The sequence below is a fragment of the Lissotriton helveticus genome, chromosome 1_1 (assembly GCF_964261635.1).
Source record: "Lissotriton helveticus chromosome 1_1, aLisHel1.1, whole genome shotgun sequence".
Lineage (NCBI taxonomy): Eukaryota > Metazoa > Chordata > Amphibia > Caudata > Salamandridae > Lissotriton > Lissotriton helveticus.
The window spans coordinates 935,209,338-935,281,426 of NC_136057.1; positions in this window are offsets into that span (position 1 = coordinate 935,209,338).

Genomic DNA, 72,089 nt, shown 5'->3' on the forward strand with positions numbered 1-72,089 from the left:
TGTTTTCTGTTATTTATTTGCAGTCCTTCTGTTATACTAAATACTTGATAAAGTTAGTTTTATATTATGTATTACTAAAAACGATAAATGAAAGTGATTATTTTTTTCTGCAATTTACAGCAAGCAATTTCAAAATAAATGGCTCACAATGAAGAGACCGTGGCAATTTCTTTGTAAGGGGAACTATGTTGTACACTTGAAGATAATTTGAAAAATGTTTTCTGTTATTTATTTGCAGTCCTTCTGTTATACTAAATACTTGATAAAGTTAGTTTTATATTATGTATTACTAAAAACGATAAATGAAAGTGATTATTTTTTTCTGCAATTTACAGCAAGCAATTTCAAAATAAAATGGCTCACAATGAAGAGACCGTGGCAATTTCTTTTGAATTGTCCACTACATTGATTGAAATTCAGAGCACCAATAATGAAATATTGTCACAAGGAGGAGATGACTTGTATGATTCCATTAGATTGATTGAAATGGACAGCACCAATAATGAAATATTGTCACAAGGAGATGACTTGAATGATTCCACTACATTGATTGAAATTGAGAGCACCAATAATGAAATATTGTCACAAGGAGGAGATGACTTGTATGATTCCATTAGATTGATTGAAATGGACAGCACCAATAATGAAATATTGTCACAAGGAGGAGATGACTTGAATGATTCCACTACATTGATTGAAATTGAGAGCACCAATAATGAAATATTGTCACGAGGAGATGACTTGAATGATTCCACTACATTGATTGAAATTGACAGCACCAATAATGAAATATTGTCACAAGGAGGAGATGACTTGAATGATTTTTTTGATCAATCTGTTGATGGCGAATTTATCGAATGTTTGGAGGCCATAGAGTTAGAAGAATTATCATTGCAGACTTTTCATGAGGAAATTGCTGATGAGGACATGGTACTAGTTCTTTCAAATTTAGAAAATTCTGAAGAATAAATTTATATTTAGAAATCAAAAATTGTTTGAGACATTATTCATTTTTATTTTTAATTTATGAGGTTGTAGCGAAGTGATTGTAGTATAAAATGAGACTTATAGTATAGAGTGCAAAATTTTTATGTTACATGGTAAGTTTACTCATATTTACTTCCCTTCTGCCACTATATTATCTCCAATGTGTATTTGACATCTCTTCTTCATCTCCGGCCTCCTTTCTCTCACTGTGTGTCTCCGATGCATCTTATCGCTGCTATTTTGTGTAATTACAGAATAGAGTAAAATAAAATAGTTTGGAACGTGAAAAGGGGGCAAAGTAGAGTACCCCTCACCACCTAGGCCTTTTTAGGCGGTCCCAAAAGGATCAGTTTCTGCTTTCCTGAGAGATTATGGTATGAGTTCCATATACCACAATAATTTGCATTACAACATGCAAGATATCTATCTCCTATTACCAACTTTTGGAGATATTCGCGCTAAGCGCGAATATCTCCAAAAAGTAACACCTGCCCTGAGCAGTTCTTAGCCATGTTATCCAATGGGAGGTGGATAACATGGCTAAGAGCATTAGCTCGGTAATGCATGAATATCGCGGACTTTTTAGCGATATTCATGCATTGCGGCCGTTTATTATCGCATTTGCGATAAACCTTGATAATAGCAAGGTTTATCTTCGATAATTTCTGACGATGCTTAGCGGTAAAAAAATTCATTGGTAAGCATCGTTAGCGATAAATATCGCTTAACTTTGGTAATATGCACCAACGTCTGTTAACGTTCGATTGGAAGGAAATGAGCAAGTGTTGAAAAACATTGTCTGCGCCATCTTGCCTTTTTTGAAATGCCACACTTTTGTCGTGCACGGCAGCCATTTTAGATGCCTTGAGCAGACCCACTCTCTGCACGGTGTCGATTCGTAGCATGGCTCCCCACCCTCGCAAGCATCTTCCCCAGGCACTGGTCACCCCCGCTCTCTGTCTTATGCATCGGCAATAAACCTCCCCCCATCTGTGCTGCTCTTCCCTGAAAATCACACTCTGTGCCCGCCCGACACCTCCCTTTCGCCCTATTCACTACCGCACCCTCTGACACTCCTCTTCCTCTGTGTCCGATTGTCCAGGCTATCAGCTAGCCCTGCAGATGTAGTTTATGGTTCCAGCTGTAAAGAATCACCCCTCTTCAAAGGAGTTATAGTAGATCAAGGCCCACACCCGATGAGATCCGTCACACCACACGTGTTCCTACTATCTGAAAACCATCCTGTATTGTGATTGGGGAGGGGACCGAGCCTGAAGCGGAAGATTCTAGGAATGACTCTTTGTACATCAAAGTTTTTACAATTATGTGTCACATTAAAAATATATAGCACTCCAACAAAGTAGTAGAAATATAAAACTTTAATAACATATAAATATATACAACAAAACAAAAACAGTAAAAACATTTAAACAACAAAGAGACCGTGGCAATTTCTTTTGAATTATCCACTACATTTATTGAAATTGACAGCACCAACAATGAAATATTCTCACAAGGAGGAGATGACTTGAATGATTTTTTTGATCAATCTCTTGATGGCGAATTTATCGAATGTTTGGAGACCATAGAGTTACAAGAATCATCATTGCAGACTTTTCATGAGGAAATTCCTGATGAGATGATTGAAGAGGAAATTCCTGATGAGGACATGTTATTAGTTCTTTCAAATTATGAAAATTCAGAAGATGTTGCCTGGGGGTGGGTCGTCAGTAGCAGTCTGTTGTGCGAATAGTTCCAAGGCAGCAGAACGCGCTGAAATCTAGATGGCACGAAAGTGATGTCTAGTAAGTTGCCGCCCAGCAAATAACGGCGTGGGGCGCCGCGGGGGTGAGTGAGTCCAGTAGGCACCACAGCTATTCTTACCGGCATTGCAGAATTACTGCTGGGGACAATGCCTGTGCTGTAGCAGGGTCACAGCAGAAACAAAAAGGATTCTGTTGAAGATGTTGTTGGTTTTCAATTTGAAAACAGTTCTGGTGTCAACTGCTATGCTAATGTAGTGGTTAATGTTTTGTTTTCTCTAGAAAATGTAAAAGAGGGGGAGGCAGTCCAAAGTTCCGTTAAAAGGGCAAAGGAAAGGATCGGTGGTTTGAACTATCAGTCAAAAAGGGGAGGGGGTGCAACAATTTTTCCTACCGGGTCACACTGTGCTTTCACCGGAACTTAGGTCTGCAGGATTCTAGTAATTCAAAGTGAGGCTGGCGCCAGCATGGGAGCGCCGACGTCCCGCGGATACAGTTTCGTCACTCCACGGGCGATCATGGCAGTCATTCTCCATCGGGGGTCGGAGACTCCCGCGGCTCCTCTAGAATCTTCAAGGTCGTGGAGGACTACGGTGGTGGAGTCAACCAGTGACCGGGCCATTTCTTTATGCTTGGCCCGCTCTTGCCAGGTCGACCGCCATTTTGAGAGTTCGGTAGCTACTGGCGATCGCGGGCTCAAATGAGCGGACGGGCTCCACCCTGCCGGGCGAGACGTTGCAGCATGGCTACAGTGGAAGAACCCTTTTCCGGGCGCCTGGAGCGCTGAGGGTGCAGCTGGGAAGCCTCCACCTGGGGAGGCGGGAGAGGCCTGTTCGCACCGTCTCTCCCTCCCAGTGCACCCCACGGCGTCTCGCTTGACATTTGTTATGGCCGGACCAGGCGATGAGGACGAGGGGGGGGGTCGGAGGCATGTGCAAGACATCCCCCCCCAGTGTTGTCGCAGCCATTATTCAAGAAAGAAGAAGTGTCCCGTCCGTCTTCGGGCTGGGCTTCCGGTAGATGTCGGCCGGACGCCCCTGGCTCTGGCCCCATGAACGGGTTTCTTGGTTTATCGGCTGCAGCCGGATCCCGTCGGCCTCGGCCCCCCGACCGTTGGGGGCCGGACCGGAAGAGCATGTGGCGGGACTACCTGCAACTCTCAAGGGCCACCGCGGCCAGACTGGGAGAGAGAGGGGAGGGTCGAGGAGACATTCCCCCCCCCTGCAATTGTTCAGCGTTGTAAAGGCAATCCCCTGGCCGGGTCCCGCTGGCCTCGGCCTCTCCTCCGGCTACACCCTACGTTAGGATCTCCTGGCCGAGGCGTGGCAGCAGGACCCGCCTTATATGGGCTGCTCCCGGCTGGGCGTAGCCGCAACCCTGCCCCACCTTGGTAGTTTCCAGAGTGGGGGCGGATGTTCTACTGACTTGCATTTTCCCTAGTCTATCGATTTTTTTGGCGTGGCAGGCGGTGGGACAGCGAGGGGTGATTTGGTTTCTCTTACTGTTTTTCTGGTCTCTCACCACTGGCATATTTTAACGTTTTCTTGTTTCTAGGACATTAATAGGTTTTATCATTACGTTATGTTATCGTTTCTTTGTTCGTTGTTTAATAAAAGTTCATGTTCATCAGTGGCCTACTGATTTTCGTTTTCCTATTCTTTTCTTTCCAGGTTGTTTCATGCTAAAGTTTCTGTTAACAGGATACAGTGATCACTTCGTTATTATTGCATATGTCCTTTTCACTAGGGGTGCTCTCTGGTCGGGCCAGATGACCTATCTCTAGTAAATGGTCCGGGTCAAACAGGTGCATCAATCAGTGGGGAGTAGATAGGCATGACAGATTACAACGGGGGAGAAAGGTCCGCATTACGTACCCTTTCACTACTTGCAAAGATTTTCCTACGTTTATTTGCAAACCGGGAATACCTCCAAAAAGAACTAATTCCCAAACAGTCAATGTTCGGACAATCAATCAATCAATGAGGAATGAAATAGGTACGACGTGTTAAAGGCTTGCGTTACCTACCCTTCACTATCTGCAAAGGGAGAGAGAATATTCCTATTCTTCCTCGTTTGCAGGCAGAGAAGATCCTTAAGAGAACCAACTTCGAACAATTCAATGCTCGATTCAAACAATGAACAAGGGGTACTGTGAACACAAATGAACGCCGCTTATGTACATACACATTGCTATTTTCAACAGGTTGTTCCTAATGTTTCTATTTTAGCGAGGTCAAAAAGAGATCCCATTAGTGGCCTACTGATTTTGCTCGATTCCTTTTGTTTTTTTACACGATTTTTCGCTATCTGCAAAGACTAAACAGAGTATTGCGACTCTGTGCTTGTTTGTAAATAGAGAATGAACCAAAGAGAACAATCAATCAAATGGAGAGAGAAGCAGGCACGACGGATTGCAACGGGGGCAAAGGCCTGCGTTAACTACCCTTCACTATCTGCAAAGAGAGAGTACTCCTAATAGAAATGAGGGGTGGGGAGCAGCATTCAAAGCAGATCAGTGTGCATAAACACGAAAATGTTTTTACTTACCACGTACTTGACATTCGACAGTTTATGATATTTGCTATTAAAAAACCATTGAAATTCACAGAAAAAACCATAGGTTATAGACCATATATAGTTAGGAATTAGCATTTACAAAACCTTGAAAATTCACTGAAAAAACCATAGGTTATAGACCATATATAGTTAGGAATTAGCATTTAAAAAACCTTATTTTACTCACACAAAACCATTGAAATTCCATATATAGTTAGTTGCACTAACTATATATCGCGCACCCGCAATCCACTGCTGATCATGTCACATATTACATCATTCATGACATGGTCAGTGACATCACTGATGACATCACTGATGACATCTCAAATGACATCACTGATGACATCAATGATGACATCTCATTTGACATCATTCTTGTGCTAATACGATAAACCTCTTAGATACACTCAGTGTATACAGACACTCACACACTGTCACTCATCCATGGAGTTACTCACACACCTAGTCAGTCATGCAAAGAAACAATCTCACCTCCATTTCTTCAACTATACAGTTATACACACCTTACTTATTCAAACATATACTAACACATATTTACTCTCTTATACAATCCCTGATACAAGTTCACAATGATCCATACAACCACTCACATATTCAGTGGCTCTCATGCACAGTTATTTATATATGCCAACTCTCACATGTACTGTGTTTTACATATGTACTTACTATGACATGTAGCATTGAGATATCCATTCACTCATCAATACACTCATGCACACAGTCAACTGCCCATGTAGCTGTTTCCACATGCACTCTTGAACTCATACACCTAGTGAATCAACTGCTCACACATCTATGCACAGAGTCACACACCTCCCAGCCACCCCTACACAAACTCAATCTCCCATACAAATACTTGGGCAACCAATCAATAACACATATAGCCTCTCGTATAGCTAATGATCAACACATGCAGCAGTTTACATCACAACAGACATAATAATGCACAAATTAAGACAGTTTAGTCACTAACCCATGCATTCAGTGAGACACATTTAATCACTCACTCATACAGTCAGTCACGCACCTACTAAATCCTTCATCCAGACACTTATACATCCACTCATTCTTCAATATGTAAGACATATTTTAACTTTACAGAAACATACAGTCACTGGATGTTGTCATCAGTGATGTCATCAGTGATGTAATTTGAGATGTCATCAGTGATGTCATCAGTGATGTCACTGACCATGTCATGAATGATGTAATATGTGACATGATCAGCAGTGGATTGCGGGTGCGCGATATATAGTTAGTGCAACTAACTATATATGGAATTTCAATGGTTTTGTGTGAGTAAAATAAGGTTTTTTAAATGCTAATTCCTAACTATATATGGTCTATAACCTATGGTTTTTTCAGTGAATTTTCAAGGTTTTGTAAATGCTAATTCCTAACTATATATGGTCTATAACCTATGGTTTTTTTAGTGAATATATATATATATATATATATATATATATTACCTACTGGCGGTCGCCAGTAGGTATATATAGTTAGGATTTTTTCTCTATGGGATTTTTGAAAATTCTATGTCTAATAACTTTGGCGTTTGTGGACGGAATTGGCTGAAATTTTCAGGAAAATGGCACATTTTGTTTCTGAGCAGCCCCTGAAAATTTTGGGGGGGTTCGTCAAGGGGGGGCCGAGAAAAAAGGGGGGTCCCAAAACGCGTTTTTCCCATGTTAATTTCCATAGGGCGGTTGGCCTCACTTTTAGCCCGAACGGCTGAATGGATTTGCACGAAACTTGGCAAAATTGTAGGGACTGGTAGCCCGATGTGCCTTTTGTAGGTCTCAATATATGTGCTCCAGTGGATTTTGAGAAATTAACGTTTAAAAAAAGATATATATCTGTAACAGCGGACCGGGCAGCGCTCCAGGACGCGTACTTTTCGCGCAACGGAGCTTTGTGAAGCGAAGCTGATTGGTTCTCCGGCGTCTGTCAACATTCCAAACAGTCCGTAGCGGCCGCCATCTTGTCTCTCGGTAGGATCGAGAGACAAGAGGAGGCCAAAGCGAAGGGGCAAATGACCATAAGGGGGCATAGTACATTGTCGCTGACCCCCTAGGTTTGATGTGGAGGTTTTAAAAGGGCCCCGCGGGGCAAAAAAAAAAAAAATAATAATAATCGAACGGCTGAATGGATTTGCACGAAACTTGGCAAAATTGTAGGGACTGGTAGCCCGATGTGCCTTTGCTAGGTCTCAATATATGTGCTCCAGTGGATTTTGAGAAATTAACGTTCAAAAAAAGATATATATCTGTAACAGCGCTCCGCTTCGCGTACTTTTCGGGTTACGGAGGTTTGCGAAGCTGATTGGTTTTTCGGCGTCTGTAAACATTCCAAACAGTCCGTAGCGGCCGCCATCTTGTCTCTCGGTAGGATCGAGAGACAAGAGGAGGCCAAAGCGAAGGGGCAAATGACCATAAGGGGGCATAGTAGATCGTCCCTGACCCCCTAGGTTTGATGTGGAGGCTTTGAAAGGGTCTCGCAGGGCAAAAAAAAAATATACTGTTTTTTTAGTTTTTTTGCGTGGAGTGCGCCCGGTTCGCGAACCGGGAAGCGTTCTGGGGAGCGTACTTTCTTGAAAATTAGTGAAAAAAGTTAGAGTAAAATAATAATTGTGAGTGATCAGATGTAGGGTAGCTCTTAGAAGAGCTTTTGGGTTTATGGTACATTTAGGTACTTATAAGTAGGTACCAATGCACAGTCTTAAATTCAGAGTGAAAACTCTGTTGCCCTCATCTGAGAAGTGAACTCCATCTCCTCTGTAGATATCTTGCATGTAGTAACGCAAGTTATTGTTGTACAGGGAGCCCATTCCATGGTCTCTCATGTAAGCTGAAACAGATTTGTTTACATGCTTCCTCGATTTCTCAATTTGTGGACAAAATTGGTTCGACCACCTCCATTTCTGTCTTTGGCATATATTTGAATATACCAAGGCAGTCTGAGGAAAAAGTGCCATCAATTGCTCAAAGGTGTCCTTTAAAAGCATTTCCAGACCTACCCCAGTCAAAGTGCCCAAATCATTACCTCCACAGTGCACAATTAACAGGTCAGGTTTTGGCAAATGCATAAAGGTTTTCACCAATGGTATCAATTGGTGACATTTTAATCCTCTGTGGCCAAACCACTTAATTTCCACATCTTGTAAATTGAGGTTTGGTAAATTCCTGTTTTCAGCGTACCTTTGAGCCCAATAGATGTAACTATGTCCAACAATCCAGACAGAAAACATGGTGAGAGAAGGTTCTGCTGCAGTCAGATGAAGTGTGGCAATGAAATGGCAGTTGAAAAAATGAGAGTGTAAAATGAAAAAAACTGAGGAGTTTCTGTGTTAATGAAGCAGTAAGAGTGATTGGTGGATTTTGATTGCTGAAAACAGAAAGTTAGTGTGCATGGATGAGTTCGTTGAAAGATGTATTTTGAGTGGCGAAGAAAAAATCATTAAATGAAAGAATGCTCTGGATATGCAGGTGCACTGAGAGTTCAGAGTTCAATTGCAACATTGTTGTGTGAGAGGTCTTGCAAGAGGTGGTTGCTATGCAGAAAAAGCAGAGAGGGGGCAGAGGGGGGAAGGGTTTTGCTTTGAAAAAAAGTGAGGGAAGAGTTTTGATTGGGTGACATGAGAGATATGTGTGAGGAATTACAGCATTTCTGTGCTTTTGATAGCTGCAGACTCTGGAGTGCATACCTTTTGCTCTGCTGAAGACAAATTGGTGTGTTTCTGAGACTGTTTTGAAACTCAAATTTTTTGCTAAGGTGAGAAAAGATTTCTTTAATTTAGATAGAAAATAGTGTGCTTTAAGGAGAAAATTATGAAGAAAGTTGTGTTTTTCAAATGTTGCTTTGTCTCAAGTGTTTCACAAATAGATTTTGTTTCTTTGAGAAATTGTAATTGGAGAAAATGTGAAGTATTAGTACTGACAGGGCTTTTATGTGCATAGGAGCTGTGGAGTGTTTTCAAATTATGACTTGTAAATCGTTTTTGAGAAAAAGCAATGGTTTTAATATTGATGAGAAGGACATAATGGTGTCTGCTTCTTTATAAGGTAATTGAGAGTCTCTGATGTTATTTTTCCCATTTCAATGTAAGAAGTTTGTCTGTGGAGCAAATTGCTTGTAAATATGCTCCCACCTGTGCATGGCAAATTTAGATTTTGAATGTTTCCGTTACATAGGCATGTTAAAGGTGACTGAAACATGCTGCAAAGGCAATCAAAAAATACTTTTATGTGTCTTAAGGACATTTTAAGTCATTTCCCCATGTGCAGTGTTTTCAAATTATGAGTTGAAAATCGTTTTTGAGGTAAAGGAATGTTTTCAAAATTTATGTGCGCCATATGACCCAAAATTTCTTTTTCAGGGGTGCAGCAGGGTGTTCTTGAGACACCCCTGCACCGTCGGAAAAATTCGTAATTTGCGATGAGGTAATTGCTAATCGCAAATTGCAACTTCATTCCTATGGGCCTCCTGCTGCATGGAAATGAATGGGTAATTTGTAATTAGCAAATAGGTCATCGCAAACTAGGAATGGTAAAGAATCGCTATTTATTCCTTAAAGTTCGCTATTTAGGAAATGCAAAAAACTTTGATGATACATATGGCGGTTCATCTCTAACAAGATAAGAAGCATAGGGATAGATTTATGATGACTGGCGCATCACCAGGGATGTGTTAGTCATTCTGTGCCGCTGTTCCGTCACCTATGGTGTGCTGCATTTACAATGCGGCGCATCATGGGGCAAAAACAGCACAGATGCGTGACGTATTTGTGCCGTAAAGTTGGCGCATTGCTGGAGTTGTATCGCAAGTGTGATGAAGCTCCAGTAAGGCTGAGGGGTGCCCCTGTCGCAGGGTTTCTGTTCTCACACAGAACTGTGGACAGAGGATTGGAACCTCGGCGAATTAGGGTGTCCCAAAACTCACCTTAGTAATCAAAACCCCTCAGCAAGCTAGGTACAGTGTCACATTGGATATAACAAACTCTCAATGTTTAGACAATCCAGAATATGAACTTATAGTACCTCAGGATACGTGGAACTCATGAACAGTCGGTCGTTATATATTTCTTAGAAACCAGAACATGGAGTTAAGAAGAACACATGTGTATTTGAAATGTTTATTTACTAATGCCGTCTTCTCAGGCGTAGTATCTTAGATTATACAAGTACACATATTATCAGTAGCAAAATTACCAGCATAGTCAATAGTACATAAAAAGCGAATGGTGACAGTATGTTAACATGCTGTAAATGAATAAGAGTTAGCAACACTTATAAGCAGCCGCGGGCCGTGGAGGGAGTTACGGTGGGGCAGGGAGGCGGGGAGGGGGAGGGGCAGGGTGGAGAGGGCTCCACCCTGCCCCTCCCCCTCCCCGCCTCCCTGCCCCACCGTAACTCCCTCCACGGCCCGCGGCTGCTTATATCTCACCCTCCCTAATACACATAATATATTATTTGCTAAGAAGGTCTCTTTGTGTTGGTTTAGGGCGTGCCGATACTTTAGTGTCTTAGATTTGAAGGAATCACATCAGCATACACCAGCTCTCTCTTCATGTGAACCGCATCAAGTGTTGTGTATGTGTGTTCGGCAAAGCAATATAAAACCCGCCTCATGCCCAGAATTGGGAGAAGCTGCACTTATGTTATGAGTATGAAGTCGTGGAGATCAGACCTCATAACAATTCTGTATCGTGTTGTTCTTGAAACTTCAGCACTCGCTGTACAGATATAGTTTAAGAAGTAAAGCAGATAGTAGAGCAATAACATATTATTCTCATGTAAATCACGATGAACTATTAGGTTGAAAGCTAAAGCAACAACTAAGTGTCGTGTGCAGAAGTTGCAAAAAAGGAAAAAATGGCGTTTAAACCGGTAATGAGTCCATGCTAACTTAACACGGTGTAAAGATATCCAGGACCTAGATGACACCTCCCCATGATCCGGAAACAAACTGAATAAGATAATAGAAGTGCCATCTCATGAGAGCAGATTGCAACTTTATATGTGGACGGTCCGCAAGGTAAAACATTAAAAACTAGGAAAATTTAATGCTAAAGAAAAATAAAACAGCCAAGTACTTTATCGAGTCTTAAGCCAATAGGCAAGCTAAATAATAAAAACTTGACAAATAAGTCAATGAATTGTCAATGAAATGCTAGTACTCAGCATATCAAACATGAAAAAGGTCTATGACATAACTGTGTATGCAAAATAAGCTGCAACAGCCTCCAATAGGAAGTCACCGTCTTCATCCGAAAAGAGTTCAGCCATCCAATTTAAAAGCGGAAAAGAACATAAGTGCTCTCCCAGCACCGGATCCTCTATCAACATCAGAGGACAGCTCGGTGGGTTTTCAAGAAAGCTCTGTTCCAAGAAAGACTGTGTTGCCGCCAGTAAATTCCAGGGACCAATTAGTCCATGCATCAATGCCACAGCCATAATCCTTTCGCCAGGACAAACCAACTCGTGAGTAATGATAGGAGTCATCAGCTGATTAAAGTCGACGTCAGGAGAAACCGGTCCGCAGAGACACAAATCAATGGCCCAATCGAAATCACAGGTCAGGCAGTGAAATACAGGCTGGATACAGGTGAAGTAGGAGAATCGAAAAGATAATCCATATGCCGTGCTTAATATCGCCAACGGCATTGTGCCATAATATTCTAGCATGCGATTGCGGAACAGTGTCAGCAGCTGCAGGGCGGGAGCTTGCACAGGAGGGACATCCATATTTAAAAATGTAAAAAAGCACAAGAGCGTCCGCTGGTAATGCAAGTAAAAATGGGAATCCACGAAGCAGAGTGGAAAAAATAGAATGAAAGAAAGCAGGGATGACTCCAAAGATTTTCTCAAATGAAGTCACGAGACCACTGGTAACAACTTTAAAAAAGTGCGCCAGGCCCTTTGTGGAGGACGCGTTAGAGATAGTCCGAACCATCTTGCTGAAATGGAAAGGCGAATCTGTATTTAAAAGGGTCTGCACCTCTGTACGGGTGTTCGCTGTGTGAAGCACGAAAGTTTCACGGGCCGAACTCAAGGCCACCTCTCACTGAGACAAAAGAGCTCTTATTCTTGCCATGCCGTTGAAATGTGCTCCCAAGGTTGGTATTTGTGGCCAGATTGAAAACTCCCTATGTTTATGTGTGGGAGGAAATAGAACATTTCTGCAGCAAATAACCCGTTCATTTACTGTTACGATAAAATGAATACTTTTAATTAACCCAGAACAATCTTCATTATTGAGCATCAAATAACTACCATTTTCCAAGAACTTGAACGTGGGGATGATAGCAGGAACTGGTGTGCCTTGCAACACGCAAGCCATATTTGGTCGGTGTTTGTTGCATGAACCGTGTAACTGTATGTGCCTACACATTAGTGAATGATCTGGCGTCTCAGTGCATTCCTCTCCATTCAGATAAAGTTCTTGATCATCTTTGAAAATCTGTATGTGTATGGAAGCGACCAGACCTCATGAAGAAAACCACTACCTAAAGGTTAATAACGACCTATTGGTATATATTAAATACAATTTGAAAACTTATATAAAGCAAAAGGCAGCGTTATTAAACCGTGGATAAGGCACGTTGCCAAAGCAGTCAACCTTTTGGATTTATACTGGAAATGTTAAAGGAAGAATTACGGAGTAGGGCCTGTAAATCTTTAATGGACAACGAGTAAAATTACTCCAACCATCATATTCCTCTAACTCAGGGATAGTAGGGGTGTTTAATTTTTTAGAAGTAGCCAATCCAAAGCATTTGGTCTGGGAAATTGTTTCATTCACAAACAACATATGATTTGGGATGAGACATGCACGGTGGAAAGCCTCAGTGCCTTGTACCTGCCAGGTTCGTGAACCCCAAACTGATGTAGATCCTGGATATTTTTACTCTGTGTTACGTTAGCATGGTCTCATTACTGGTTTAAACACCATTTTTCCTTTTTTGTAACTTCTGCACACGACACTTAGTTGTTGCTTTAGCTTTCAGCCTACCTGCGTCAAGATCTATGCCTGCTTCAAGCAGGCGCAGGGTTTTGATGTAGCTTTGTCCTATCTGATTGTAAATGCGGCACACCGTGGGTGGCAGAGCAGCGGTGCACGTTAACTGGTGCATCCCTGGGGATGTGCTAGTTAATATAAATCTGCCCCTTTACATTTAATTATGTGCAGGGGACACAGAGTCGGTGAGGTTTATCCAAGGTTAAGAAGAGATGAGTCCTGTTCAGTGAAAAATTGGAGATAGGCTTCAGTATATTATATACTTAAGTAGTGTGTTAAGTTTTTGATGACTGTTATTAATTTACTGTTGGGTAATAGTGGTTAATAACATTTTTTATTATATTTTACCACAGATTCAACTGCAGATTATTTCAAGATTTTAGGATGCCTAGCAAAGAAAGAGTAAGAAAGGCTGCAAAACGTCAAAGACAGCAGGACCATGGAATAATGCAGCAGTCCTCTAACAAAAAGATTTGTCAAGTCACCAAGAAAGCACCGGGTAAGAGTCCAAAAACAGTCATAAGAAATATGTGTAGTAAAAAAAATATTACTACAGAAAATGTTTCAGTCCAGAAAAGGAGAAACAATTCAAATGGTAAGGAAAGGCCAATGAGAAATGTTACTGCTAGAGTAAGAGATAACTCTATGCATGAAAGTAGAAGGAAACAACAGTTTAGGGATATTCGTAAACGAATGTTCCGCAACAGGATAATTGGGAATTTGTTAAAAAATATTAAGAAAGGTCAGCAGAAAGTGGTTTTTTATAAGAGAAAAAAAATAGTTGAGAAAGTTATTGATCAGGCATTTGAAATTAAACGTAAGTTATTTATTTTGACAATCAATAGAATTAGGAAGCTAAACAAGGTAATTTATGATTTCAAAAGAAATAGTAGATGGAAGAGAATAGTTAATCGTAGTAATTTTTGTGAAGTTTTTTCTGGAGAATGGATGCATAGTTCAAGCTCTGAGGCATTTTTTAATGAGGAGAGTTATTTCCAGGATAATGATTTGGTGCATGCAGTTGACACCAGTGGTCGAGCTTATGAAGTGAAAGATGGTTGTCCAGTTGAAAAAGAAAAAGTTGTGAGAACAGAGATAGAAGAGGTGTTAGGTAATGAGGTTTTAGGGAGACGTCCTAAGGGTCCTGTGTACACCTGGAAGTGTAGTAGTATTTGCAGTGTACGACAGGATTCCATCAATTTGCTTTGTGATTTTATACGGTCATTTAATAAGAAAAGTTTGTAGCAGAAAATGAAGTTGTTGCAAGAATTAGATCCTTGCAGAGTGAGAGAAGTGATAGGTTTGCATGGTCATTCACTGGCTTGTCTTTCCAGGAGAGTATGCCAGAGTGTTTTTCATCATTTCAGGATGCTAGCAGTGCATCATAATAAAGTGAGGAAATTAGTTAGAATGTTGTATTATGCTAAGAGTCCAGCAATTATGCTTAAACAATTATGCGCTGCTCTTTTGCATGGTTCTGAAATAGATGTGAAGAATATATGTGAAGAAATTGAGTTTTGTTACTTTGGAAGTAAAGAGGAGAATGTTGAAATTGACCAAGAAGAAGAGAGTCATGTGGAAGATAGTGTACAGGTTTCCAGTACAGATAATTTCCAGAGGGAAATTGCGACGTTTGAGGTGAAATCAAGTGAGAGGCCAAATTTCACTTGTGTGTGTTGTCGACGCACTTATTATAAGAATCAGACTAAGTTAGTGGATTTATATGGAAAAAGTGAAAGGGAAAATAATAGTGAATGGAAGGATTTTACAACATACTTGATGGTAGAAAATTGTTTTGATTTGGGATTGGATCAACGTGTGTGTACTTATTGTTGTAACAAATTAAATCAAAACCAGATGCCTGCTAGAGCAGTTCATAATAATCTGGAATTGGTTGAGATTCCTTCTGAATTGAAGGATTTAAATACTTATGAATCTATTTTGATTCAAAGTATCCATCCCTTTCAGGCTATTGTAAGAATGGAGCCAAAGACAGGGAAATTGCCTCCATCAGATTTACAGAGAGGATTAAAGGGAAGAGTTGTTTATTTGCCTCTAGATTTGAAGAAAAACATTAACACAATTGGAGTAGAAAAAGTGGAAGAGGAACCTCTTGTTATCTTAGTTAATGGGGTTCCGACAAAGAATAAGAAAATATGGCAAGATTTAGTAGATGTTAGGAAAGTCAAAAGGGCAACATTGTATTTGAAAAAATATAATAAATACTATAAAAATGTATATGTTGCAGAAGAGGAAGTAAGTGAGGAAGAGGATAGCGATTTGTGTGCTGGTCAAATTGAGAAAGTAGAACCCTGTACTAGTGAAGAAATATATGAACATTATAGTGTTCATCCTTTGCATTCCAAGGAAGTCATGGGGAATGCTATTGAGTTGTTTCAAATGAAACAAGCGAAAGGGAGTCCCATTAGTGTTTGGGAGGAAAGTTTGGAAGCTCGGTGTTTCCCACAGCTTTTTCCAACAGGTCAGGGAGGAAGATATGATGAGCGACCTCATCAAATTCCTGCTTCTGAATACCGGACTTTGCGATTGTATGCAGGAGATCCTAGGTTTCGACAATGCATTCCTTATTTGTTTCATCTCCTGTTTGAAAGCGATCTGTCTGGACTGTCATATGCAGTGAACCACATCTTGAAAAGTGGTATACACATGCAAAACATCTCGGCAAGTGACTTTATGGATAAAGTCAATGTCCAAGACAGTATTTTGGATTCTCACCTGATTAATCTCATGGCGTGTCAGCGTGGTACTAATGAGTACTGGTACCGTCGTCATGGTGATTTAAAATGTATGCTGAGGAACTTAGGAACTCCCACATGGTTCCTCACTTTGAGCTGTGCTGAGTATGGCTGGGAAGACTTACTTGAATTTCTACGAGAGGCAAATGCTAACGTAGAAAACATCGAATTCAAGACACCCGGAGAACTGTGCTCTTTGGATCCAGTCAATGTATGTAGGTACTTCAATCATAGATTTGAAGGTATGATGTCTTTCATCATGAATAAGAAGAATCCACCTCTTGGAGAGGTGTTGGATTTCTTCTGGAGGAAGGAGTACCAAGCAAGAGGTGCTCCTCATATACATATGTTGCTGTGGATCAAGGATGCACCTAAATTTGGAACGGATGCAGAAGACTCAGTGATGAGTTTCATAGAACAGTATTCTACGTGTGCTGTTCCAAACGCAAAGGAGAAAAAAAGCCTAAGAGAAAAAGTTCTACGTTTCCAAAGCCATCGATGTGGAAAGTACTGTAGTCGTAAATTCCGGAACAAAGACAAGTTCTACACCAAATGTCGTTTCGGCTTTCCACGACCGGTGATTTCTAAAGGAAGAGTGAACAGTTTGATGTCTTCGCTGCGACATAATGTGATGAAGAAATCACCTAAAAACACATACAATTTGAAGAGGAACGAAGAGTCTAAGTACATCAATGACTACAACCCGGTGATTTTGTCCATGTGGAATGCTAACATGGATATACAGTTTGTGGCTGATAACTGTATGGCTGTGGCTCGGTATGTGACATCTTACATCACCAAAAAAGAGAAGACAGAATTGAAGGATATGTGGGAGGACATTTCCCATGAAAAGAGCCTCAGCAAGAAGTTGTACAGTTTCAGTCTGAAGATGTTGTCGCATCGAGAAATCGGAGCTTGCGAATGTTCTGACCGGTTGTCTTCAGCAAGTCTCTATGCCAAGTCCAGGAGTATCGTTTGGGCGAGTGTTGGTCTTGCTGCAACGCGTAATCGAGTTCTGAAACCTGTGCGGGAAATTGAGTATTTGGCGGAAAAGGAGCCAAACAGTACCGACATTTTGAAGAGCAACATGTTGGATACATATTATCCAAATCGAAGCAGTCATCTCGAGAATGTTTGTCTGTATGAGGTTCTGCAAAATTACATATTCAAGAGGAACATCAAAGAAGATACTGAGAAAGGAGTGTATGCTGTAATAGGAAGTGAGGGATGTCTGGTCAAGCAAAGAAAATGCCACTTGATAAACCATCGAAAATTGAGTGGCGAATCTCCTGAAAAAAAGGAGTTTTTCTATTTAGCACTTTTGCAACTTTTTAAGCCTTGGCGTGCAGAAGAGGAACTGCTTGGAGATTTCCTTTGTTACGAAGACTCATTCAATGCTGCCAAGGAGACCATAGAATGTCCTGCTTTTCCTAAATATGTAGAAATGTTGAATGTGGAAATTGAGCAGGAAGCAACGATTGCAGCCGAGATTGCCAGAGACAGTTCTCAGGACAGTCAGAGTTCTGCTTCATTGAGTCAGGATCCACTAGGAGGACCTCTTATCGAAAATGAAGCTGCCACTGCTATGAATGAAGTGGAAAGAGCCATGGCACATGCTCAGGAGGATGCGGTTAACTTAGAAGAGTTGGAAAGACAACTCAACGTTGAGCAGAGGAAAATATATGACGAACTTACCATGCAAATTGATCATGGATTACGTCATGACAAGAAAGAGTGCTCATGTACGTCGTTGAAGCCTGTCCGACTGTACGTGAGTGGAGAAGCGGGAACTGGAAAAAGTTTCCTTATTAAAGCAATTTCGTGTTATTTGCAGGAAAGGACAGAGTCATCGCTGTCTTGTGTTGTCACCGCTCCAACTGGACTGGCAGCACATAACATTAAAGGGATTACTTTACATCGTTTACTGATGCTGCCAGTGGAGCATGACAACAAATTAGAATATCACAAGCTATCTGGAGATGCTTGTTTTGAAGTTTCAAGAGTCTTGAGGAAAATGAAACTTCTTATCATTGATGAAGTAAGCATGGTTTCCAATGTCATGCTTGCCTTTGTGCATTTGAGAATGCAAGAAGTTCTCAAAACAGAGTATGATGTGTTATTTGGTGGCAAACACATCATTGTTTTCGGAGATCTTCTGCAGCTGACACCAGTGAAAGGGCAACCTGTGTTCAAAATGCTCACGCATGAAGATACCAGGAAGTGCTTAGGGAGCATTGGCAACGTCAATATATGGTTAAACTTCAATTATGCTGAACTGCATGAAAATATGCGTCAGGCAAAGGATGAAGTTTACAAGACTATTCTACAAGATGTTAGAATTGGAAAAGTGACCAAACATGGGAAAGAAGCTTTACATGCACGATTACTGACAAATTTATATCCAGACGAAGATGTTGTGCCTGAGAATATTTTTCAGAAAGTTACTGAGAAAAAATCTGGAATATGTTTGATGCCAACTCTTGCAGAATGTGCCAAATTCAACAACAAAATGTTGCATTTAGAAAAGCAAGAGATTGTGAAACTGGAAGCTATTGACAGAGTAGAGCATATGGGATCAACAATTATTTTGTCTGAGAATCTGAAAACAAAATTGGATTCATTAGAGAAGAGTATATCTAAAACTGCGGGTTTTGAAAAGACTCTGAATGTGTGCTTGAACTGCCGTATAATTTTAACAAGGAATTTACATGTTGAAAGAGGTCTGGTAAATGGATCAATGGGTAATGTTGTTTATTTTGTGAAATACAGAAATAGAGATGGAATTGAATTTTTAAAAATTAAATTTGATGGCATTGAGGAAGTACAGCTAATTGCTCGTTGTTCTGCTAGATTTTTGCTTGTAAAAGACTTATATGTTCGTCGTAAGCAGTTTCCTGTTTGCTTGGCATATGCGGTGACAATCCATAAATCGCAAGGTTTAAGTGTAGACTGTGCATTGGTGAATATTGGCAGTTCTGTGTTCAAGGAGGGTATGGCATATGTGGCATTGTCACGAGTTAGGACTTTATCGGGATTGTACTTGATTGAGTGTGATGTCACAAACATTTGTGCGGATCTAGATTGTGTTAAGGAATACAATAGGTTGAGAAGAGAGTATGCGCCACATTTGCCTCAGTATCCTTTGTTTGAGAAACGTGTGGTAGGCCGGAAACGAAGAAATGTGACCAATACTGGGGAGGTTGTAGCAAAAAGACGAAAAGTCGATGAACCTGAAATTATAAGCAGAAACAAAAAGGATTCTGTTGAAGATGTTGTTGGTTTTCAATTTGAAAACAGTTCTGGTGTCAACTGCTATGCTAATGTAGTGGTTAATGCTTTGTTTTCTCTAGAAAATGTAAAAGAAGAGATTGTGGTCAATTCTGATCAAAGATTTTGCAGTTTGTTAAATTCTGTGTTAGAGAAATGTAGCACTGATAGAACAAAAATAGAAAGTGTGTCTGAAATTCGAAATCTGTTAGACAGATGTTCAGGCCAAACACAATTCTCTCAAAATATTCAGCAAGATTGTCAGGAGTTTTTAATGTATATGCTTGATGTATTGCATGCTGAAGGTGTAGATGTAGATCACCTGTTTGGGCTTTCTTATCAATGGCAGCATGACTGCGAGAACTGTAGGGTATCAAGTACTACTAGTGTAGACTCAGAAAGATTTATATATTTAACTTTGCCAGACAGTAAATCAGTCTCTTTTAATAAACTAGTAAAAGCAGCTGATCACAACATGGAGTGTAGCCAATGTAAATCTGAAATGATGTCCACATTATTTATACGAACATATGGCCAGTATGTCATTTTAATGTTCCAACGATGTAGGCCTGATGGAACAAAATTGACAACTTTAATTAAAAATTTTGTGGCTTCACAGTTGTCAATATCAGGAAGGACTTTTGTAACTGTAGCAATTATATATCATGATGGTCCTTCAATAACATCAGGACATTATACAGCTTATTTAAAGTGTAGAAATGGCTGGTCATTCTGCAATGATTCTGTTTTAATTTTCAAAAAAAAATTGCCATATGACCTTAAAAACTCTTACCTGGTGTTTTTAAAACCAAAATTTTAGGGAAAGAATCTCGGGATGTGCTCTGAGGAATTTCAAGAAGTTCTCATGGCTCCTACACTATTTGGCCTTGAGGATAAGTGTAGTACAGAGACATAACTTCTTACCATAACACTGGACGTCATGGAGAAATACGTGCACTTTGAATGAGTTCAGAAAAACTATTTCTTTTTATAAGCTAATTGAAGCAGCCAATCAAAACATGGAGTAGAGGGAATGTAAGTCTGCAATGCTGTCTACTGTTTTACATTGCTTTGTGATTAAAAGTGATGTAGAGAATTAAATAATTGTACTAGTCATAAAGGTAGTGTAAGTCTGCTTCATAGTAAGCAGTATCAGTGTGATAGGAAATGTAGAACATGATTGAGCAAGAAGGGGAAGATATTACTAGTCCAGGATTGTGTAAATGATCTTCAACATTTTAATTCTGAAAGTTGCGGAAATGCGAAAAGACGGGATTGGCTTACAAGAAATCCAAGAGTTATAAATGGGTCTGAGAAGATTTGGCCTTGTGGAAACTTGTGGTAGAGAGCAAGAAGTCATTTATTGTATGTAACATGTTTTTGAAAACGATGGAGGTTTTCTTTCAGAAAGTGGCGGGTTGAAAGTAATAACAGTACAACAGAGTGTAAGCTGTTCATAGGACATCCTTGGCCGTCATGGAAAGTAAGTTAACTTTAAGGAGTTCTGAATTCTGCTTTGTTATGTTGTATGGGTTTTTTAAACACAATCATTTTGATTGTGTTTTTTTTTCCCCGCTGTTATATGATGAATACCTTCAAGTCACTGTTTTTAGTGAAATTTGATACATTCTGAGAACAGCAAAAATAAACCATTTAACATGTATAATTAATTCTGTTCTGTTTGCATTTATGATGTACATGTAGAACTGTGTAGGAGGCATGGAGAAGGTGAGGCTTCTGTAAGTGTCAAAGTTGTTGCATACAGTGAACACATTCACACATCGGTCCACTCTTCCTTGGATGTGGTGGAGGTGGTGGGGAAGCACCAGCTGAAGCTACTAAAGAAGCCATTGCTCACTGGTAACAAAGGGTCTTTCTCTCACAATGATGAAAGTCAGAGTGAGGAAAGAAAGAGGGATTTTCATCATTTGGGAAAAACAATAGTTCTCAACCAATGAAAAGTGTTCATTTTAGATTATATGACCTAGTCTTACATCATTAGGAAACCAAAAGTGAAATGAACCAATGAAAAGTGTTATTACCAAGTCACATGACCTGCTGTGTTTACGTTACACGCTTTGCAGGGCCTCCCGGTTTGCTTCCAGAAACCTGTGCTTTGCGACTCGGTAAGTGTACCAGTTCGCTAACGTAGTACGCCATATGACGTATCACGCGAGAACGCGAAACGTCATGCGGACGGGAGGCGTCACGATGTTGTTTTCTAACGCGGCAGTTGCGGTAAAGAAACGTTTACCGGCTCGCGGTCTATTTCGCGGCATCAAGGTCAGCTAACGGGAAGCTTCCCGATTCGCGAAGCGGGAACGAAGAAAAAAAATTAAAAAAAAAAAAGTTATTAATAAACATATAAAATATATTTTGGGATTTAAAGAAGAATACATTTTACAGCTACAGATATTTGCTATTAAAAAACCATTGAAATTCACTGAAAAAACCATAGGTTATAGATTATATATAGTTAGGAATTAGCATTTACAAAACCTTGAAAATTCACTGAAAAAACCATAGGTTATAGACCATATATAGTTAGGAATTAGCATTTAAAAAACCTTATTTTACTCACACAAAACCATTGAAATTCCATATATAGTTAGTTGCACTAACTATATATCGCGCACCCGCAATCCACTGCTGATGATGTCACATATTACATCATTCATGACATGGTCAGTGACATCACTGATGACATCACTGATGACATCTCAAATGACATCACTGATGACATCACTGATGACATCTCATTTGACATTATTCTTGTGCTAATACGATAAACCTCTTCAGACTCTAATATAACCTTAGATACACTCAGTGTATACAGAAACTCACACACTGTCACTCATCCATGGAGTTACTCACACACCTAGTCAGTCATGCAAAGAAACAATCTCACCTCCATTTCCTCAACTATACAGTTATACACACCTTACTTATTCAAGCATATACTAACACATATTTACTCTCTTATACAATCCCTGATACAAGTTCACAATGATCCATACAGCTACTCACACATTCAGTGGCTCTCATGCACAGTTATTTATATATGCCAACTCTCACATGTACTGTGTTTTACATATGTACTTACTTTGACATGTAGCACTGAGATATCCATTCACTCACCAATGCACTCATGCACACAGTCAACCACCCATACAGCTGTTTCCACATGCACTTTTGAACCTATACATCTAGTGAATCAACTGCTCACACATCTATGCACAGAGTCATACACCTCCCAGGCACCCACACACACACTCAGTCTCCCATACAAATACTTGAGCAACCAATCAATAACCCATATACTTACTCATATAGCTACTGATCAACACATGCAGCAGTTTACAGAACAACAAACATAATGATGCACAAATTAAGACAGTTTAGTCACTAACCCGTGCACTCAGTGAGACACATTTAATCACTCACTCATACAGGTAGTCATGCACCTACTAAATCCTTCGTCCAGAAAACTTTTCTTTTCAAAGCGGCTGCAGTATGATACCCTTGCTCCTACTCGCTATGTCTGTTATGAGCGCCAAGAAACCGTTTCGGTGTATGTGCGCGGTATAAATATTTTAACATAACATAACATAACAGACACTTATACATCCACTCATTCTTCAATATTTAAGACATATTTAAACTTTACAGAAACAAAAAATCACTGGATGTTGTTATCAGTGATGTCATTTGAGATGTCATCAGTGATGTCATCAGTGATGTCACTGACCATGTCATGAATGATGTAATATGTGACATCATCAGCAGTGGATTGCGGGTACGCGATATATAGTTAGTGCAACTAACTATATATGGAATTTCAATGGTTTTGTGTGAGTAAAATAAGGTTTTTTAAATGCTAATTCCTAACTATATATGGTCTATAACCTATGGTTTTTTCAGTGAATATATATATATATATATATATATATATATATATATATATATATATATACATATATATTTACATATATATATATATATACACATATATATATATATATATATTTTTTTTTTTTTCACTGAAAAAAACATAGGTTTCAGGGGCGTCTGTTTAGTTCCCTGGACATCTCACTCGTACAAAACCATAGAAATTCCACTGTTGTAGTTAGTTCTGCTAACTATAACTCACGCCCCTGCAATGCACTGCTGATGATGTCACATATTACGTCATTCATGACATGGTCAGTGACTTCACTGATGACATCACTGATGACTTCTCAAATGACATCACTGATGACATCACTGATGGCATCACTGATGACATAATCCAGTGAATGTGGTTTTGTTTGATATTTAAATATGTGTTATATATATATACCAATCTGTATTGAAGAGTCGATATATGAGTGTCTGGATGGAGGATTTAGTAGGTGTGTGACTGACTGTTTAAGTGAGTGATTAAAGCTGTCTCACTAAATACATGGGTTAGTGACTACTCTGTGTGAATGTCTGTATCACTCTGTCTGTTGTTGTGTAACCTGCTGCATCAGTTGGTCAGTAGCTACATGAATGTCTATATTGGTTATTGATTAGTTTCCTGAATATTTGTATGAGAGACTGAGTGTGTGTGGGGGTTGTGTGACTCTCTGCATAGATGTGTGAATGGTTGATTGACTAGGTGTATGAGTTTAAGAGTGCATGTGGAAACAGTTGTATTGGTGAGTGAGTGTGTGTATGGGTGTGTTGGTGAGCGAATATATGTCTCAGTGGTACATCTCCAACAAAGTAGAAAAGTAAATGGCGGTGTATGTGAAAGTTGGTGTATAAAAAAACTATACATAAGAGTCAGTGATTATGAGAGTGACTGTATGGAGGAGTGTATACTTGTAATAGTGATTATATAAGACACTAAGTATGAGTTACTATCTGTATGAATAAATGAGGTGGTGTGTGTATAACTGTGCATGTGAGTAAATGTAAGTGTGATTGATTCTTTGCATGAGTGACTAGGATGACTGCATAACTGACTAGGATGAGTGCTGGTGTGTCAATGTCTATATAGGTGTATGAGTGCACTGGATAGTGTTCTATTGATCAGTGACTGCATGTATGAGTGATTCAATGGATAAAATATAAAAAATGTAAATCCGTATTTGTAAAGCGCAAACTACTCACCCTTACCGGTCTCAAGGCGCTGGGGGCCGTCCTGGAAATTAAGTGAGTTATGGCCCAGAGTCACATGGTGCTGAGCTGAGCTGCCGCCGGAGCCTGTAATCCAACCATAAACCCTGTGCTGCGAAGTCAGCTGCCCTGGCTGCTGCACCACACCGCTGATGAGTGAATGAGTTGATATGTGTGTAGAACTAGGAATCAGTGAGTGGGTATGTAGTAACTGGTATAGGTATGTCAATGGTTTTGAAAATGGTACTCTGTATTTTACAGTGAGTGATCAAAGGTTATACTAGTGTGTGACAAGGTGCATCAGATTGTCACATGAATGATGTCATCAGTGATGTCATTTGAGATGTCATCAGTGATGCCATCAGTGATGTCACTGACCATGTCATGAATGATGTAATATGTGTCATCATCAGCAGTGCAATGCGGGGCGCGAGTTATAGTTAGCTGAACTAACTATAACAGTGGAATTTCTATGGTTTTCTACAAGTAAAATGTCCAGCGAACTATAATGCCCCTGAAACCTATGTTTTTTTCCGTGAATTTCTAAGGTTTTTTAAATGCTAATTTCTAACTATAACGTCCCTGAGACCTATGGTTTTTTCAGTGAATTTGTAAGGTTTTTTAAATGCTAATTTTTAACTATAATGTCCCTGAAACCTATGGTTTTTTCAGTGAAAGTCAATGGTTTTTTAAATGCTAATTTTTAAGTATAAAAGTCATTATACCTTAGTTTTATTACAACATTTCTAGAGTATTTTAATTGTTAATTTGTCAAATTGATATTTATTCAACAATATTATATACTTTTTTTTAAAATTGCAATTTTTTTAAAAACATTTTTTAAAGTGTAATATTCTATAATTATTTTGTTTTATTTTTTTATGTTAATATAATTATGTAATATCTTTTTTTGTAAATTATATATATTTTTTCACAACAGGTGGCCGCGCTGGGAACCGGTCACCCCTTGCGTTCACACCAGGGTTTTCCGCGCTGGTAGTCACGCACCCCTCATGTTCACACAAGGGGGCTGCGCTGGGAGTCACGCACCCCCCCCGTTCACACCAGGGGGCCGCACTGAGCGCCACGCAAGGGTTGCAGCTCCACATTTTTGGGAAAAAACCCAGCTCCTTCTAGTAATTTATATTCGCCCTGGAGAGCCCCAATACCCCCGCGTCCAGCGAGAGCCGGCATTGCTTTTCCACATGGGGAGCTGCTGACGTGCAGCTCCCGATGTGGAAAAGCAATTCTGCTTTGGATTTTGGAAGAGAGAGCACGTTTCCCTGCTCTCTCTTCCAAAATCCAAACCAGACTTGGCTATGGTAGGGCGGGAGACGTGCTCCCACCCTACCATAGCAAACAGCAGTGTCCCGGGGACGGGCACCCGGGACACTGCAGCAGCCGGCCCTGGGGGGTGGCGGTCCCCAGTGCCATTGAAGGCTCCAGGAGGGGGGCCCCATGGCCCCCCTCACAACTTTTGCAAACCCCTGGGTAGGTGGTGGTCCCCGGGGCATGTGGGGGGCTCAAGCTCCCCAGATAGGTTTTTTTTTATTACAAAAACAGAGCCCCGGAGAGGTGGCTGTGGGGATTTCCCAAATCCTCCCGGGACCTGGCCCACCCGGGGGGTTAAAATTAATGAAGCGAGGGCTTCTTTTTGAAAAAATTTCAGCCTGATCAGCACACCCAGCGCGCATTCCTCTGTTTAAAAAAATTAATTGGGCCCTGAGGGTCCTTGTGGGACCCCCTGAGCAGGCCTAGGGGGTCAGGGTGTTTCTACTCTGCACCCTTTTCTTTTTTTTCACGTTAGTTTCCCTGTTTTCTTCTGACTCGCTTATACTGAGTCACAAGATGGCTGCCAACACTTCCTGGTTTGGAGTGTTGGCAGCCAATTAGAATAAAGCTTGTGATCAGGAGGGTGCGCGGATCCACTGTGCCTCTATATATCAAAACTTTTATTTTTTTCTTTTCTCAGCAACTACTGAACGGACTTACTCCATTTAAAAAAAAGGTCTCTTTCTGAACCAAGGGCTACCCTTTTCCAAATTTGGTGTAATTCCGTTCAGCAGTTTCAGCTGTAACCAAGTCTAAAGTTTCCTATGGGAAATTGATTTTCTGACCTCTATTTTTTTAATTTCTCAGGAACTACTGAACAGATTTACTCCATTTAAAGAAAAAGGTCTCTTTCTGAAACAAGGGCTACCTTTTTGCGAAATTTGGTGTAATTCCGTTCAGCAGTTTGAGCTGTAGCGGTGTCTAAAGTTTCTATTAAAATCAATATGGAGAAATCACGTTTTGGACCCCCTTTTTTCTCAGCCCCCGGTAGCCGAATCACCTTGAAACTTTCCAGACAGGAGCTGACCAGAGCGGGCCACAAGTTTTGAAAATTTCGCGAAGATTCGTCAACCGGCGTCAAAGATATTGAGAAAACAAAAAACGAGTTTCCTTTGGAAAGTAGGTCCTACCTAGGTCCTAACTATAACTACCTACTGGCAAGCGCCAGTAGGTAATATACATACACACACACATTTATATGTAGGAGCAGAAGATCTTTGCCGACCCCGCCTGTGCAGGGCACTTTGCCCACGTCATCATATGGTGGCGGTACATTGACGAACTTTTCGTCAAATGGCAGGGCACAGAGGTTGAGGCCAGTCTGTTCATTGAGACACTGAACATCAACACTAGCAACGTCCAACTCACCAGCCACATCAGCAAAACCACAGCAGAATATCTTGATGTCAAACTTGACATAAAAGATAAACAACTGCATACCACTCTGTTCAGGAAGACCAAAGCTGGCAACAGCTTCCTTCATGCCCTCAGCAGCCATCCAGAAACTCTCAAATGGAGTATTCCTTTTGGAGAGCTGCTGAGGGCTAAAAGAAACTGTAACACAGAGGTGGCTTATCAACACAAATGTATCAAAATGATAGCACGCTTTAAAATCAGAGGCTATCCCACGTGGGTGCTCAACAAGACAAAGAAAAGGGCAGATGGTACTGCCAGATCCCAAACTCTGGTAGACAAGACACCTGAAACAGCCCATGAGACAGAAGAGAACACATGCCTCATTCTGACATACAATGCTGAATCCAAACACATTCAAAAGTTATTATCCAAGAACTGGGATATCTTGAAATGTGATAACATCATTGGGGAGAATATCCCTGACAGACCAAGCATAACATACGGGAAAGGGAGAAGCATCAGGGACATGGTGGTACGTAGCAACATCACGACTTACACCACTGGACACGAGCATGGCCTCAGTGGATTTTTTCCCTGTGGCCACTGCGAAGCATGTAGAAACAGTACTTACACCAAGATGATTGAGTACAATGGATTTAAAAAAGAAATCAAGCAATTCCTTACTTGCAGTTCCACCCATGTGATTCATGTGATTGAATGCTCCTGCAAGCTCTGGTACATAGGGAGCACCACCCTACTCGCAAGGAAACGCATTCTTGAACACTGTCGGGCCATCACACACAATGATGTAAAGTATCCGGTGGCCAGACATTTCAGAGACAAACACTTTTCCAACAGCTCCCTCCTCATTTTTTATTCTAGAACAAATCACCGAAAACCCCAGGGGTGGTAATAGGGTGTTGAAATTGAGACAGAAGGAGTCCAGATATATTATTGACTTTTAGTCAAAGGACGCGGGGGGCCTCAATCAAGAAGAGGAACTAGCCATACATTTGAGAGAGGACTAATACGCATACCCTCCAGCCCCTGGAGGCCCACCACCTTTGTCCTTTCGTGAGAGCTGGTCTCGCACATGACCAATGCTGTATGCCCGTTATTTCCTCTGCCAATGATTTCAGTGCACATGTGAATGTTTATTTTGATGAAGTATGTTTTTAATTACAAGTGTAACTAATCTGGTTTTATCATATGTTTTTTCACATAGGACGAAAGGAAGGGGCCCAATCACCACACTCACTTTCACGGGCATCCTACCCTTTTCACCATCATCTTCTCACTGAGCACACCGTCACTGATGGGCACCTGTGGCAAGTACTATTGACTTCTTGAACAGTAATTTTACTGTTGGACTTCATGTTTCTTGTAACTACCTGTGAACATCTTGTTTGGTCTGTCCGCTGGACGTTTGACATACACCCTTGTATTTTCCGTGTTAACCCAAAGCACTAGTGTACTCTCGTATTTTACATGCTAACTGCCAGCATCACTGCTGTCTGACTTCTCCCATTTTGGAATTGCACTTGCTTGAATAGCAGTCTTAGTCACATACTCACGTTGGAACAACTACCTTGCCACTTGATGTTAGTGGTAATTTGCACAGTTGACATTGGTCAAGTTGTACCAGACGCCATATGATTTACATTTACCAATGTGTTTCGTATAGCCATAAATAGTTGTGGACGTTGTGTGACATACAGGAGCTCCGATTACCAGCACTTGCTATGTAATAGGTGGTCACTTGACACATTCCAAGATGTCCGACATGGATTCCATTAAGCTACTTGAAGTGCGAGTCCTTTGTTTATGTCTATGAACTACACTTTGCACACAAGCTTTATCAGTATGGCTTTCATGCACATTCACTTACGTGAACAAGGCTTCCTTGTAAGCCAAAACATGTTGGAGTAGGTGAATAAACACCCATGAATTATGGACTGCCTGGCGTGCCTTTGTAACTGAGAGCGCATTCACTTGGTAACTTTTGTGGATTGAATTACCGGCGTGCTTGGCCGGGGTATGCGCCACCTCCCTCGGGGCCAAAAGCAGCTACAAGGAGCGACTTTTTGGGACATGTATATATATATATATATATATATATATATATATATATATATATATATATATATATATATATATATATATATATATATATATATATATATATATATATATATATATATATATATATATATATATATATATATATATATATATATACTCACTGAAAAAACAAAGATACGGAGACGTTATAGTTAATCTCAGATGTTACTTGTACAAAACCAGAGAAAGTCAGCTGAGCTAACTCTAAGTGGCTCCCCTGCAAAGCACTGCTTATGACCTCACATATTACATCACTCATGACATGGTCTGTCACTTCACTGATGGCATCTCAAATTACATCACTGATGACATCATCTGCAGAATCTCTGACGCACCCACTCCCTCCCCAATATAACCTTTCATACACCCACTCCAACTTCCACACTAACATTCTCAAAACCATTGACACACCCATACCAGTACTTACACTTCCACTCATTGATTCATAAGTGAACACACACATCCACCCAGTCACCCATCTAGCCACTCATACACCAACTCACTCACTAATACAATCTCAAGCCATATTTACAGAGTGATGGAGAAAGGGAGCATCGCCTCTGAAGACCACTTAGCAATCCCTCAGTGTGGGACTTATTGGAGATCACAGGAGGGGCAGTTGGCTACCAAGGAGGTTCTCTCCAATTACCTCCAGTAAGTCCCACACAGCAGGATTGCAAAACCCGTATAGGAAGCCATGCCCCCTATCTTCACCACTCTGAAAACAAGGCTCCTTGTGCTCTGAGGGTCCTTGGGGGCCAACTACCCCTCCTGTTACCTCCAGCAAGTCCCACACAGTGGTTTTGCTAAGAGCCCCAAGATGGCTGCCAACACTTCCTGGATGAAGTGTAGACAGCCAATCAAATTTTCATAGGATTCTCGCATCGCCAGATATCTCTATTTTTTAAAGATAGATATCTCAAAAACTATTGAATGGATTTACAGCAAATCACAAAAAGCATGCTATCTAGACCAACATCTAGCTTTCGGCTGAATTTGGTGTAATTCTGTTCAGCGGTTCGGGCTGTAGTCATGTTTAAAAAACAAAAATGTTTTATATACCGCCAGCTTGACCCGTAGGTATCAGAGCGCTTTACATACACATAGTAAACAGCAGAAGGACATTACATTACATAGTAGGCCGGCAGTAAGGAAGCAAACCACAGAAAAAATACAGCATGGGAAATAAATATGCAGTGCAGCGGAGGGGGAGAGAGCAATAAAAGAAAAGGTGAGAATGACATAGTCCGGTCAACCTCTATCCTTGAATGTCCAGAGAGAGAGGAGACAACTTGGATAAAGAAGACTAGGTTAGTTGACGTTGGTCTTCATACAGGCCCATAAGAATGTTGCTACCGAGTAGCAAACGAAGGGATGAGGTAGTGTTTTTAGATAGAATAATGCTACCCAGCACTGCTTGTGTCCCATCTCTTTAGAATGTATTTATTTATTATAAAGTTTTGTATAGCGCGAACAAGACCCGTGGGTATCAGAGCGCTTAACATAGCAGAGGTAAAGGATTAACAAAATGTATTAACAGTTATACAAACAACAGATATGAGGTAGATGATATATATTCATAACACATGTGAAGTTTGCGTTAATATTAAGTTGCGGCTAGACTTATATCATGAGCTATATACATAAACATAAATGAGGTAGATCGTTATAGGTTCATGTGGGATGCAGTTATAAGTCCGCATTGATATGGGGTTGCGGTAAGGATATCGTTTAGTGATATAAATGAGGTCAGTCTCACATCATAGAATTAGCGTTCCTTTTATTACTGATTATGCAAAATTGCATGAATTGCAAATGAAATGCAGAATTGGCTTCAGGTATGCCTTCCTTTCGCTCTCACAGAGCCCAAAGAATAAGACTATATGCAATTCGTAATATGGTGATAAATTATCACACAGGCACATGGTTAAGTTGGAATGGGTATATGTGTTTTTCTGCATAACCAAGCATAAAGGGAATTAAATTAGTGCGGAATCTTAGCAGTATGAATCTATGGCGTGCGCTGTTTATTTTGGCTAAATAGGAGAAGTCTCCCACCATAGAAGAAATGAAAAATCCCCATAGACTTAACATAGGGGAAAGCGCATATCGGGATCCCCTTTTTTCTCGCCCCATAATTGATGGAGCACCCCGAAACTTTCAACACACCTGCTGAACCACAAAAGGGACGTTTTGTATACATTTTGTGAAAATTCGTCAGGAGACGACAAGGTAATTGAAAAAACAAAAAACGCTTTTTCTATGGACACTTTGGTGCTGTAACATATATATATATATTACCTACTGGCGATAGCCAGTAGGTATATATAGTTAGGATTGTTTTCCATAGGGAAATCGCAACATTCTATTGGGAATAACTTTGGCGCCGGTTGAGGAATCTTCCTGACATTTTCCTTAACTTTGCCACCCGGCGCTCCGCTCCTTCCCTGAAAGTTTGGGGGGGATTCGTCAAGCGGGGGCTGAGATAAAAGGGGGGTCCCAAAACGTGTTTTCCCCATGTTAATTTCCATAGGGCGGTTGGACTCACTTTTAGCCCGAACGGCTGAATGGTTTTCCACCAAACTTGGCAAAATTGTAGGGACTGGTAGCCCGATGTGCCTTTGCTATGTCTCAAGATATGTGCTCCAGTGGTTTTTACGAAAATTAACTTTGAAAAAATATATATTGGGCTACATTGGGCTATATATATGTTAGAGCCCAAATGTAGCCCAATGTAGCCCAAAGATGGCCACCAGAGACAAAAAAAACAAATGTAGCCCAAATATCAGCCAGATGTAGCCCAACTATAGCCCAATGACAGAATGTCCCGGAGTGTTCTAAAGAACAACTAGAGCGCTAACAGTCTTACTTATGACAAAAGTATGGCACACCTGACGTCATCTTGATTGGAATAAAGTGTTAACACTTAAAACATTTAATTTGCAAAGGAACAAAATGAGGGGGTTCATTTTGCCATAGAAATTATGATTAGTGCTGAAGAAAGAAAAATTAGGGCACATTTTGAGTGACTTCTCGAATCTTCTTATATTTCATAAAAAAAATTCTGATATGCAGTCTCCCAAGATGGCCACCAGAGACAAAAGAGCCCAAATGTAGCCCAAATATCAGCCAGATGTAGCCCAACTATAACCCAATGACAGAATGTCCCAGTGTGTTCTAAAGAACAACTAGAACGCTAACAGTCTTACGTATGACAAAAGTATGGCACACCTGAAGTCATCTTGATTGGAATAAAGTGGTAACACTTAATACATTTAATTTAAAAAGGAACAAAATGAGGGGTTTCATTTTGCCATAGACATTTTATATATATATATATTCACTGAAAAAACCATAGGTTACACACCAGTTATAGTTAGGAATTAGCATTTAAAAAACCTTTGAAATTCACTGAAAAAACCATAGGTTTCACACCAGTTATAGTTAGGTGTAAATTTTACTCGCATAAAACCATTGAAATTCCCACGTTATAGTTAGTTGGACTCACTATAACTTGCACATCTGCAATGCACTGCTGATGACGTCACATATTACATCACTCATGCATATATTTAAATATTTAAACATTACTCGCTAATATATGTATTCACTAAGATACACTTAATAAGCCAGTTAACCAATCAATTTTAAAAAAAAAAAAACACTGAAAAAACCATAGGTTTCAGGCCTTATATAGTTAGGAATTAGCATTTAAAAAACCTTTGAAATTCACTGAAAAAACCATAGGTTTCAGGCCTTATATATTTAGGAATTAGCATTTAAAAAACCTTTGAAATTCACTGAAAAAACCATAGGTTTCAGGCCTTATATAGTTAGGAATCAGCATTTAAAAAACCTTTGAAATTCACTGAAAAAACCATAGGTTTCAGGCCTTATATAGTTAGGAATTAGCATTTAAAAAAAACTTTGAAATTCACTGAAAAAAACATAGGTTTCAGGAGTTATATAGTTAGGAATTAGTTTTTAAAAAACCTTTGAAATTCACTCAAAAAACTATAAGTTTTAGTGGTGTTATAGTTAGCTGGACATTTTACTCATTCAAAACCAATGAAATTGCTCCTATATAGTTAGTTGTACTAACTATATTTCGCGCACCCGCAATCCACTGCTGATGATGTCACATATTAGATCATTCATGACATGGTCAGTGACATCACTGATGACATCTCAAATGACATCACTGATGACATCACTGATGACATCATCCACGTGACAATCAAATACACCTTTTCATACACTATTACAATTTTTCATCACTGTTTGTAAAATACAGAGTATCATATTTAAATCCATTGTCACAGCAATACAAGTATCTAAAAATACACTCAGTGATTCATAGATGTATACACACATCTAATCACTTACCTATGGATTCATTCATACATGCTGTCAATGAACAATAGAACACTATCAAAAATACTTATACATCTATATCGACATTAAACAACAGCACGCATCCTATTCACATATGAAGTCATCCTACTCACTTATGCAAACAATGGATCATACTTACATATTTACTTAGCAAAACACTTATACAAACACCACTTCTTCTATTCATTTAGATAGTAAGTCATACTTATAAAATCATTATTACAAGTATACAGTTATCCATACAGTCACTCACATAATCATTGTGTCTTATGTATACTTATTTATATACAACATCTGACACATACACTGCTTTTTATTTTTCTAGTTTGTTGGACCTGTACCTTTGAGAAATATATTTGCCCATCACCACACACATAAAGAGATTCCCTCACCCAAACTGTTAGAACATGTAGTTTTAACTTCATATATCGACTGAATCAACTATTCACACATCTTTGGACAGTCACACCCCCCCCACCGAACCACACACACTTTCACACTCCCATACAAATACTCAGTTAACTAACCAATAACTAATATAGACTTTCACATAGCTAGTAACCAACTGTAGAATCAGTTTACACAACAACTGACAAAGTGATACAGATATTCACACAGTTTAGTCACTATCCACTATATTTAGTGAGACATTATAAATTGGTCAAGTAAACAGTCAATTACACTGCTACTAAATCCTCCATCCAAATATTTATTTATATATATCCACTCATTCTTCAATGTAAATTGCTATATATATAATGCATATTTAAATAACGAAGCAAACCACATTCACTGGATGATGTCATCAGTGATGTCATCAGTGATGTCATTTGAGATGTCATCAGTGATGTCACTGACCATGTCATGAATGATCTAATATGTGACATCATCAGCAGTGGATTGCGGGTGCGCGAAATATAGTTAGTACAACTAACTATATAGGAGCAATTTCATTGGTTTTGTATGAGTAAAATGTCCAGCTAACTATAACACCACTAAAACTTATAGTTTTTTGAGTGAATATATATCTATATAAAACTATATCTGAACCCTTAAAATACCCAAAAACCCCAAAACATATACCTCAGTACCCCAAAACATATACCCCTACACTTACCTTATCCAAACATTTTTTTAAAACATGCTTTTACCATTCATGCATTTACAACGAATTTCGTTGTAAATGTATGCCTGGTAACAGCATATAAAATGTAATGCCATGCGTTATAATGGCATTGCAGAGTCATGGTACTTTCGTAATGAAAGTATGCGGAGTGATGCTATGCGGAAAGAAAGTTGCGGAATAATGGGTGTTTACCCTCCCCCGGTAAGTACATTGGTGGCACGGCGGCCCACATCTCCAGCAACATACTCATATTTTTTCACCACCGAATTGAAAAATGCACAGGTCTCTCTCATTGATGGCCAGCACCGACATACACTTGTAGACACACCTTCCGCCACAAGTTCTAGAATTGCGAACTTTAGAGCTGGGGAGCTACGTTCGAATCTCGGCATCAGCTCAACATCCTGTGATTGCAGCAAATCGCTTTGTCTCCCCGTGCCTACCACAAATAAATGTGTTCTTCTGTAATGTAAATTGTGCTCATGCCATGCTGTCGAGTTCGCGCTATATAATATTGCATGGAAAAATAAAGTAGGGAAACTCGAGTTCACACACTACTGAACGCGCACTCTTAAGTGCATCAGCAGGGCAATGTGAATCGGAGTGTTTCACAGGCCTGTCACAGTTAAGAAATGCTATCAAAACGAAATCCTACAAAACAATATACTACTGGCCGGCAGCAATTCATACTCGGACAACGTCGGACGAGCTGCAAGTATATATATATATATATATATATCATCAAAAAATAGATATGACAGCGGACCCCATGCACAACATGCACCTTTTTCTGTATGTACCCAAAGTTTTTAAATAAAAGTATTCATAAGATGTGCACACAATATCAACACCTGCTGTCAAGGTGTGGTTCAAAAAGAGGGACTACATAAGCATAAACATACAGTATGGTGCACCAAATAACACTTATAAATCAAAATTCAACAGTCCAAAAGAAACAGATTTCTGATTTGAGGGATAAAAATTAGATTTCCCGTGCATAAGGGGTATTGGACCTATGTTATGTTAGCATGATGTATCTATATGTATACTTTCTGCTTGATATATATGTCTTTTTGCTAGGAAGAAACCCTCTTTTCCTTCTCTGTAAATCTGCTGCTAGAAGAGAAGGCCAAGAACCATACAGACGCCATTTTCAGCACATGTGCTCGAGCACGGGATGCGATCACGTGCTGATCACGTGCTGTTTTCAAGCTCCCAGTTCATCTGAGTTACTGGTAGCAGCTGAAGGTAGCCTGTTTACTTTACTGTTTAGACTCAAGGTCGCATCTGGCTTTGGGAGTGATTAGAGCATTCCTGAAGGCGCCGCCTCTTCTTTCCCAAGCACCGAGACAAAAGGGAGTCACCCCTCCTGCCCTCCCCAGTAATAGATAGCTGTGCCATATATGGTCCCTTCCTGGAGCTAGGGGGCCAACTGGTGTTTTTCCTTTTACAGGGATGGTATTGAGTGGATGAAAGTGTATGTAACTCAATGTTTGAATATGAGCCAACAGTCTTCTCTGCGCACCTGATGGGTGAGGGTCAGAGAGGCTCCTCTATAGAGTATTTTGCTTAATAATGATTGAACCTTCTTCAGTGCCAACTGACTGGTTATTTGGTAATGGTGTTGGGGCTATTGGTAGGTATAACCCTTTATGTTATTTTTATGGTACATCAGTTGGCGACTCTGCCGGGACTCCGTGATAAGGACGTCCTCCCACGTAAACCGGTGGTAAGGACAAGGGGTAGTTCTGGTCGAGCGGGTGGACGGAAAAAGGATCCTTTGTAATTCAGCCATCTTTGGTATGCACTTACACCGCTCTCATGATCAGAGTATCCCCAGCTGCTAGTGACCCTTCACCAGAGTCCTACGGGCGGAACCCAGGAGCTGACCGTGTTGGTCTTCAGGAGTTGGCAGTGGATAACACGCAATTGTACCTGTGTGCACCAGGTAAGTGGATTGTTTTGGCATTTCTTGGCACGCACTGTTGAGCAGTGCTTTTGGAGCAGTTAACTGTGTAGTATTTGGTGGTCAGTGTACCACATAGAATTTTGGGGGTCTGACGGGCAGCATTGTGGCTGCACGGGTAGATGCTCCACGGACTTGTTTTGTGAACAATAGAGACGCCGATCGGACGCCTTGGTGTGGCCTGTGTGGTGCACACCCGGCCGGACTGGTCTCGGAAAGGCCTGTGGTTGTACCTGGGTAGCCTTGGGGACATATCTGAAACGATGCTAAGGAAGCAGGCTTAGTCAGAATAGTCCCAGGGGTGAACCAGGAAGACTGCAGAATGGTCTGTAGGATGGTCTGTGGTTATACCTGTCTAACGGTCTCTTGGTAGTCTTTGGACTGCCTGATTTTGGTATCTGTTGGTCTTGAATCTGAATTTGATTGATTCTCGATGAACAGGAGTCGACGGGCTCTGTTCTCAGTTTGGAAACTTGTTGGATATCCATGTATGTATACATTGTTGTTTTTGGGTATTTGAGTAGTGTGATGCTGTATGTCTTTGTGAATGTATGATCGAGGCTATGATTGGATGTGATTTTATGATTGAATGAAGCATAAGATGTATTTGATTTTTTGTTTATGAATATGTGATGAGGATAACAATGCTGTGTTTTAGCAGACTGTTTTGTTTTGGGTGTTGTTGCCGTCCCAATGACACCCGCTTGGCTGAGAGTCAACCTGTCCCGCCTGAGAGCAGCCCGAGTCATGATATGTATGTAAAGCCTGGTATTATACCCCTTTTGTTTAATGCATTGTGGCTGTGAATGTGTGAGAGAATGGGAGAAGTGAAATTGTCAAGGAGTGAGTTTAATTTGGCCTCATCACCATCAATGTGTCGCAAAAGGTAATTGAAAGGGGTGTAGCTAGAAAAAGAGCACCCCTGTGATTTGATGATCACCTTGATGTACAAAAGTACTAATGAAAAGTAAAAATGGACAGAGCAAAAGTTCAGTTTAAGAAAAAAAATGTGTGCATTTGGAATTTGCGGGTTGTTCCCATTTGGGAAAACAAAAAAATATCCTGAACTAAAAGTTCATCAATATCAGAGTCCAAGTATTGAATCCAATGAATCAGAGTTTCTTCATTTTATCTTCATTTATTTTCCATTCTTGGGTAAATCCAATCTTCACCAAGTAAGCATACAATAGTCGCTGCCAAAGAACATACAATAGCCGCTGCCAACACGTGTTTCGTCTTGGTCTGATGACCAATTGACTTCGTCAGGGCTGTAAGTATTACAATAAATGTAATCAATATTTCAAAAAATGTCAATCTCAACTTCTCATAACATGTACAAAACAATCAATATCAAAACAAAGTGGTCTAAAGACAACTTACAACACTATTTGATATTACTATAGTGATCTAAGAGGGAGACCTATAATAAGGGTTCCCCCACGGTCCTGATAAAGTTGATTTGTCAAAGAATAACATAGCTAGAAAGTTTCAAATAGTACAGCAATTTATTCTGCATGCACCGGCTTTTTAAACCTAAAATTGTAAACAATATACTCTATAAGATAAAAAGGGTGTAAGGAAAGGAAAATAATGTGCCATTAACAGGAGGTTAACTCTCATCAAAACCATACTATAGTAAAAAAAAAAAGAGTGTTAAAGTCCCATAATAACCGTGAGAGAGGAAAAAGCAAACAAAAAAGTGATGGTATCATCATCCCAACATTCACCACAAGCGTAAATGTAGAGTCACGTCAAAGGTCATGGAACCCAAGTAGAGAGAAATATAACATTGAACCCCATTGTGGGTTAGCAGTTATATGAATAGTGTCGACGCAATAGAGGAAAGCGACCCTTTTTATCTTATAGAGTATATTGTTTACAATTTTAGGTTTTAAAGGCCGGTGCATGCAGAATAAATTGCTGTACTATTTGAAACTTTCTAGCTATGTTATTCTTTGACAAATCAACTTTATCAGGACCGTGGGGGAACCCTTATTATAGGTCTCCCTCTTAGATCACTATAGTAATATCAAATAGTGTTGTAAGTTGTCTTTAGACCACTTTGTTTTGATATTGATTGTTTTGTACATGTTATGAGAAGTTGAGATTGAATTTTTTTGAAATAGTGATTACATTTATTGTAATACTTACAGCCCTGACAAAGTCAATTGGTCATCAGACCAAGACGAAACACGTGTTGGCAGCGGCTATTGTATGTTCTTTGGCAGCGACTATTGTATGCTTACTTGGTGAAGATTGGATTTACCCAAGAATGGAAAATAAATGAAGCTAAAATGAAGAAACTCTGATTCATTGGATTCAATACTGATATTGATGAACTTATAACTCAGGATATTTGTTTGTTTTTTCAAGTTTACATTTGTGACCTGTCTCTTTGTCACACTGTTTGTTTCTGGGTGGGTGACCAGGACATTATCCTTAGAGATAACAAGATTCTGTGTTATATTACTAGTATTTCTTCCCAGCGCAATTAACTCTCACTCACCTGTTTTTCTCTGTTCTACTGTTCCCATTTGGGGTTGTTTTTTTGGTGGCTCAGTGAGCCAACGTGCCTGGTGCAGAGGTTTGTGTTTAACATCATGGTTGTAGGTTCTAATTCTAGCTGGACCTACTGAGACTTTCATCCATTTGAGGTTGATAAAATGAGTACCATTGCATGGGGTAGTAACAAACATTTGTTCTATGCTGGTATGGTATGTTATTATGTTCTGTGAATTATTCACAGTAAGTGTCTTAATAATTTGAGAATAGAAATAAATTATGGCCCCTAAAAGGAGACAGTATATATATATATATATATATATATATATATATATATATATATATATATATATATATATATATATATATATATATATATAAAAGAAAAAAATATGTATTTTTATATAGGGTTAAATATTGAAGGTTAGAAAGAATTATGAAGGCTTTTTGTCTTGACAGCTTCAAATTAAGGAGAAGGTGGGGGCTAAAGAGCGCAGAACGCAATGCAGAAATTGAAGGCAGATTTTGACCTTGAAGTCTGTAAGGTGGGGGCTAGAAATAGGAGCGAGTAAAACAGGAGGTAAAATCACTGCTTAGAAAGCTTCCATGACATGAAAATGGGTAATGCTTGCAGTAGGTGAGCCTTGGAAAGAGGTGGGGGCCTCCAGTGCTCGCAGTGGCTGGTTAACAGCCCAGAGAGTTCTGCGCTGAGGTGCTATATTTAGCTTTTCTGATAAGATAGGACGGCCGAGAATCGAAACTTACGGAGCCCTTTCTGTTCCCATATTGTTCAAGACAAATTAAAAAAGGGTGCTGTGAAAAAAAAAGATACATTCGTATTTCTGCTTTTGAAAAATAATGTCCACGTAGTAGCCTTCATTTAAAAAGAAATGTTGCATTAGTCTTAGACAAAAAGTAAGATGAAGCTCTTTCTTAGAATTTTGTGGGCTACATGCCTAGGTAAAAACGATCAGCAAATTAAGATTTATTTTTCACTGGAGGAATTGTGGCACAAGGGAAACACAGAGTGTCTGTGAAAAAGTTTTACTTTTAGAAAGTCAAAATTAAGGTGGCTTAACATGCTTACCTGTTTTAGTCATTGTAGAGTTGACAAGATAGTTATAGTTAGGTACCACTTTATGTGTTGTTAATTTGTGTTATGTTTTGTCTCCTGATTAAAAGTTACAGTTGATATTTTTGTGTCTTATGTGAAGTGTCTCTCTTTTGTGTGTTGTGTATTTTTTGCTTCTGCCAACAGATCATTCATTGATTGTTCTGGGTGGTTCTAGGGCCGACAAGACTACAGTTGGACACGTGAGTTGGTTTGACGAAGACGTCATAGTTGTGAAGAGATAATGGTGAAATGAGCGCCTGAATGGCTATAGGCAGGAAATCAGGGTGAGAGAAGACTGGAACGGACTGAGAATGTTATAGTAGGTGCAGAGAAGTAGCGAAAATGCAGGGGTCAACAGCAAACGCAACAGCGATGGTCCATACCACGAGGTGTTGGGACGAGTGTTCCATATGTACCTGTGGGACCTAATCAATGTGCAAATTGCAAAAAGGAGGGTGCTGTCAGCTGTGTGTTGAAACAGATGTGTTTTTGAATAACTTCTTTGGAAAGGGATGTTTGTGTGTTTTTCATTCTTGTGCATTTTGTCTTTCTATGAATTGTTCCTGCTGTGCCTGTGTGTCAGAAGCGACACAGTAAGTTGTGCTGACAGCCGGTCACCACTTTGGTGACCTGCTGTCAGAGGGGGGAGAGGAAAGTAAGGAAATTGAATATTAATTTTAAGCCTGACAAATTAAGCAGACCATAATATTGGTTGTTGGGTTGCAGGTTCATTATGCATAAAATGCATGACATAGTGTTGTGCATCACTGCTAATTTACATATGATATTGTAATTTTTCTATGCTTTCTGTGCTTGGTATACAGAAAGTATACCTGATGGCTTGGCATGTGTGTTTTTATTTTATGCATGTTTTTGCTTTACGCTTTTGCTTCTAATACTATTACAAGCTCCCCTGTGTTGTGAGGGGATGGTCATGACGATGCCCATCACTACACAACAGTTGGTTGGACTTGTTCTGGTTGCTAAATTTCACAGATATGATATTTCATGCGGTGAACATGATAGACAACACTTCACCAGTGCATGTAAATTTGGCTATAATGGTATTGAAGAAAAACAAAAAGAAAACAAAAGAGATATATAGGATTAAAAGTGTGTCACCTGCAGTTAGTCATGTTACTGCCCCTTCCTTTAAGGGACGAGCAGCCTAGATTGATATTCTCTGATTGGAGCCTAAGGATGAACTATACATTTGTGGCTCTTGCTAAAGGTGACCTAACTTTTCTCATGATATTTCACTTCTACATGTAGTCATAAGAGACACCAAGAATTTCTTATTTGCTGTCCTGAGTAGCAGGACTGTGATTTTAAGTGGGTATAGGGCCCCCTCAGGACAGGTGATGAGGGAAAGGATAAATTATAGATTAGACACCGGAGACCTGAGAATTATTAGACTAGGGTGACAGGTATTCTCAGTGATCATGAGGAGACATTGTTTAGCCTGTGTATTGCATATTGCACCTGATGCACAATTATTAAAGGGAGATATCTGCATGCCTCTGATAATTTGTATCATGCATTTCCCTTTTGAGGTGTTCTAGATAAGGAATGTAGGGACACCCAGATGTAGTAATTCAAAAGATGTTTATCCCATTAGACAATGCCACTATGTGTGAGGACATACATTCAGATAGAATTCCTATGTAGCTATCTACCCTTAGATGGCAGAGGATAATGCTCTCACATTGAAGTTAGTGAAGATAATGAAGAGTACCCAATTGAAGAGGCTAGAAACACTGCCTTTGCCTTTGTATCCTATGAGAGTGACAGTGCATTCTAGACCAGAGTTGTCCCATGGCTTCTGGCCACTCCCCTGAAGATTGCAGGCCACCTGCCTGCAGTCCCATTGTTAAATACAATGAATTGTTTTTGCGCTAATTTTAAGGAAACTAACAACTGTGTCACATTTCCTACATCACTAGGTTCTGCGGGATCTTCCAGAGTAAAAGGAAGAGTCATAATAACCTGCAGAACGATCATGAAGATGAGTCCTAACTCCCATCAGTGATAGCTACAGGGGCGGACGTTTTGGACCCATAGTCCCAGCACCCAGAAAGTAGCAAGGCTGGACAGCGATCGCCAGCGCATCATCAATGGCATCTCCAAAGCATTGTACTTGCTCCATCAGACAGCGTTGAACATCAGCGAAGAAGGAGGAGCTGGTTCCCTGTTTGCCACAGAACAAGAGTTGCAATATAAAAGAGCGAAAGAGAAGGATCCCTGTTGTTGACGGCAGGGCTGGTTTGAGGCTTCAGTTTTCTACCTGTCATGTGCTGGTAACCTCTGACAGCGCGCAGTCCCTTAAGCCCCTTGGCCTAAGTTTTGGCCACCCCCTCCTTTTCTTTGCTCCAATAGAAGGGCAGTGCACCAGGGCACTACATTTGTGGTACCCATGTTGAAAGGAACAATTAAATAAAAGAGAAGCCCAAGCGTCCTCTGACACTGAATAACGAGTGTTGGAGCCTGAGAATGTTGCTGAACCTGAAACTCTGTTGCTCTTTTCTGATTAAACAGTACTTGGGTCTGCACGATATGATCTGCGCCCACGACCAATGAAGAGCACAATATCTGTAGTGCCTGCCGCAGAGGAGAGACACTGGTGCACTGCCTTGAGATATTGAGACTTTCGAGTGAGCTGTGAGTGTTTGCCAGGAGGGCACTCCAATAGATACTAAGAAGCACTATTTTCATGGAAAGGCCTGGATCGAGAAGCCCTACGCGGAAGAAGACAATGGAAGCAGATTTAATGGACGATAGAAGCCTACCAAAGAGGCTTAGAACGGACTTTGGGCATAGTTGCACAAGCGATTCCAGTGCAATTGTATAAAGTGGGTGTTAGATATGTTCCCATTTGACTGAATTGCCATGGAAGAGGAAGTGGCTCCGCCCCTAGCATCCAAAATGGTCCATCAGAAGTGAATTGTGTGTGACTGTTCTTACTGTTCTGCTGGCATTGGTTTAGAGTAGTGTTCAGTTTAGTAGCACAGCATCAAGTCTGTACTCTGATAAAGAGTATCCCCATTTCACCTTAGAGCATTGATAAGGATCGCCACTGTTTCACCCGAGTATATCTATGACCCGTTTTGATGCCACACCAGGACTGACACAGATGGAGTGATGATAGTATCTTCTAGCTGTAGGGCCCATGGATTGCTTCCCATTCTGACTAACAAATGATGATCTGGTTTTATCCCTATTCTTGCTATATGTGTGTAGGTTGAGAGGCCTAATTATGGTGGTATATATATATTTATTACTCTCTAAGTTAAGTAAATGAGGTTATGAAGATGTCCTGGAGGCAGTGCATTGTATTAGAGTTAGATCCTGAGAGAAGGACGGAGAAAATGGTATTGTGCATCTAAGTGCTTGCCCGAATATAATGAAGAAGCATAAATGTTTCCTGGCTAGATAAGAAAATGAAGTGTAGGGTTTCCAATGGTTCAACATCACTGAGTACACCAGGTCTTTCCATTAGCAGAAAGTTTCCCCTGAGCAAGTCAGTGTTTTTGTGTGATAACGTGTGTATTCAGTTGAATCAATTAGACATATATAATGTCAAATGTCATTATTTGAATATGTATCCGGATATCTTCATATAATCAAGTAGAACAATATTATTTCATACATGTCATCCAGCAGTATAAGTTGATCTAGGCCTTCGGCCTCAATTTGTATTTTCCTCATGAAATCTCCTTGGCTTTCGTGAAATGATTAATTAAATGAATAATGGTTTTGTGCAAGGTAGTGGTGATCTCACCTCTCTGCAGGCTATGGAATGTCAACTTGTTAGTTTCAATGGAACTGATAGAGAGAATATTTGAAGACTGAACTGCTTTAGTTAGCTACATCATGCTAAAAGGGTCGTTCGGAGGGATAAAATTAGATTTGCCGTGCATAAGGGGTATTGGACCTATGTTATTTAGCATGATGTATCTATCTGTATACGTTCTGCTTGATATATATGTCTTTTTGCTAGGAAGAAACCCTCTTTTCCTTCTCTGTAAATCTGCTGCTAGAAGAGAAGGCCAAGAACCGTACAGACACCATTTTCAGCACATGTGCTCGAGCACGGGATGTGATCACGTGCTGATCACGTGCTGTTTTCAAGCTCCCTATTCATCTGAGTTACTGGTAGCAGCTGAAGGTAGCCTGTTTACTTTACCGAGACGAAAGGGAGTCACCCCTTCTGCCCTCCCCAGTAATAGATAGCTATGCCTTTGTTCCTATCCGAGCTGTGCCATACATAGTCCCTTCCTGGAGCTAGGGGGCCAACTGGTGTTTTTCCTTTTACAGGGATGGTATGGTGTGGGCGAAAGTGTATATAACTACATTTTTCAATATTTGCCAACAGTCTTCTCTGCGCACCTGATGGGTGAGGGTCAGAGAGGCTCCTCTAGAGTATTTTGCTTAATAAATGATTGAACCTTCTTCTCTGCCAACCGACTGGTTATTTGGTAATGGTGTTGGGGCTATTGGTAGGTATAGCCCTGTATGTTATTTTTATGGTACATCAGATTCTTATGACAATCTTCTTTTTATTTTATATGTAGGTTCAAACTGTCCTTATATATATATATATATATATATATATATATATATATATATACGACACTCAAGCAGCCAATGCGTTTCCTCCAAGGCTGGACTTCTTCAGGCCAAAATGCGACAAAAGCAGTGTCACAACTAGTAGTGTCAATCTATATATTAATCCATACTTCAGAATAGATTCCAGATCTCAATCGCCACATCAAATGTGTCCTTCGGCACTATGTTCACACAGTGATACAATGCATATAAGTAGTAGCGCTCCTGTGTAAGCCAAGCACCTTATTGGAGGAATTCCAAAATAAACAGGAGGGTATCGATCAGACCCCAACTACGGCACCGGCGTGAATAACCCAGAACATCAACGTAGGAGCCACGTATCAGCCAGTCACGGTGACTCCCCTATATATAGATCATCGCCAGTAGGTAGTTAAAGTTAGGATCTAGTTTCCATAGGTAAAGCATTTTTTGGGGTTGTTTGACCAATGTGCATGAAATTGTCCCAAAAAGTGTCATGATGGGTACTATTGTTATAGAAAGTTTGGGGGTGATCCATGCAGTGTGAACTGAGAATTTGGGGTGCGAAATAAGGTTGCATTAGTAATGTTGATTCTGATAAGAAATGTTTGCCACGCCTACAGCCCGAACATTTGAACAGACATACACCAAATTTGGCAGGGAGGTAGATGTCGGTTTAGGGAAGTGCCTTTTGCTTATTTGGTGTAAATTTGTTTAATAGTTGTTGAGAAATGTAACTTTATAATTATAGTGATATCTCCTGCCACGATATTTCGCTGCGGTTTTGCAATGAATCGCCAATGCACGTGCCAACTGGAATGCTCTGATTGGCTATACGCAACTTGAACAGCAAGTTGCGGCTACCATTTTATCTATCAGGTATGGTTCCTGTGGCTGAAAGTTTCTGAAAAAGCTAACATAAGGGGTCAAAGTACAGGTACTCTGACCCCATGTTTGAGAAATGGGGGTGTTAGTAACACAAGTTATGTGTCCAAAATTGCTTTTTTTAATCGCATGTATTTATTCGCGGCCACGCCGTGACTGCCAGCATGGCCCCCGTGTATCATTGTGTCACGAATTGTGGTGAAAATATAAAAACTATATCAGTGAATCATTAATACGCATTGTTATAGAGATTTTGGGATTCTGATAAATGTTTTATAGAGTAATCTATATAGTGAGTTATCTACTGTGATGATTAGAAATAATTATATAGTATAATGTTTTTATGTGGTGGTGGCTGTTGAATTCCGGCTTTTATTCTCTGCTTTCACAAAGTAACCGCAGGGATCACAATTATCGAAGTCATTTGAATCTCCGGCCTCACTGCGAAAACTGAAAATAGGTTTTAGAGATAGTTCCTCTAGGAATACACGAGAAAAACATGAGTTTAAAATACACAGAAATAAACCCCTAGTGTGTAAAATACTGTAATATCTGTGCATATATGTGTTTTCACTTTATGGAAAAGGTGCAATCGCTGAAGTTAACAACTTCCTCGCTATGATACGAATAACCGTGAAAATGGAAGATAGGTCTGGAAGATGTTTTTTTAAAGAAACGTAGTAGAAAAATATGAGTTATTACATGCTTTGAAAGAAGTATGTATATAGTAATATGTGTATGGAAATGTTCAGTATGGATTTTTTTATGTATTATTTTTGGATGTGTTGGTGGTCTTTAAATGCCTGCTTTTGTTTTCCGTTTTCGCAACGTGTCTGGGGGATTACAAGTCAAGTCAGTCAAGTCAAATTTATTCAAATGTTCGGTCTTTTAAAACCATTACACTATAATATATCATTACATTACTTAAAGCATCCAGTATAACATCCAATATATAAAAATTTAGCATCTTCGTACATTATTCTACACTTCATAAAAGCAAAGACCTATCCAAAAAATACTGCACCACAACATCATCCTCATCTTAAAAACCATCATCTTAAAAGTTTAGTTTAGTTTTAGTTTTTAAATTTATAGTGCGCAAGAGCTATCCAAAAAGGTTTTCATCCACAATTCTTTCTAATTCCTTTAGACACAACTTCATGAATTTAACCCCCCTGCAGACCAGCGGAATCGAAGACCCACCCAACCAGGTGGTCACAGCTTCCCTGCATGTTCGTACGTTCATATTAATGAATATTCCTTTCAAAAATATCTTTCTTCCTTTTAATACCTTCAGGCATGCACAGAGAATATGTGATGGAGATTCATGTTTGTAGTTGCACAGTCTGCAGTCTTGATTTTGGTAATGGTGTTTCCAGGAGGGGATCAAATCCTTTGTTTCCCACATACCAAAATGTAAATTCATGAATTGGTTGTTTAAAATTTTTGAGAAATGTGCTGATAAATAAACCTGCGTTTTCTTGGTGCCATATGAATTAATCACTGTCCAGGCATGACGTCTTTGTAATAAGCTGTTTTCATCTGTTACATTAACAGAATTTTTGGCGACCGATTTAATGGTTTGTTAATGGCCTGTTTCTCCAAGCCTGAATTCCAAATTTCTTGAACACAAAGATCCTCAATAACTTGTGCTAAGTAACAGCCCCAGGAACCTCCTATCTGGGGGATTACAATATCATCTTGGTCTCTGGAGTCACTGTGAAAAGATGAAATAGGTTTTAGGGATGGTTTTTATAGAAAATCTCTAGAAAAACATGACTTCAGACATGACTTCAGACATGACTTCAGAGAACAGTGTAAGAAACCACTAGTGTGTAAAATACTGTATTATGTGTGGATATATGTGCTTTACACGTTATCGAAAAGGCGCGATTGTCGCAGTTAACGATGTAATCGCAACGTCCAAAATAACCGCGATAACGGTAAATAGGTCTGAAAGATAGTTTTTAGAGCAACTTAGTAGAAAAAATGATTTTAACAATGCTTTGAAAGAAGAGTGTATACAGTAATATGTCTAGTGCAATGTTCAGAATAGATTTTTGTGCATATTATTTTTGGATGTGTTGGTGGTCATTGAATATCTGCTTTTCTTCTTCATTTTTGCAACATGTGCTCGGGGATTGCGACGTTGTTGCGAATATAAAAATCAAATCTTATTAATCCACAGAAGAAAATACAGGCTTATAAAGCTACTCCTTATAGGGCCATTTTAGATAGACAAAAATTCAATAACTAAATCATAGGATACCTGGACGTTATAGTTGGGAAATAGAATTTGAAAAACCTTATAAAAATGCACTGTAAAACAACAAAGGTTAGAGGGACATTATAGTGAGGATTTAGTATTTTAAAAAAACTTAGAAATTCACTGAAAAAAACATAACAAAGGTTACAGGGGTGTTATAGTTAGGAAATAGAATTTTAAAAAACCTTGTAGGTGATGTCATGAGTGATGTCACTGACCATGTCATGAGTGATGTAATATATCAGGAAATAAGCAGCGCATTGCGAGGGCTCAAGTTATAGTTAGGTCAGCTACCTATAACTGCTGAATTTCTCTGGTTTTCTACGAGTGAAATATCAGCCTAACTATAATGTCCCCGTAACCGTGTTTTTTTCTGAGATGGAGGAGATGGTTTTTGGATATTATTAGCGCAGTTTCCAGTGACGCGCTTTGGGGGGCCTCCGCAACACCAAGAGGACTCAGCCTCGCTGGTTTGTTCACTTCCGTGAATTTTGGGACTGTCCAGGTGTCTGGAATGGCTGAAACCCACCCCATGGCCAGGAAGAAAGCAGCAGTGAAGGGGTTATCCGGCTCCTCGCTGGGCGAGGTGAACTGTCACACTTGCCCCTGCAATTTGGACTCCGTGGCCCTGGTGGTTGTTGCGGTTGGGGACTCGAGGGGGCTATGTTTGCAGGCAGAGAGCGGCATTGATGGAACGTTGTGGTTCCCTGTTTGCCTAAGAAGAACTCCGCCAAACCGAGACCAACCTGGCATCCACATTGTATTCTGGGTCCGGTAGTTCACCTGCGCTCTAATTGTATGCAGCAGGTGAATCTCTGCACTTGTTGAGGGGCGGAGCTGGCAGCAACCAATGTGTTGTAAGCAGGAAACGTTTAAAGAACAGTTAAACCACAAACGAACTTATTTGCTCATGCTACCATCTAGGCGCTGAAGAAGGCTTACCTGTAGCCGAAATGCATTCGCCAAGCTCGCAAATAAAGCTGCCTCTTTGAATTCCCCTGCTGTGGCCATCATTCTTTTCCTTGGAGGAGATGTTTTTGGGATATAATTAGCGCGGTTTCCAGTGACGCGCATTGGGGGGCCCCCGCAACATCAAGAGGACTCAGCTTCGCTGGTTTGTTCACTTCCATGAATTTTGGGACTGTCCAGGTGTCTGGAATGGCTGAGACCCACCCCATGGCCAGGAAGAAAGCAGCGGTGTAGGGGTTATCCGGCTCCTCGCTGGGCGAGGTGAACTGTCACACTTGTCCCCACAATTTGGACTCCGTGGCCCTGGTGGTTGTTGTGGTTGGGGACTTGAGGGGGTTATGTTTGCAGGCAGAGAGCGGCATTGATGGAACGTTGTGGTGCCCTGTTTGCCTAAGAAGAACTCCGCCAAACCGAGACCAACCTGGGATCCACATTGCATTCTGGGTCTGGTAGTTCAGCTGCGCTCTAATTGTATGCAGCAGGTGAATCTCTGCACTTGTTGAGGGGCGGAGCTGCCAGCAACCAATGTGTTGTAAGCAGGACATGTTTAAAGGACAGTTAAACCACAAACAGGCATATTTGCTCCTGCTACCATCTAGGCGCTGAAGAAGGCTTACCTGTAGCCGAAATGCATTCGCCAAGCTCGCCAATAAAGCTGCCTCTTTGAATTCCCCTGCTGTGGCCCTCATTCCTTTCCTTGGAGGAGATGGTTTTTGGATATTATTAGCGCGGTTTCCAGTGACGCGCTTTGGGGGGGCCGAGCAACATCAAGAGGACTCAGCCTCGCTGGTTTGTTCACTTCCGTGAATTTTGGGACTGTCCAGGTGTCTGGAATGGCTGAGACCCACCCCATGGCCAGGAAGAAAGCAGCGGTGTAGGGGTTATCCGACTCCTCGATGGGCGAAGTGAACTGTCACACTTGCCCCCCCAATTTGGACTCCGTGGCCCTGGTGGTTTTTGCGGTTGGGGACTCGAGGGGGCTATGTTTGCAGGCAGAGAGCGGCATTGATGGAACGTTGTGGTGCCCTGTTTGCCTAAGAAGAACTCTGCCAAACCGAGACCAACCTGGGATCCACATTGCATTCTGGGTCTGGTAGTTCACCTGCGCTCTAATTGTATGCAGCAGGTGAATCTCTGCAATTGTTGAGGGGCGGAGATGGCAGCAACCAATGTGTTGTAAGCACGACACGTTTAAAGAACAGTTAAACCACAAACGGGCTTATTTGCTCCTGCTAACATCTAGGCGCTGAAGAAGGCTTACCTGTAGCCGAAATGCATTCGCCAAGCTCGCAAATAAAGGTGCCTCTTTGAATTCCCCCGCTGTGGCCCTCATTCTTTTCCTTGGAGGAGATGGTATTTGGATATATATAGGTAGCAGTGGACCGAGGGGACCCAAGGAGGGGCTGTTGGACTTTGCCAGACCCCTGTGCACAGCCTCATCTCCCACCTGCACCATCCGGACATTGCTCCAGCCTATTTTCCAGCACCCCCCACACCGCCAGCCCAGAAGCACTCACTCGGTGCATTCTGGGAGTTGGAGTCCGGCGTCTGTCGTGGCGATCAACAGGTGAGCCCAACTTCCTTGGGGGAGGAGCCTCCGGACCTGTACTGAAAGGGGCGCAGCAGTGGGACTATTCAGTGAAGCTGGCTACGCAAGGCAGGGTGCTGAGGAAGGCTACTCGCCGAAATGCATACGCCTGAAAACTGCATTGCATTGTCTGTTAAATAAAGTTGCTTTTTCCTTGGAAACCCATCTGGCCTCTGCCCGTTCATTGTTTGGAGAGGAGTCATTTCATGTATTATGCTTCAGCCAGAGGAGCATTCCAGATGGCCCTACTGCAGAGGAGACCTGGACTTTAACTGGCGCAACATCGCTGGGATCAGCGAAGTCACAACCCGGGGTACCGGGAGTTCCAGAGTCCACCTTTGATTACGGCGCAGCACGGGTGGAGCGAGGTATTCTACCTCCGACAGGACGCTATGCGCTATGGCCGTCCCTGCCCGAATGCCTACCTGGACTTGAAGGTAGCAGTGGACCGAGGGGACCCAAGGAGGGGCTGTTGGACTTTGGCAGACCCCTATACACAGCCTCATCTCCCACCTGCACCATCCGGACATTGCTCCAGCCTATTTTCCAGCACCCCCCACACCGCCAGCCCAGAAGCACTCACTCGGTGCATTCTGGGAGTTGGAGTCCGGCGTCTGTCGTGGCGATCAACAGGTGAGCCCAACTTGCTTGGGGGAGGAGCCTCCGGACCTGTACTCAAAGGGGCGCAGCAGTGGGACTATTCAGTGAAGCTGGCTACGCAAGGCAGGGCGCTGAGGAAGGCTACTCGCCGAAATGCATACGCCTGAAAACTGCATTGCATCGTCTGTTAAATAAAGCTGCTTTTTCCTTGGAAACCCCTCTGGCCTCTGCCTGTTCATTGTTTGGAGGGGATTCATTTTATATATATATTATCTTTTCCACTTTGGAATATGTATACTATATGTACCGCAATCAGAGTGGGGTGACTGCCCATCTGTGGGCTTTATGTTATTCACATATATGGTGATGATTTTATCTTAACAACCGCAGTCAACACTGTAAGATGGCCGCCCCTATTCTGTCTGTGGTAAGAGTCCCTTTTCTTTGTTGATGTCCAGAATGTGGGTTTGGCATAATGTTTAAAAAACATGTCGACACTAAGCGCAGTGTAACACACACTGACGAAGGCAGCACGCCGAAACGCGTCTGTGTGTGCCTCTCTGCTGAATAAAATCTAGCGTGTTGGCAACATTCCGCCCTCCGAGTGCTGTTTTACTCTTTCCTTGAAGTTTTGGGAGGATTTGGAGCGTTATATGTGGCGGCGTCCACGAGCCTCCGACAGCACCCGTCACTGAGTGAGCAGCCGTTTTTCGTGGGAAAGGAGCGTTGTGAAAGTTGCAAGGCTGCGCACCACCGTATCCGAAAATGGGAGACTGAAACTGACCGGAGTACGGAACACGGAGGAATACACTAGGCGGATGCCGAGGGTTTCCCGAGGAAGACGTCTCCGGGTGAGAAAAACTTTTGAGATAATTTATCCCCATTCCTGCATGACAGAGATTTTCGGAATTTTTCGGCAAGACGACAGAAGGGCGGGAGTTGAACACGCTAATAATTGCGGAGGGGCAACACGAGTGGCATGAGTCCGTGATAGACACAGTAAGAGCTTAATATTGTGTAGGACAAGTGCGAACTAGACATGTTTTCGGATGCAGAACGGCAGGCGGCAGCCAAGGGCATGTTTAAGCGGCAAGAGAAAATGCCTACAACAACAACAATGCCGATAGTGGAAACGCCCAACAATCCATTGCTAATCACTTTGACTAAACTAGAGAGACTCCATGAAAGGGAGATCCGTAAATGGTGGGAGGCGACTAGCCTCACCAACTACATTGAGGAAGAGAGGGTGCCGCGAGGACTGAGGGTCCATACAGTACCTTCATATGAGAATCCAGATCCTCAGCTACTGACAGACTGGTTTGAACATACCGCACAATATTGCGAGGGGACATTAAAAATACTGATAAAGTATGCTTGGAGCGATAGAGAACGAGCATTGGCAGAGATCGCTTCAATTATCACCGAACTGGATAGCGAAACGGAACCTAGCCTGATAACCGCAATTGGGCAGATGAAAGAACAAATGAAAGCCCGGCTAGTGAAATATGAAGCCAAAATTAGACTTCGCAAACAGGAGAAATATGAGAGGGACGCGAATGATTACCACACTGGACGCGTACTCACATATGCGAAGAAATTTGACGCTCCACGCAAAGCCCTGCAGAAAACTAGAAGCGATGGTGCTGGAGCAACGAATACAACTGGGGAAGTGACATCTGAATCTGATATCACTGAGAATGAATCCGAGGAGAATCAATCAGACCCGGACGAACGAAGGGGCAATAAAGGATCAAAGGGAATGGAGAGGAATAAAAGAACCCCTTTTCAAGAGGAATTCGAAGTGATAAAGAAATCCTGGCTCCGGGGGGGAAAGAACAAACCACCGGATACAGCCACCCCAGGAACAAGAAAAGGAGAACAAGAAGGGCAGGTGGGGGCGGGAAGAGGCAGAGGCGGCACCGGGCCTTCCCGTTGGTCGCAACGGAACCGTACCAACAAGAAATAATGCCACCCGCCAATGACAACGCTAAAACCCCCGACAATTCCAACATCAGTAAGGATCAAACCAATCTAACAGTGGTTAACTTATCATGCAGAGAGCTTACGACTGACGAAGAACAAGTCCTAAGCCTTGGATTAACATTCTGCCCGACCAATGAGTTGGAATATACCCAAACCAAAATAGACTTGTTCTGCTTCACACGCAAGTTAAAACTACATAAATATTTTAAATCACGACCGCATCTACAAAACAAGGGGAGTAAAGGCTCCAGGATCACTGCTACTGATGCTCTAAGCATCAGAGACCTACGTGCAATTGAGACATTGGACAACCTAGAATTAGAACAAACACAGGACCTTGCCCAATTGGATATGGCGCAAAGAGCCGAAATACAAGGGATAGAACAAGAGAGGGACGCAAGTGGATTGAAGCCAGTGTCAATCTTTGTTCCTCAATCCCCTTGGGATGCAGTTGATGCATTTTCGGAAGCTATGAGCATTGATCTATTAAAATATCGGAAAGCGGACCACCATGACCTCAATTACAATATCACGGAACAACAAAAGTATGCACTGAAGACCCTAATGGCAGACACGAATATCATTGTGAAACCCTCAGATAAGGGCGGGAATGTGGTTTTAATGACACAGGACTATTACAAGCAGGAAGCTCTGAGACAACTCTCGGATGAGAAGTTTTATAATAAATGTACCAATGAGACCTACCAACAAAGTATCCGAGATTATGATACATTAATCACAAAATGGTACGACCTCCAGATGCTCAATAAGGACGAACATCTGTTCTTACGAACTAACTGTCCCATGACTCCTACATTCTACCACCTCCGAAACTACATAAGCATCGAGACTGCCCACCCGGTCGTCCAATTATTTCCTCCATTGGGAGCCTAACAGAGAATATGTCTCGCTTTGTTGACAACACTTTGTTTCCTTTGGTAGCAACTTTGGAATCTTATGTGCGAGACACAAAGGACTTCTTGATGAAGATACAGAACCTTGTGTGGGAACCAGGATACCTGTTGATGGTATTAGATATCACTAGTTTATATACTAGAATAGAACATCAACATGGACTGGAAGCTGTCAAGCATGCATTGGGACAACGTCAGTTGCGCTTTGCAAGACACAATATTATGATTCTTGAGTTCGTATACTTTTGTTTGTCCCACAACATTTTCCTATTCGAGGATCAACTGTATATTCAGAAGTCTGGGACGGCGATGGGCACCTGCTTTGCCCCCAGCTATGCGAACTTGTTCGTAGGCTGGTGGGAGGAGCAGGTGCCCAGGAGCTGCACAGTTGGAGGAAAGGAGGGAAAGGTCATATGTTGGCATCGTTATATCGATGACCTGTTCCTTGTATGGAGTGGCGATTGGGACACAGCACACGAATATATTAATGTGCTAAACAGAAACAAGGTTAACCTACAATTTTCAGGAACAGTGAGTCCGGTGGCAGCGGACTACCTGGACCTGAAGATATTTGTAGAAGAGGGGCACCTGCATACACGCCTATTTAGAAAAGAAACTGCTGGCAATTCTACACTCTTTGCCAGCAGTAGCCACCCTCCCCAACTGATTAAAAGTATCCCCTATGGGGAACTACTTAGGCTTCGCAGAAACTGCTCCAGAGAGGCTGACTTCGAAGCGGCTGCTTCGGAGTGCGTATCCCGGTTTAAGATCAGGGGATACGGGGAAAAACTATTAAGCAACACCCTGAATAGAGTAAGGAAAATTGAAAGACACACCCTTTTGACTACTAATCCTGAACGGGGTAGACACAGAGGGGAAACGGGTAATAACACAGGGAAATTCAGAGTAATAACTCCCTATTCATCAGGGGCCGAAAATCTAAGAAAAATGCTAAAAAAGAATTGGCATATTCTCCTAACGGACAATGTACTTAAAGAAGATCTACCGACCCATCCTCTCCTAACTTTCAGTAAAGCTAGATCAATAGGCGACATGCTAGTGACCAGCCACATTGAGAAATTGCCTCAGAGAATTAACACCTTGAGGGACCAAAAAGGTTTTTACCCTTGCGGCCGGTGCAAAGCCTGCGCGGGTAGCAAACGGGTCCTTTCATATATCATAGCTGACACAGGTAGGAAAATGAATATCAACAAATTCATCACCTGTAGCACGCAGTATGCCGTCTATTGTCTACAGTGCCCATGTGGCTTACGCTACATTGGGAGCACGATCAAGGAGCTCAAGCTGAGAATACTTGAGCACCTAAGAGCCATTGACAAAGTGGACCAGGCTTATCCTGTGGCTCGCCACTTTGCGGAGACTCACAAGCAGGACCGCAGTAAACTTCAATACTTCGGTCTGGACATTGTGCCCCCCAATATACGTGGTGGTGATCGTTTACGTAGGTTAAGGAGACTAGAATCTAGATACATCGTAGATCTTTCAACAAAATTTCCGAAAGGTCTAAATAGTGGGGAGGAGATGGCCTTTCATCTGGGGAAATAAATTAACTCTAAATCCCCAACAGTAACAAGAAGATCCAAGATGGTATACCAGTCAGATAAAGCTGTGATAAGACCTTTCTGATTGACATGGGATCTATAATGACGAGGCCTCACATTAGCTTATAAAATAGTAAAAGTCTGTTAGGTGAAGTACAGTGCAAGGTGTGTATATATATTGTTGAGTTCTCAGTGAGAGAGATTTTATCTATGCCTTATTATATGAAGACATCTTGAGACCAAAAATCTGTATAAATCTACAACTATCAAACCTCATTGGTATGAACTGAAATATGATGCATTATCTTTTAAGTGATTTGTTTATGTGATTGTTGGGTGACTATTATTTCTTTACAGAGATGAACTATGATATCTATAAATATAGATAGTTTTTCCTGGATCTTGAAAAATTGTACAATCCTGCCGCCATGCATAGAGCATCCAGCCTTATGAACCCTCTAATTTTATTTATAAGTTACTTCTAATGGAATGTTATTGAACTTGAAGTCTTATAATTTGATGGACTGTATCGATCAATTTGATAAGGGACATTAGCCGATCCACGGCTTGATTATCTTTTCCACTTTGGAATATGTATACTATATGTACCGCAATCAGAGTGGGGTGACTGCCCATCTGTGGGCTTTATGTTATTCACATATATGGTGATGATTTTATCTTAACAACCGCAGTCAACACTGTAAGATGGCCGCCCCTATTCTGTCTGTGGTAAGAGTCCCTTTTCTTTGTTGATGTCCAGAATGTGGGTTTGGCATAATGTTTAAAAAACATGTCGACACTAAACGCAGTGTAACACACACTGACGAAGGCAGCACGCCGAAACGCGTCTGTGTGTGCCTCTCCGCTGAATAAAATCTAGCGTGTTGGCAACATTCCGCCCTCCGAGTGCTGTTTTACTCTTTCCTTGAAGTTTTGGGAGGATTTGGAGCGTTATATGTATATATAATACTGCTTTATCTACTGTTGCCTGGCTACCTACAGACCAGGATTGGGTTAATCCTGGACCTAGAATATTGATAAATGGTGGGTCTGCTTATGAACTTGAAAGGGTAGTTCAACAGGCCAGTGTGACAGTGAGAAGAAAGCATGTTTTAATGGGGACTTATGGAAAATCCAAGCTCAAACTAGACTGGCACAACGATGTGTGTTTGATGTGCTGATAGTTGGTGTATGTAAAACTCTTGGATTGAAAGACCTATGTGAAATGTATCTGGATGTATATTTGAATGCATATCTGCTTAAAGAAAAAAGAAGGAAGTCAAGATACACAGAGACCTTACAGTGAACTACTTTATTAAGCCCTGTATGCATAATATATATATAATTCTATGTGTGCCTGCTGTATATTGTAGGTATGCAAGTATAGGCGTGTAAGTACACAAACAATGACTGTGGACATGGAGCACATTATGCAAACTGAATTATTTTGACACTTATTGATATATGTTCTTTTCTAACTAACTGAAACTTCAAGCATTTAAACTTTTGCCTTGCAGGTCATGTGCTTCTATATGCAATCGGCACATACCGTACTAGTTTGTGACCCGCACGTTACACACGGATCTCTACAACAAACCTTTTGATCCACTAAGCTATTTTACTAAGTGCAAACATTTCATTTGCAGGTTACCTGCAATAATGTATACAGTATTATGCATCAGGCACATTAACCTGTAAGGTATTTTATGAGTGTATCCACCTCAGCTAACATACATAAATACTGCACTAATGACTGGATTGTGGGGGTGCTCTTCCCACTTTTACACTCCAGTAGCACTTTATTATTACAGCAGGAGCCCCACTTGGTTTAGGTAGCCCTTGCATTGGTACTGTATTTACAAAGCCACATTTCATGCATTCCCTCAATTGCCGGGGGTGGTGGTAGCCAAACAAAGCAAAGCCTTGGCCTTATGCAAATGACGAAATGCCTTTGCCTGTTGGCTTGTGTGATTTTACAAATGTGTGTGGTCTTGGGAGGCGAACACCTTGGAAGAGGCACACACTTAGTGAAACTCTGAGGGTGCTCTTTGGAAGTGGGCATGGAGGGTCAATGAACATCCCTACTCCACAGGAGCTGCGGTCACTAACTTTGCTGTACCCTTTCCAAACGCAGGGCTGGTCCTTCTGCAGCGAAAGACAGGTCAGCGGCTTGAACTCCCACTCTGTCTTTCACTGCTGTGCTCTGTTCTGTGAATGACATAATTTGAAGCGATCAGTGCCTGAAAAGAGAATATTTTTGTGGTATCAGCATCCCTTTTCTGCAGGGTAGATTTTTTTCATAGCATGAATTAATCTCTTTGGAATGATCTCACGGTGGAGTTAAAACTTTCATACCGACTTCTTCCACTTCGGAAGGCGCTTAATTAAGACATATTTATTTTGAGAGGAACCATGCCACGAGTTTCACAGTAGTGGTTCAGCACATTTGGGCAGGCAGTGCTGCATAAATATAATGTTGATGTTGACCAAAAGCGGGTGTTTGCAGGTGCATACCAAAACATTGTTCTGGCTGCTTTAGATTTCGGAACAAGTATGGTCGCATTCCATACATTGAGATTTGTGACTGTTAAATTAGCACACCATCTCTGACACACTTTTTGGCTAACTGGTGTCTTAAGTTGTTGAAGAGCTGTAGCACCGCTATTTTATCACCTTACACAATGGCAAACGGCTGCTTGTCACAGGAAAATCCTTGTGACTAGAAATATGTTAGCATTTGTTGGCGTAGTTAAACTAAGCAATTAAAAAAACTATCTAATATAGACAAAGCAACATAAAACAATTAAAACATAACATGCCCTATCAAAATAGTCAAAACAGAAGCACCATCGCAACTGCAGTACAAAACAGCAACAGAATTGCAATAATAAATCACAAAAACACAGATGCAGAAAAAAACAACAGAACACATCACCACTACAACAAAATGCCACACAACAAATGTGCATAAACGCTTTTGTTACCCTTATGCTAATGTCATAGTACAGTGTATACCGTAAAAGGGTTTTGGAGCAAGGGACTGACTTAAATTACCGCTGTGGTCTTGAAATAGTGCCAATCAATTTTTTTGTGATCTGGCCCGTAGTCTGTGAAAAATGAATTAAGCGAGAACAGCTGTATTGTAGCTTTCATCCTTTCAGTGACTTTGGGGTTACAGTTCGAAAACATGCGGCTTATGTACTGGGGCCAATAATTCTATCTAAATGTCCCATGGACTTCCAGTGGAATCACCGAATTCAACAAAAGTAAACATTTTGGGGGGAAAATCAAAATCGCATTTGTTGTTCTTTTGTTCTTTAACAGTTTAAATAAAAGCGGTGCATTGTAGCCGCCCAACAACACAGGCCGCTTCTTTTCATGCCAGTTAGAAGATCATTGGTTCTCCATCGAATGGGCTAGAAAATCCCCGCCTTTGACCCCTGGAGGCAGCCAAGCCGAGAGCTCCCCTGCGCGAGCCACGGAGACTTAGCACAGCCCTTCTTTTGTTTTCAGTAATCCTTTATCAGAGCCAGGCTGCAGGCCTCGAGAATGCCTTGTTGATAGGCAGCTTGTGTTTGGAGCCAGCACTTGACAGACTTTATCGGCAAAAAAAATGTCCAGCCACAGCTTTCCACTTCTGTTTATAGAGCTCAGATAATGTCAGACTCAATTATGCTTATGTTTGGAAAGCCTTGTCTTACTAGTGATTCGGAGAGAATTGTAACTGCTGTTCTCCACTGCACTTCTGCATCAAGCTAATCTGCTGTTTTTTCAAGTTGGCAGTTGAAATATAGTGGAAAGATGCTTGTAAAATGACGCGGAAACTGACCCTTGAAATAAATGACGTTTATAGCCACACTTTACAAAACAATGCACTCTTTCCTTTCTTCACTGCACATCCTGCTTAAGCTGCCTTCAAGATGGCAATTCACCAGGATTCTTACTTACTTAGGATCATCAGACATCAGATTGTCCTCTGCCACTGGTGGAGCAAAACCAGGTGTCGATTTGGGATCAGAGCTGATGTTTAATGTGCATCTCCTGTTTTGACTTTTCTAAAATGTGTTGAAATAATTCACTTGGTTGAAGGAAGACGTGGAATAAATGTAAGGTGGTCCGTACATTTGAGCAAGGCCATATAACGCAATACTTTGTTAAGGCAACGTTTGCACTCACCCAGACCCCCACAGGTCCATTTGGTGTGTGGTTATTGTCACCCCAGACTAATTGCTCCAGCTGGAAGTCCCATTCTGTGAATGGCGATAGCTGTGCACAGAGTGTACTTTCTGGCTGCTGGGTGGCAAGGCTTCCAATAATGTCTGACTGGCAGTGGGTAAACAGCTGATCCATGGCATGCATGCACAGAAGATACCGAGATGCCACACACTGTGGCCTTCAGAATGTGGGACTTCCGGCAGTGTTAAATTACAGTGTGGACTGCTGGGTGGATACAGTTTACCATATTGTGTTCAGTGTCCTGAGCAACAGCAGAAACAATTTCCCAATACCATGCTGGGCCTTTAAATCTACATTTTTTTTAAATCTACATCATAAAAAACAATTTTCTGTGCGGTCCAATCAATGATGAGGCTGCAAACTGGGCAACCGGGAAAATTACAATCCATTTGCCTTCATTGTAGTGACAGCAAACAGTCACATGCTTCTTAGAGAGTTAGCGTATGGGCAAGAGCTCAGAACTCAGCAACCAAACACAGACTTAATTAAGTATAGTCCAGTTCAGCGTTAGTCTTTTCTTACAAAAAGTCAGGCCTTTTCTACAAACATCCCCAATTTAACTACAGAAATACTGGGCCACCATTTACCCTTACCATTTCCCCCAGGACAGTGCTCTGAAATAACTAACCAGCAGTCCTTTGCTAACAAGACAGTTACAGAATTCTCCATGACTTCCGTGTCTGAATCTCCATGCCTAGCCACAGCAATGCAGTCAGCACAATTTCACTGTCAGGGGAAGCTGTCCTCAACCACCATTTTGTGTTAGGCTGAACCAGGGGCAACCAAAATGGATCCTGCTGGCCCCAGACTCACACAACACAGCACGTTCTACTACTGTACATGTTCAACACACTCTGCACAAACTCATGGACTTGACATGCACACAGAATGTCAGCATAAGTTTCTATGTCTCACATTACAACAAAACTTTACATGAGTAGGGTCAGTATACCACACTTACATTGACACAGGAAAAGAGTCTAGTCTAGTCTATAGATGAAAACACTGGTATGCTTTCAACACAACATAATGTAATACACTCATGACATGGGCAGTTGTCCTACTACAAAGGGCACGCTTCGTGAGCCCCTCCAGGCTATAGGGCAATCGCTGGAACTTGCATTGTTAGGAACAGGCCTAGAGCACAGTTCACATACTAGATTAACATGGTGCCAGGGCCAAAATAGAAGTCATTATACAAGTTTTTGCAGTCGGGCACTCTGGGAGGGGAACATGACTGTTTACCATGCAGGGGACATTCTGGTCCTAACAGCCTTTAATTAAGATAACAGAATAATAATGTTTAATGTTTCAGAACATTCCTTAAGAGAGGACTGGATTTACTCAATTGAGATTTACATTTTAAATAGTTCCAAGAACTATTTCTATATAACAGTAAACAATTATGTTTCCCTTTTACTTTAAGTTTTGTCTTGTCTAGTTGAGTTAGGTTCACCTTACTGAGTTGTCAAGTGTCAAGGTTCAGTTTGTAAGCAGCGTCCAATTTTTTAGTACAATTTCCTGTGCAGGCAAAATATCCAGAGTTTCCCATAGATGCCACCCTTTCTCTAGATGTGATCATTCTAAGATATTGCTGGAAATAACATTTTTACTGATTGTTTTGTATTATTTAAATTTGCATTTTTGCTCAATTCATCATTTCTCCATCAAATTACAATGTTCCCATTCATGAAAATGTATGAATAGTTTCCATGTTCCTCTTAACAAAAAATCAGACGATGTCCAACCTTTTTTAGTTTAACGAAGTCCAGCGTAACCTTTGCAATATTTTTGTTTAATAAGACTGTAGGTACATTTACCCTCAGCTTGGAATCTCTTTTAGATTTGTAAGGCAGACGTGTCTGAAATGCTAGTATTCAAGTCATGCTACTAATCATTTTTATTTTTGAGCAATAGGTGAGCATGGTCATTCACTCGAATGTGATAGAGTTTAGCAATTAGGGGTGTTTGACAAGATAATTTCCAGTAAGAACAAGGACTGCCAAGTCTATAGGTTTCACCAATGCTTTTCTTCATGCTGTTCGACATGGGCAATAATGATGTTGCTTTACAGCAAGAACAAAAGGAAAAAAAGGTGTGATGTCAATGCCGTCAGCCATTCTGTAGGTGTGTGCATGCCTCATGATCATGCATGCACATGGGTCCTCATGTATGCTTGTGAATCAGGTGCTTTTTTAGCAATCTATGATGAGTGAAAATTTGAAAGAATAAATGAAAGTTAAGTACTGAAAAAGCTTTTTTTTTAAATATAAAACAGGAAAACATGCAGCAATTTGGAACCTGGATCTCCCAAAAAAGTAAAAAAATGTGCTTTAAAAGGGTCGGACCGCAAGGAGGTTAACGGAGGAGTGGGTCGGGAAAACAGGATGGGAAGAGGAAGGGCAAAGAGGCATAGGAGGCAGCAACAAGGAGATTGTTCGAGATGTGCAAGAACAATTCTCGGAGTAATATAAATGTCAAGCCCACTCAAATTAACAATTATTTTAAACAAAATAAAGTGCTTGAAATACCTAAATGGCATGGAATCATATATAGTTTACTACAGGAAACCCATTTAATTAATGATAAGGCAATCAAACTAAAGCGAAAGTAGTGGATTTAGAATCAAATGGCTGCCTAGTAAAAATCTTTGGATTGAGCCTTCCATTTCATAAAACAATTGGGAGTATCGAAAAAAATATTGAAAATATAAAAGCTAGTGTAAGCGCTGATATTGTCATAAAGAACGCATCTCACCTTAAAGTGTTTTACTTTGCTCTAAACCTACTTTCTTTCTTGACGAAAGTAAAGATGTGGTAAATGTAAATCAAACGGAAGCTTAAATATTTGGATGTGAATTTAAGATCACACCAGATGCTATCTTTGATAAAAGCTCTCTTAACAAACAATAGTCTCACTGGCAAATAGAATCAAACTCAATCAAACGTTACAAATGTTAGTAAACATTTGAAAAGTGAAGAACCCGAACTTGTATGACTGTCCCTTCTATTCACAAGTTCATAATTTCTACTCAAAGTTAGATTTATTATTAACCTACCATAATTTTGTTTTTTTTAAATTGTTATTTTTAATTCCCTAAAGTGAATACTCATTTAATTAGAGAGTAAGGGCCAGATGTAGGTCGGTCGGTAACGGCCGAAAATTACGATTTTCGGCCGTTACCGAGCGGAATCAAACCATCGGGTTGTAGGAGTCCGAAATCCGTCATAATCGGTAAATTACCGAATCGGTAATTATACCGAATCGGTATTAAAACACAGATTCGGTAATTTTACCGATTCGCTAACATACAGAATGGGTAAATATACCGAATCGGTAATTCTACCGAATCGGTAAAGTTACCGAATCGGTAAAATGCCGATTCTGTAAATAAGAAGTGTGAAAAATGAAGAGTGAGATGTAGGTAAGCTCAGAAATACCGAATTTGCCTAAAAATCGGTATTTAAGAGTCTGTATTTACCATGGATTGGAATCAGGTGGTAACCAGGTGCAACCTATAAAAACGGACCCAAAATGCAATTCTTCTTGCACTATGGCAGCATTTTATGTCATTGCAAGATGGCTACGGCTAAAGGAGGAAGGAGAGAGGGAATGGCAGAGAGAGGAGCAGGTCTACAGGCAGAGGGTGACCCTGTGCATGCTCACAGAAGCAGAGATACTCCAGAGGTACAGGTTGGCCCCAGACACCATCACTGACCTCATCAGGGACCTCCAACCACTGTTGGACCACCCCACCCCAAGGGCACACGCAATCCCAACACAAGTGCAGGTGCTATGCAGCCTACACCTGCTTGCGTCTGGCAGCTATCAAAGTGTAGCTGCTGTGGCAGGAGGGGTGACCCAGAGCAGCCTGTCAAGGTTTTTCCACAGATTCCTTGACGCCATGATGCAGAGGATGGACCAATACATTTCCTTCCCTGCAACCCATGCGGAACTGGTACAAACTAAAGCAGACTTTTACCAGATGGCAAGATTCCCCCACATCATTGGCTGCATTGATGGCACGCACATTCCGATTTGCCCCCCTGCTGACACAGAATACATATACCGTAATCGGAAGTCAACGCACACCATAAATGTGCAGGTGATTTGTAATGCTAAGTGCGTCATCACAGACCTGGTTGCAAAATTCCCAGGGAGTACCCACGATCCTACTTCTTCCAAAGCAGCGGCATCCATGCACGGCTGACGGCAGGGGAATTTGGTGAAGGATACCTCCTAGGTGAGACACATTGTCAGACCCCCATAACAAAAATAGCAGTGTGAAGTACATGTATGCATGTGAGTAACGTTACCCCTTTTTCTTCTAGGCGACAGTGCATATGCCCTCCACTCATTCATACTCACCCCCTACCTCAACCCCTCAACACCCAGCCAAAGGAGGTATAACCGGGCCCACAAAAGCACAAGGAATGTGGTAGAACGGACCTTTGGCATCTGGAAAAGCAGGTTCAGATGCTTGCACAAGAGTGGAGGTGCAAGGCAGTATACCCCCATCACCTGCTGCAAGATGATTGCTGTCTGTGCAATGTTGCACAACCTTGCCGTCAAGAAGGGCACTGAGGTAGAGTTGTCAGACTACGAGGACCATGACGACGACATTGCTGTGCCACAAACCCAACCTGCTGGAGGGTCAACACCAAGTGATGGCAGATACAGACGGGAGGAAATAACAGACAACTATTTCTGAGTGAGTACAGATGAACACACAGGTTATGGATGTGAATTTTTTTTAATGTTGGAAGAACGTTCAAGCACTGATGTGCAACAAGTGAAAATATGAAATTGTATGTGGGGACTGGAAATGCCCGGGTTGCCTCACCCACACTGGCAGAGTCATTTTCTGAAGCGCTTCACAGTGCCACTGGGATGCTGATCACCCCCTTCAGCATGGCCTGCTGCCTCTGCGGAGCGCCTGCTGCTCCTGCGCGGCTCTGACACAGCGCTAGCCGGGCTGCTGCGGCTGCTGCTGTCCCCAGCCTCGGCCACGTCCAGGGCAGGATTGACCACTGTATTAGATATGATGAGGGCCTCCATGGCACTGGTGATCCTGGCCATGCCCCTGGTCACCTCCACAGTGTGTTGTGTCAGGCTCTCTTCCAAATTTACCCCTCGGCGACATAGCTGGGACGTTGCGGCGGCAAGCCGGTTAATTGCCCTGTTTTGGACACGGGCATCCCTGCGCCTTGTGTGCTCAGTATGTTCCATCTTGGCACAAAGCTGTGTGATGGCGGTTGTCATGCGTCCCATTCCTGTGGCAATGTCTCTGTTTGTTTGTGCCACCTCCTTGTTGCTTGCCACCAACTCACCAAAACCTTTTGCCATTTCTACCATTTGCAGGTTGTGTGCACGCAATTGGCGGTGGCATGCCAGGATGGATTTTGCCTGCATGCGCTGGATTCGCACCATGCTCCCCTCAAGGCCTTGGAACACTGTGCCCTCTCCTGATGGACATGCACTGCTGGGAGTGCGTGGGCGGCGATTGGTGCTGGCCTGCTGGGTGGGCTGCTGTGCTACAGGTGTCGCTGGTGTGGGTGCTGGTGCCTGACCCGCAGCTCCCTCCATGATTGTCAATGGGGCCACAATACTCCTCCTGGCTGGTGATGTGGCAGGTGCTGGCTGGGACCGTGAGGGGGAGTTCTCAGCTGAGAACACCAATGGGGGGGATTGTGATAGTTGGGGGGAGTGGGGAAAAACGAGGGCATGTACAGGGTCGTCCTCATTGACCATGGCACTGCTGTCCTCCTCCTGCGAGGCATCCATGGTGCTTGGCCCTGCCACCACACTCTGCGCCGTCGCTGGAGCTGTCGCTTGTGCAAATGCCTTACAGTCACTACAATAAAAGCATTGCACATGTCACTTTCATTACTCTGATTCTTTTGTCAAGTGCCTTGCAAATTAATGTACACTGATAAATGTTCCTACATTAGCTGACTACATTTCCCATTATGCATTGCTCATGTATGGTGCTAGCAGTACTGGACTGGGGTTTGACTGTACATTGAGGCTATAGGGGAGGTGTCTGGTTGCGTGTGTCATGCTGCGCATGCTTCTTACCCTTTGCTGTAGCTCTGGCTGAGCTGTCCATGTCCCCTACTCCCACCACACTCTCTGTCTCGATGGTCGTGGCCACCAGTTCCTCCAGGTCAGTCAGGGGGGCGCGGGGTTCCTGCCTCCACCAGTCAGACCTGCCTGCTTGTGGAGCTCTGACAATTTCCTCTTGGTGAGGCTCCGGATGTCATAAAACCTCTTCTTGAGGTACTCCAGGCTCCTGGGGGTCACACCAACTGCATTGACCCTCTCACTTATGGCACTCCACAGTTTCCTCTTGGTAGACTCTGGGACTGTGAGGGACAGCCTCCCATAGAGCTGCCTGTGGACCCTCGCCACCTCCTCCACCAGTACTTGCAGCTCCATGCTGCTAAACTTCACTTTGCGCTTCCTCTCAGCCTTCTGGCTCTCTGAGCTGCTTGCCATTTCCACTGTCTGCAAAAACAGCTACCACTCTCTCTGCTGCTCCCTCTCACTGCTCAGCTCTGGCTGCCTCTCCAGAAAGTTCTGATGAGTTGCACCTGCCTGGGTAGCCACTCCCTGGTAGGGTGGGGGAGGGTGGTTCCACCTCATTGGCTGTTTGAATTGGTTTCACTTTTACTTGCTTGCCGATTCCGTATTTACCGATTCGGTATTTACCGAATCGGTATTTACCGAATCTGTATTTGCCGAATCGGTATTTGCCGAATCGGTAAATACCGAATCGGTTTTTCCAATGCATTCCTATGGCCCTTTTGGCCCATAGGCTTGTATTGTCATTACCGATTCGGTATCTACCGATTCGGTAATTACAGATTCGGTAAGTATCGAAACACGCTACCGATTTTTACCGAATCGGTATTTTACAGATTTTTTTTCTCTACATCTCATTTTCCGATTTCAGAATACCGATTCGGTAAAAATCGGTATTTTAAAATCGGTAAATGACTTTTACCTACATCGGGCCCCTGATCCCTTTATTTTAGAAACTAAAGCATTTGTGGATGACATGGAAGTAGATTACATACATTTTATATGGTGCAATGAGAAAATTGTTACTTTGCCAAAATCTCTATGGGACGGTCTGTAATGCTTTGTCTAAGGGTTCTTCATTGTTGAGCTATCTAGGATTAAGAAATGTGACATTAAGGGCCTGATTGCACCCTGCTGCCGCACCGTCAAACCCGTGGCGGGGCTGCCAGCCAGATTACTAGTGTTTCTCATGCCTGGTGTTTTTTTTTTGATTTTCCCATGGCAGTGCCTCTGAAAATGGGCACAGCAATGGGAGCGTCAAAAACAGCTCCTGCACAGCATGGACTGTATAGTCCATGTCATGCAGGAACTTGGGTGCATTAACACAGGGGGGCACATGTTGTGCACCCTATGTGTGCATCCACATTGTTTCCTCCCCGCCGCAGGTTTCATGGAGAAGGAACCGTCATGATAACTGTGGCGGAGAGGAAACTAGAAATATGCTTGGCAGGACTGTGGTGGTCCTGCCAAGCATATTGCTGCCTCTACACCACCAAACTGGTTCCCTGGTGACTGAGGCAGGGCAATGGTGGCCTGACCACCCTAATTGTAATAGGGCAGTTGGGAGTCTGCCACCGCTGCAACCTCCCAAGTCTGGTGGTTCATGAACCGCCAGACTCGTATTTAAGCCCAAAGAAAGTTGAAACCCTCAACAAGGAACTAAAGGATACTGAAACAAAAAAAAATAAGGGAGTGAGTTAGGAATTGAGGAAACAAGCAGAAAAACATAAACATGAGATTAATAAATATTACAGTAAAAAAACGGAATTTGTACTTTAAAGACTGTAACAACATTACTGGCTAGGTGGAGAGAGAAGTGGAAAATGACTTACTTATCAGCAGAAACAACTACAAAGTGGCGGCAGTCAAACTCAGTAAAAAGCATACACACACATACTATGCGAAGCAATTTTTAAAGAAAAATCAACATTATACAAAGAAACGCATTTTACACTTTAGCCTGCGTGATGGTAGTCAACTCAGGAAAAAGCTTAATTGCCATGGTAACAGAATAGCAGAGACAGAATATGAATTGCTCTGAACAAAGCAGGGAAAATCCCAATAATATTACATACTCTAGCAATGGTCTGCTGCACTCTTTGTGTACCAAAGACGTTCCAAAAAGTACCATACAATCTTGAAGCCTTTGATTCCTCAAATCCGTTTTTTAAAGTGCCCATTCAGTACCAGCCCCGTCGTAGTGTTCTAAGGCTTCAATTGTTTCTACATAATGTCAAAGTTTGGAAATTGAGTTGGTGCTAAGTTCCAGGCGACCTGTGACTATTGCAGTGCACATTTTAAACTCTGTCAATGAAGTTGGGTGAAGTCTGAACATATCAACCTTTACATATCTACTAAATTTTCAGACTGCTCATGTCTGTCATTTCCATTGCTTCGGTGTGCCTATGAGAGACATTCCATTGCTAAATGTATGACATGTCTAATGACACATTACCACAAGTAAACCAAACTATGAATTCTATTAAAGCAGATAAACAGCGTAAATTATCCCCTTTTGAGCATTATGAAGCTCTGGAAAAGCTCTGTTTAGTGGCTAATTTACACAATGTGAAATCCCAGCTTCCCAACTTCACCAAACTGTGTGATCTGACACACATATTTTTATTTCACTGTTCCTCCTTTTTCTTCATGAACACATATTTGAGCACCATCAGAGCTAAGGAATGTATTGTCCTGTTCATGCAACAAAAGTTACTGAAGAAACGTCCATTAAAGTCACAGTCATCTAATGTAGTACAATATATTGTTAGTAGGACTAACTAGATATTTACACCACTTAAATTCTACAGAGGATTCATCCCCAAGATGATGGTATTCAAAAGAATCCAAAAGAATAAAATGTATTGTTTGTTGAAATGACTTCATCATTTCTCAAATTGAATTCTATATAATCTTCTTGAGTTTTTTGCGGAATCTTTTGAGAATGTATCTTGATAGATAAAATTGTGCCTATGCTCAAATAATATTGATAGCCTTATCATAGAGATGAAGATTAAATATAATTAAATTTGAGAACTTATCAAGTTATTCCTGCAAACAATAAATTCTGTTCTTTTGGATATCCTTATCTTGGGGATGAATGCCCTGTAGAAATTAATTTGAGAAGATGTCAAACTATTATTGCTAACAGAATATAGTACTACTCCAGATGACTGTGACTTTGACTCACCTTTTCTTCACAACATTTGTTGCCTGAACAGGATGATTCATTCATTAGCCCTGAAGAAGTGACTGTTGGTTCGAAACATTTGTTCGCTGTTTATTTGTCACAACTTGTTTTTATGAAGTTATGAAAATAAAGATTTAGAATAATGGACATTCATAAAAAAAGGACTTTCTATAAAAAAATAAATAGCAAGAATCATGACTGTGTTGTTTCTCAGAGGATGACTGATCAATCGATGCACTGAATTACTTAACACATACATTCATATATACATACATAGACACACCCACACACACACACATAACAGGAGCAGTACTAAAATAAGGAAAGAGAAATAAATGCACAGAAGAGCACCAAAAATCAAGAAAATTGAAAGTTATAGGCTAAAAGTCTTTTTAGTTGCATTTTGCAATGGAGAAATATGGGATGCTGTGAGGCACAAACAGTGAGGTTTTGCGACATGCAATGAAAAAGAGGCACTGAAAGTTAAATGAATAAACATGACTAAAATATTGTAACTTCATTTTTAATGTGCACAAGTGTTAGGTTTTGTAACAAAGAATAACCTTTCAACCAAGTGTCAGACCCAATTGTGCCCTCCCAAGGGAACCATAAACGGTTCCCATCAAAATATCAGAATAATGTAAGGGGCTTTAAACATTCATTTCACAGGAGCATCAGGCAGAATAAATGAGAAGCAAACTTAGCTCAAGAAAGAGGTTAATGGCATGAGTTGGCTTTTAGGAAAGCTGAGACTAAGGGCAAGCGAGCATACTAGTAGCTGAAGATATACTTTCACTTTCTGGGGTCACTTCAGGGTCAGGGATAGTTACAGTGTAAAGATTGCAGTTTCCTTTTGGTTTGTGCGTGACAAGGATTGTTGTTTGCTATTGTTTTCCATTTGTTGCTTTTAATTCACACGTTGCTTTAGAGTTCTCTTTGCTTTGTCATTTTCTTATCTCGTGGGGTTGCCTCAGATTCCTACTACATTCCTGTTCTTTACTTATGCTTTCTGTTGTGCTAACTGTGTATTGTTCAGAACAACCTCTGCCTCCTCCTTGATCAAGGTTGATTCATGGTCTTCCTTGGGTTCGACATAGCACCAAAGAGTGAAGAGGTTGGCAGATTACTTTATTTCATGATTATTCTTATTGTTATGCTTACTGTCTTATAAAGAAATGAATTCTGCACTAAGAGGTTTACCAGATTCAGGAACAATGGACACGAGACATACAAGCAAGTCTGGGCCAGCGACTTTCTCCATCTTTCTTGCTATAGCTCCTATTCTCTTCCCTGGGGTTCTCTTCTGACATCATTTTATGATTTAGAGGACGGTATGGACCGGCTTCAGGGTTATTGGCATACCACTGGTACCCTGATAACAGTACTACACAGCCTCAAATATAACAAGTTAATTGAATAAGAAGCAGAAGCCCAAGGCGGACCCCAAGGACCTCAAGAACTTCCGACCCATCTCCCTGCTCCTGTTCCCGACAAAGGTCATCGAGAAAATCGTGAACATGCAACTGGCCCGCCACCTGGAAGACAACAACATCTTAGACCCGTCCCAGTCCGGATTCAGACGCAACCACAGCACCGAGACAGCCCTCATCGCCGCCACAGACGACATCAGGCGCCAACTAGACAACGGCGAAACATCAGCCCTCATCCTCCTGGACCTGTCAGCCTCCTTCGACACGATCTGCCATCGCACTCTAAAGACACGCCTCCTAGAAGCCGAAATCCAAGAGAAGGCCCTTGACTGGACCACGTCCTTCCTCTCCGGCAGAACCCAGAGCTTCCGCCTCCCGCCCTTCCGATCCGAGGCCACCGACATCATCTGCGTCGTCCCCCAGGGCTCATCCCTCAGCCCGACGCTGTTCAACGTCTGCATGGCCCCCCTCGCACAAGTGGCCCGCCAGCATGACCTCAACATCATCTCCTACGCTGACGACACCCAGCTCATCCTCTCCCTCACCAAGGACCCGCACACCGCCAAAACCAACCTCCATGAGGGAATGAAGGCCATCGCCGACTGGATGAGGAACAACCATCTGAAGCTGAACTCGGACAAGATGGAGGTACTCATCCTCGGACCCACCCCCTCAGCCTGAGACAACTCCTGGTGGCCAACCACACTGGGAACAGCACCGACACCCACCGACCATGCACGCAACCTGGGATTCATCCTCGACTCCTCCCTCTCCATGTCTAAACAGGTTGGCGCCATCTCCTCCTCCTGCTACAACACCCTCCGCATGCTCCGCAGGATCTACAAGTGGATCCCGACCGAAACAAGAAGAACGGTGACACAGGCCCTCGTCAGCAACAGACTGGACTACGGCAAAGCACTATATGCAGGAATCCCAGCCAAACACCTACGACGACTACAACGCATCCAAAACGCCTCCACCCAACTGATCGTCAACGTCCCCCGCCGCAGCCACATCTCCCCCAACCTGAGAGACCTACACTGGCTCCCCGTCGACAGGAGGATCACCTTCAACCTCCTCACCCACGCACACAAAGCACTCCACAACTCCGGACCAGCGTACCTTAACAGCAGACTCAGCTTCTACACCCCCACCCGCCAGCTCTGCTCCGCCAGCCTCCCCCTCGCCGCTGTCCCCCACATCCAATGAACAACCTCCGGCAGCAGATCCTTCTCCTACCTCGCCGCCAAGACCTGGAACACCCTCCCTACCCACCTACGGCAGACCCAGGACCTGCTCGCCTTCAGAAGACTCCTCAAGACCTAGCTCTTCGAGCAGTAGCGGCACCCCCTCCCCTTAGTGCCTTGAGACCCTC